The following is a 72,089-nucleotide window of genomic DNA, read 5'->3' as shown; positions in this document are numbered from 1 at the left end:
TTAGTTCTAGGACAAGAAATAAACAAGTTGAACCCAGAACATGATGTCATACCTGATAGCAATGAAACTATCAAAGACTATTATGGTTGTGGCAAAAGGAATCAGAAGCTAACTTGAAGAGGCTCCCTTTGACCATAGATGGGACAATCTGAACATCAGTAAGAATAATAACTGCAATGGATTGAAATACATGAAATATGTTTAAACCCATGAGTTCATAATGATACTAAAAACCAAAAAAGATGATAGGGGACCATCTAATTGTTTTGAAAACAATATTCCCTAAATATAAGGAAAGGATTGAGTTTTCATTCTGCTTTCCTATGCCAACTGTACCAGAGAGTAACCAAATTGAGATTAAGGGAAATTCCTTTTTATAGAAGAATTCTAGAAAATAAATGAAGGAAAACCACAATCTTTCAAAAAGAATTAATAGATTTTGGCATTGAGTTTCCATGTTAGCAAGCTTTGTGAAAAAGTGGAAACAAGACATTATGTACCTATTGAATCTGAATAAGATTCTAGAGTTCACTGTACTGGAAACACAGAAGACTGAGGAACATGTAAAAATATACAGTGAGTATACAGTCAGCAAAATCATGACTGTTAAAAACTCTACAGGTGAAACAGTTCAATTTTTTAGCAATTCCTTCTTTTTATCACAATCATATTACCAATGTATGCATCCCTAAACATCACTGTTTAGTTTTGTCTTTTAAGCTTCTTTTAATCTGTCAGTTCCTCATTTACCACTTTTTACTGTTCTGCTCACATTTTATTTGTTGGACAATAAGATTAAAAATAAACAAAAAACAGTAATTTTTTAAATGTAAATCATATTATGTTGCTCCTGGCATGAGACCCTCTAATGGTTTTACATCACACTTACACATAATCAAAATTCCTTCCTTCCTATCTCATCTCCTTCCACTTTCTGCCTTTTTAAAGACACTCCAGTGTCACGTTGGTCTGTTTCTTGTTTATACTATTTTACACTAGCTCTTTCCTCTGTGTGGGGACTCTACACTTTTTTGACACCCCAGATTTTGCACAGAGGGCTCCTCATCATTCAGGCCTCATCTCAGATTTCAGCTCCTCAGAAAGGCTTTCCCTAAAAATCCTTTCTAAAGGTTGCCCTACCACACACTAAAATGAATTCTCTGCTACATCAGCCGGTTCACTGTATTTTTACACAAATAATGTTTTTTGCCAACCATGCAAACTGCCTCCCCATTTTTGTACATGTGTTATAGCATGCATTATATGTGTTCCCACGTTTATTTAAATGGGCAGGTGTCTTAGGCTGGGTTCTCTAGAGAAGCAAAACCAATAAAGCGTATAAATATATATGGAGAGAGATTTATATCAAGGAAGTGGCTCACACAATTGTAGAGCCTGGAGCGTCCCAAGTCCGTGGATCAAGATAGAGGCTTCTCTCAATTCATGCAGTCTCAGGGGGTGGCAAACCCAAGATCACAGCAGGTTGGAGAGCAGGGCTCCTGCTCTCAGGTCAGGCTGTGAAGATCGACGAATCCCAAGATCTGCAGACAAGCTGAAAGCTCAAGTCCCAAGAGCTGGAAATCAAATGAACAGGAGGCAGCCGCAGAATCCGCAGTGAGCAAAAAAGCCAGAAGGTCTGCTTATATTCAGATGAAGGCCACACCCCCAAGGAAATTCCCTTTCAACTGACTGGCTACTCACAGTAGATTCAATTGTGGGAGTGATCACATATAAACACTGAGAATCATGGCCTAGCCAAGTTGACACACAATCTTAACCATCACAGCAGGTTACTTGTGAAAAAAAAATATGGTATATTCTTCCTAGAACTTATTATCTGAAATTAACTTGATTAATTATTTTATTATTAATTATTTTTTCTCTGTGTTCTATTTACTACTGTAATCTCTGCTCCTAGAATAGTGCTTGGCACATAGCAGATACTCAAAAAATTACCCACTCAAAGAGGGTAAGTAGCATAAAAAGAGAAGAGAACCAAGGAGTACCTACATTTAAGGCACAGGTAGAGGAAGTGAAGCCAGAAAAGAAACAGTCTAAAATGGGGTCAGAGATGTCCCATGCACCAGAGAGAAAAGAGTCCTGGTCAGCTTGATTTTTGAATCCTTACATCATTTACTGCTTATAGCTTTGAATTTGCCCCTTGGACCTGACGCTTGATATTGTTCTGCTGTACTAACTTCTGGACTCCCTCTGCCCCAATCACCACTTGAACTGTAAGGATTCCAACTACTCCAAGATAAGCTGATCCATCCCATCTTCTTGAGATCCTACCCTTCTGGTAGCCCCTTATGGCTGGAATTCCTGCAAGATTCTCCCAGGAATGGGGCCTAGACAGAACTAGATTGACTGCATAATAAATGACATAAAATAATTTTCTCAAATGTCTCCATAATCATTACCACTGAAACAAAACTCCAAGGGTAAAGATCACAGATAAGAGTTGGAAACAGAATTGCACACACAGAAAGAAGAGCTCAAAGAAGAAATCAGAAGTGACAATTTAACAAAGAATTAGAAATGTTAAGCATCAAACATAAATTGAAATGGAAAATATGTGAGATCTGAAACATCATATACTCAAACTGTCATAGTTGTCAAATTTAACCCTAACAAAAGTACGTAATTCATCAAAGAAGAATTAGGATCCTAAGGAAAAAAATCATGAAAAATTATGGCAAAAGTAATCTATATAAAAGCAAAGGGAGAAATGATGGGAAAATATACTATTGTGCAAAGACATATGGCAGGATAATCCATTGAGATATTAATTTGTTCTCTCAGCTGAAGGTATTTTTCCCTCCTCTATTGAGTTTTATTCCAGGTGGGTTGCCACAGCTTTGTGTTCCCTTGCCATAAAATTTTTGAATTTGCTTTCAGGGAACAGCCCCAACTCAGACTTTTGTAAAAAGCTAAGTCTTCTCTGAGAGGCAGGCATGGAGGCTAATGCTTTAGTAAGTGAAGAAGAATTAGGCAAACCAGAGAGATGGAGAAGATTCTCTAAGACAAAGAGAAGGGACAAGGTTAAGAGGTGTGATTAAAATGCCAGAGAGCCAGGCTCCACATATATGGACTGCATATGAGATGATTTCAATGAGATGTCCACAGAAGATAATTACCAAGAACCACAAAGTTGAGAGCAACAATAAAGTTTTTTTCTTTTAAGAAAATCTATGGTCACTTTGAGAGCCACCTGACTTAAACTAGAGAACCAGCCTCAGAAGAGTTAACAAATAGCAGCAGAATCCCTAGTATTGTTGGATTAATAACCTAATTCCTCTGCTAGTTTTCTGATAAGACAGACGTTTTTGCTTGAATTAACAGAACGGGCAGGTGATCCCAGAGATGAATGCCAAGTTACAAGTGAAGACTTAAAACAGATTCAAATTTTAAAGAAATGAAGGAATTTGTTTCTCCCACATATAACAGAAATCCAGAGGTTGGAAGTCCTAGATTGGTATGGTAGATCCACAATCATCAAAGATACAGACTCATCTTTCTGCCACACTGTGTTGGTCACTGCATGGCTGTAGATGTTTTCTGGAGCTCTAGACATCATGTCCATATTTCAGGCATTAGGAAATAAGAAGGGCAGGAAAGGTTGAAGGATGAAAGGTGTGTATCCCTCCCCCTTTTAAGAGACTTTCCCAAAAATCCTTCCCAAAAGCCTCCACTTAAATCTCACTGGCTAGAACTTAATCACATACCACACTCAGATACAAGGTAAGATAGGAAATGTCTTTTAGGTGGGCACTGTGCCACCCCAAATAAATTCAAAGTTCTTTTACTAAGGAAGAAGGACAAAATGGATATAGGGAGACAAATAACTGTCTCTGCCACACCCTACCACAGGGATTCCCCACCCTAAAAATGTTTCCTTTTTTCCCCAATTTTTAAGCATATTAAAAAATTTAAACATATAGAAAAATCAAAAGAATATTTCAGTGAGTACTCATATCTATTACCTATACTCAATCATTGTTAATAATTTCTTATTTGCTTTGCTTTACCATATGTGTACATGTACATATACATACAGAGAGCATGTAAATGTGGTAAAAAAAAAAAAAAAAGATGTATCTCAGTGTGTACTCACACATACATACCTATATATCTCACATATATATTTCTGTATCATTTATCATATTAGAAATAAAACAAAGAAATGAAATATACAAGAAAAAATATATATATGGAAAAACCATTTAAAAATAAGGTACAGATATCACAAACCATTACTCCTAAATATTTCAGCAAGTATATTTTAGGAATTAGAAGATTTCCCTATATAAACACAATAACATTAACACACATGAGAAAATTAAAATATCCAAACACTACATAATATCCAGTCTAAATTCAAAGTTCTCAATTATCCACAACTGTCTTTTAACCTATTTTATTTATTTTTTTTTTAACCAGGATCTAATCAAGGTTCTTTCACAGCATTTGGTTATTGTGTCTTTTAAGTCTATTTTAATTCACAGGGGTTTTCTAATGGCCAGAAAAATACAAATTATAGCTGACGTCTGGTGCTTCTCTCCAGGGCATCCAGTATGTACATAAGGTCTATCCATAATGTGTATCATAGTTAATGAAATTTAGATTTCATTAAAACAGCTTTCTAAGTAAGTAATTTCCAATGTGTCTTTCTTAAAAGGTCATTTTTCATTTTCTGTTCTTGTATATAAATAAGTCCCAGAAAGACACTGAGTTTCCTTCTATTTCAAAACCCTTATTGTACAATCACTTAACAACTAACAAAGTTGACAAGCTCTAATTAGCCATACAATATAAGGTGGGAATTTGTTCTTTATGACAGGCCATTAAATAACATATCTAAGCTAAACGCTCCTTGAGCAGGCCTTGCAACAGTGCAAAAATTCAGGTTCCTCCACAACACCTGAAATAAGCCATCCAGACATCACTAGAAAATAAGTCCCACTGTGAAAGAGTAAAGTAAAAATACACATTAGGAAACCATAACACTCTAGGCCATTTTCAGCTCCTCATTTTTTAAAAAGAAAATCTTAAACTATTTGTGGTATTTGATACTTAATACCTTATAATTTTTTCCAATTATGAAGGACTTACAAAAAAAGTCAATCATCATATTGTTTGTATGATCAAAACAACTGGTAAAACTTCTCAGTGCATTGGAAAGTCACTATGAAAAACATACAAACCTATAGCCATGACTTTGTCATCTTCAAATATCTTTGAGAAATCTTTAACAGTTATTTGCCATCTATCTGTATGTCATTCAAAGATAGTTGTGCATTGTAAAGCTAAAAGGTAAAAGGGTAAATATAATATCTGCTTGTAATATCTTACGTTGAGGATTTACCATCCTAGGATTTTGTGCCCCAGAATTTATCATAAATTAATAGCTAACAGCAACTGTTTTTCGGCAACGCCTTCAGTGCAGCTTAGACTTCTTCCGTCAATACTATCAGGTTTTGATCATATGTTACCTCCTGAAATGGATGAACGTCAATCAGTTCTTTTTGGTACAGTAACTGTGTATTCCTTCCATCTTCTATTGATGCTTCCTCCATCATTCAGTAGTTTGTCCACAGAATCCTTAAATACTGCAACTCGAGGCTTGAAATGTTTCTTCAGCTCCTTCAGTTTGAGAAATGCCAAACTTGTTCTTCCCTTTTCCTTTTCTAATTCCAGGTCTTTGCACATTTCATTATAATACTTTACTTTGTCTTCCTGAGCCACCCTTTTTAATCTCCTGTTCAGTTCTTTTGCTTCATCATTTCTTCCTTTCGATTTAGTTACTCTATGTTCAAGAGCAAGTTTCAGAGTCTCTCCTGACATTCATTTTTGTCTTTTTTTTTTTTCTGTCTTTTTAATGACGTTTTGCTTTGTTTGTGTATGATGTCCATGATGTCATCCCGCAGTTTGTCTGGTTTTCAGTCACTAGTGTTCAATGCATAGTCTGTTTTTGAGATGGTCTCTAAATTTCGGCTGGATATACTCAAGGTGGTACTTTGAGTCTCATGGGCTTGTTTTAATTTTCTTCAGCTTCAGTTTGAACATGTTGTTGTTAGGTGCCATTGAGTCAGTTCCAACTCGTAGCAACCCTATGTACAACAGAACAAAACATTGCCCAGTCCTGCACCTTCCTCACAATCGTTATGCTTAAGCCCATTGTTGTACCCACTGTGTCAATCCATCTCATTGAGGGTCTTCCTCTTTTTTGCAGACCCTCTTACTTTACCAAGCATAATGTCCTTCTCCAGGGACTCTTCGCTCCTGACAACATGTCCAAAGTATGTGAGATGTAATCTCGCCATCCTTGCTTCTAAGGAGCATTCTGGCCGTACTTCTTCCAAGACATATTTGTTAGCTCTTTTGGCAGTCCATGGTATATTCAATATTCTTCACTAACACCATAATTCAAAGGAGTCAATTCTTCTTCGGTCTTCCTTATTCACTGTCCAGCTTTCACATGCATAAGAGACAACTGAAAATACCATGGCTTGCGACAGGCACACCTTAGTCTTCAAGGTGACATCTTTGCTTTTTAACACTTTAAAGATGTCTTTCGCAGCAGATTTGCCGAATGCAATGTGTCCTTTGATTTCTTATCTGGTGCTTCCATGAGTGTTGATTGTGGATCCAGACAAAATGAAATCCTTGACAACTTCAATCTTTTCTCCATTTATCATGATGTTGCTTATTGGTCCAGTTGAGCTTGCATATGAGCAGTTGATGTTCTGTTCTATGGTCAGCCCCTGGCCTTGTTCTGACTGATATCAAGCTTTCCCACTGTCTCTTTCCACAAAATGTAGTCAATTTGATTCCTGTGTATTCCATCCAGTGAGGGCCATGTGTATAGAGCCCATTTATATTGTTGAAAAATGGTATTTCCAATGAATGATGGAATATCAATTGCAATGTGTCAACAAATGGATGCAGAAGTGGAGGTGCTCACTTATCTATGTCAAGAAATTTGGTAGACAGCTACCCAGCCAACTGACTGGAAGAGATCCATATTTGTGCCCATTTCAAAGAAAGGTGATCCAACAGAATGTGAAATTATTGAACAATATCATTAATATCACATGCAAGAAAAATTATGCTGAAGGTGATTTAAAAATGATTGCAGCAGTAGATTGACAGGGAACTGCCAGAAATTCAAGCCAAATTCAGAGGAGAACATGGAAAGAGGAATATCACCCTGATGTCAGATGGATCTTGGCTGAAAGCAGAGAATGCCAGAAAGATGTTTACTTGTGTTTTATTGACTACTCAAAGGCATTCAACTGTGTGGATCATAACAAATTATGGATAACATTGCAAAGAATGGGAATTTAAGAACACTTAATTGTGCTCATGAGGAAACTGTACATAGACGAAGAGGCAGTCCTCCAAACAGAATAAGGGGGGCTGTGTGGTTTAAAATCAGGAAAGGTATGCATCAGGGTTGTATTCTTTCACCATACTTATTTGATCCGTATGTTCAGCAAATAATCCAACAAGCTGGACTTTATGAAGAAGTACATGGCATCAGGATTGGAGAAAGACTCATTAACAACCTGCATTATGCAGATGACACAGCCTTGTTTGCTAAAAGTGAAGAGGACTTGAAGCACTTAGTGATGAAGATCAAAGACCACAACCTTCACTACGGGCTACATCTCAACATAAAGAAAACAAAAATCCTCACTACTGGACCAATAGGCAACATCATTAATGATAAATGGAGAAAATATTGAAGTTGTCGAGGACTTCATTTTACTCGGCTCCACAATCAATGCCAATGGTGGCAGGCATCAGGAAATCAAATGAGGTATTGCATTGGGCAAATCCGCAGCAAAAGGCCTCTTTAAAGTGTTAAAAAAGCAAAGATGTAACTTCAAGGACTAAGGTGCACCTGACCCAAGCCATGATATTTTCAATCACCTTATATGCACACAAAAGCTGGACAATGAAGACGGAAGAAGAATTGGTAGATTTGAATTATGGCATTGGTGAAGAATATTAAATATACCATGGACTGCCAGATGAATGAACAAATCTGTCCTGGAAGAAGAAGCACAGCCAGAATGCTCCTTAGAGGATGGCAAGACTTATCTCACATTCTTTAAATGTGTTATCAGGAGAGATCAGTCTCTAGAGAAAGACATCATGCTTGGTAAAGTAGAGCGTCAGTTAAAAAGGAAGACCCTCAATGAGACTGACTGACACAGTGGCTCCAACAATGGGCTCAAGCACAGCAATGACTGTGAGGATGGAGCAGGACCAGGCAGTGTTTTGTTATATTGAATATAAGGTTGCTATTAGTTGGAACCAATTCAATGGCACTTAACATCAACAACACAATAACTATTGTATAAAATTTATCAACAAGTTATGGAACTCAGTTACTGTAAGTATTCCTAGCCTGTTTCAAAGCAATCATTTACTTGCAACCATTCTAAACAATGCCTAATAAAGAATAATGGGAACATCTTAATACTGCCTGTAGTTTACTTGTGAAAAGCTGCGGCAGAATGGACAGAATTAAGGTGCTGCCCAGGGACACAATGAAAGACAGCTTTTGACAATGCTGGGTAACCTGAAAAAAAAAAACCTGAAGGATGGAGTAAAAAATAATAATACCAACCATAAGGTCAAACTGGTATGCAGAAATCAAAATATTAACTAAATTTGGCAAAACTGTCAAGACATGGATATGCTTTATTATACATATGAGTGCATATATGTTTTTAATTGCCCATATCCTAGCTTATTAAAACTGGATTTTAAAGGTATATATTAAAGTCCCAACAGGAAGTATATGGAAAATTTGAGAAAAGTTTAATAAACAGGCTATTTACAAGGTAGGTAAGGTGTAAGAAAACCAAAAGTAGAGTACAATATGCTGGGTCTAGTTAAGCTTTACCACCCCTGGGCCTGAAGGGGCAAGGAAAGGGAGAGAGTGTGAAGAGAGCCACCTTGACAAAAGTTATCCCTTCAGTGGAAGCCCATAGCAACTCCCTCCTCCCACTGATTTCTTCCTGAGATTCCCTATTGGCCAAAACCAACAGGAATCCAGAGGACAAAGAAACTCTTTGATGCAGCACATTTAGGTCAGCCTCCAAGAGCACAAAGTAGGGTGGAGAAGGGTAAGGCATGGATCTACAACGGGAAATGTAAAACTATTAGCGTAGTAGTTTTTAAAAATGAGGTAAAGTGGAATTTATGTATTCCTTCGGAGTTCATGGATGAACTTAAAGCGGTCTAAGAATTAGTAGGAGCAGGCTCTGGGAGATTGTTATAGTAATGGCCCTGATAAATCATACCTCTGAGTATCCATACCCTTGTGTATCTCCTTCTCATATTGACTCTGGGCTTGGCCATATGACTTGATATGGACAATGGAACATAAACATAAATAAGAAAAGCAAAGGCTTGATAGGTCTCTGTATATCAAGGCCTGATTTCTTAAAATATTGCCCTGACACTTACATGTCTTGAAAAAGCCTAGAATAAAATATCACATGGAAAAAGAAATAACCAACAACACAGAAACTCCAGAAGATAAGCTAGGTAACTGGGATCTTCTAAAAATTAAACACTTACACTCATCAAAAGACTTCACCAAAAGAGTAAAAAGAGAACGTACAGATTTGGAAAAAAAATTTGGCTATTACAAATCAGACAAAGGTCTGATCTCTAAAATCTACAAGAAAATCCAATACCTCTACAACAAAAAGACAAGTAATCCAATTAAAAAATGGGCAAAGGAAATGAATAGACACTTCACCAAAGAAGACAGACATTCAAGCAGCCAACAGATACATGAGGAAATGCTCTCGATCACTAGCCATTAGAGAAATGCAAATTAAAACAACAATGAGATACCATCTTACCCTAGCATTACTGGCACAAATCAAAAACACAGGAAATAAAAAATGCTGAAGAGGCTGGAGAGAGATTGGAATTCTTATGCACTGCTGGTGGGAATGCAAAATGATACAACCATTTTGGAAAACGATATTGCACTTCCTTAGAAAGATAAAAATAGAAATACCATATGATCCAGCAATCCCACTCCTAGCAATATACCCTAGAGAAATAAGAGCTGTCACATGAATAGACACATGCACACCCATGTTTATTGCAGCATTGTTCATAACAGCAAAAATATGAAAATAACCTAGATGCCCATCAACAGATGAAGGGATAAACAAACCATGGTATACACACACAGTGGAGTGTTACGCAACAATAAAAAACAATGATGAATATGTGAAACATCTCATAACATGGATGAACCCGGAGGGCATTGTTGTTGTTGTTGTTAGGTGGCGTCGAGTCGGTTCCGACTCATAGCAACCCTATGCACAACAGAACGAAGAAACACTGGCAGGTCCTGCGCCATACTTATAATCATTGTTATGCTTGAGCTCATTGTTGCAGACACTGTGGCAATCCACCTCATTGAGGGTCTTCCTCTTTTCCACTGACCCTGTACTCTGCCAAGCATGATGTCCTTCTCCAGGGACTGATCCCTCCTGACAACATGTCCAAAGTATGTAAGATGCAGTCTTGCCATCCTTGCTTCTAAGGAGCATTCTGGTTGTACTTCCTCCAAGACAGATTTGTTCATTCTTTTGGTTGTCTACGGTATATTCAATATGCTTCACCAAAACCACAATTTAAAGGCATCAATTCTTCTTTGGTCTTCCTTATTCATTGTCCAGCCTTCACATCCATATGATATGATTGAAAATACATGGCTTGGGTCAGGTGCACCTTAGTCTTCAAGGTGACATCTTTGCTCTTTAACATCTTAAAGATGTCCTTTGCAGCAGATTTACCCAATGCAATGCAGCGTTTGATTTCTTGGCTGCTGCTTCCATGGCTGTTGATTGTGGATCCAAGTAAAATGAAATCCTTGACAACTTCAGTCTTATCTCCGTTTATCATGATGTTGCTCATTGGTCCAGTTGTGAGGTACAATCCATACTGAAGGCTGTGGTCTTTGATCTTCACTAGTAAGTGCTTCAAGTCCTCTTCACTTTCAGCAAGCAAGGTTGTCTCATCTGCATAACACAGGTTGTTAATGAGTCTTCCTCCAATCCTGATGCCCCGTTCTTCTTCATATAGTCCAGCATCTCAGATTTGCTCGGCATACAGATTGAGTAAGTATGGTGAAAGGATACAACCCTGACGCACACCTTTCCTGACTTTAAACCAATCAATATCCCCTTGTTCTGTCCGAACAACCTGCCTTTTAATCTACGTAAAGTTTCCTCATGAGCACCATTAAGTGTTCTGGAATTCCCATTCTTCACAATGTTATCCATAATTTGTTATGATCCACATAGTCGAATGCCTTTGCATAGTCAATAAAACATAGGTAAATATCCTTCTGGTATTCTCTGCTTTCAGCCAGGATCCATCTGACATCAGCAATGATATCCCTGGTTCCACGTCCTCTTCTGAAACCACCCTGAATTTCTGGCAGTTCCCTGTTGATACACTACTGCAGCCATTTTTGAATGATCTTCAGCAAAATTTTGCTTGCATGTGATATTAATGACATTGTTCTATAATTTCCGCATTCAGTTGGATCACCTTTCTTGGGAATAGGCATAAATATGGATCTCTTCCAGTCAGTTGGCCAGGAAGCTGTCTTCCATATTTCTTGGCATAGACGAGTGAGACGAGCTGCATCCATTTGTTGAAACATCCCAATTAGTATTCCATCAATTCCTGAAGCCTTGTTTTTCGCCAATGCCCTCAGTGCAGCTTGGACTTCTTCTTTCAGTACCATGGCTTCCTGATCATATGCTACCTCCTGAAATGGTTGAATATCGACTAATTCTTTTTGGTATAATGACTCTGTGTATTCCTTCCATCTTCCTTGGATGCTTCCTGTGTCGTTTAATATTTTCCCTGTAGAATCTTTCACTATTGCAACTTGAGGCTTGAATTTCTTCTTCAGTTCTTTCAGCTTGAGAGACGACAAGCACGTTCTTCCCTTTTGGTTTTCTATCTCTAGCTTTTTGCACGTGTCATTACAATACTTTTCTTTGTCTTCTCTAGCCGCCCTTTGAAGTCTTCAGTTCTTTTACTTCATCATTTCATCCTTTTGCTTTAGCTGCTTAACATTCAAGAGCAAGTTTCAGAGTCTCCTCTGACATCCATCTTGGTCTTTTCTTTCTTTCCTGTCTTTTCAATGACCCCTTGCTTTCTTCATGTATGATATCCTTGATGTCATTCCACAACTCATCTGATCTTCAGTCATTAGTGTTCAACGGGTCAAATCTATTCTTGAGATGGTCTCTAAATTCAGGTAGGATATACTCAAGGTCGTATTTTGGCTCTTGTGGACTTGCTCTGATTTTCTTCAGTTTCAGCTTGAACTTGCGTATGAGCAATTGATGGTCTGTTCCACAGTCAGTCCCTGGCCTTGTTCTGACTGATGATATTGAGATTTTCCATTGTCTCTCTCCACAGATGTAGTTGATTTGATTCGTGTGTATTCCATCTGGCAAGGTCCATGTGCACAGTCGCCATTTATGTTGGTGAAAAAAGGCATTAGCAATGAAGAAGTCGTTGTCTTGCAAAATCCTATCATTCTATCTCCAGCATTTCTATCACCAAGGCCATATTTTCTAACTATTGATCCTTCTTCTTCGTTGCCAACTTTCACATTCCAATCACCAGTAATTATCAATGCATCCTGATTTCATGTTTGATCAATTTCAGACTGCAGAAGCTAACAAAAATCTTCAATTTCTTCATCTTTGGCCTTAGAGGTTGGTTTGTAAATTCAATAATAGTCGTATTAACTAGGCTTCTTTGTAGGCATATAGATATTATCCTATCACTGACAGTGTTGTACTTCAGGATAGGTCTTGAAATATTCTTTTTGATGATGAATACAACACCATTCCTCTTCGTCATTCCCAGCATAGGAGACCATATGAATGTCTGATTCAAATGACCGATACTAGTCCATTTCAGCTCACTAATGCCTAGTATATTGATGTTTATGCGTTCCATTTCATATTTGACAATTTCCAATTTTCCTAGATTCATACTTCGTACATTCCAAGTTCCAATTATTAATGGATGTCTGCAGCTTTTTCTTCTCATTTTGAGTCATGGCACTTCAGCAAATGAAGGTCCCAAAAGCTCTACTCCATCCACATCATTAAGGTCAACTCTGCTTTGAGGAGGCAGCTCTTCCCCAGTCGTCTTTTGAGTACCTAACCAACCTGGGGGGTTCATCTTCCAGCGCTATATCAGACAATGTTCCACTGCTACTCATAAGGTTTTCACTGGTTAATTCTTTTCAGAAGCAGACTGCCAGGTCCTTCTTCCTAGTCTGTCTTAGTCTGGAAGTTCAGCTGAAACCTTTTCTCCGTGGGTGACCCTGCTGGTATCTGAATACCGGTGGCATAGGTTCCAGCATCACGGCAACATGTGAGCCCCCACAGTACAACAAACTGACAGACATTGACATAACATACTTTATAAAGAAAATGTTCTACATTCTACTTTGGTGAGTAGCGTCAGGGGTCTTAAAAGTCTGTAAGCAGCCATCTAAGATACAACACTGGTCTCATCCTTTCAGGAGCAAGGGAGAATGAAGAAAACTAAAGATATAAGGGAAAGATTAGTCCGAAGGACTAATAGACCACATCTACCACAGCCTCCACCAGACTGAGTCCAATACAACCAGATGGCACCCGGCTACCACCACCCACTGCTCTGACAAGGATCACAGTAGAGGGTACCAGACAGAACTGGAGGAAAATGTAGAACAAAATTCTAACTCATAAAAAAAAGGCCAGCCTTACAGGTCTTACACAGACTGGAGAAACCCTGAGAGTATGGCCACCAGGCACCCTTTTAGCTCAGTAATGAAGTCACTCCTGAGGTTCACTCTTCATCCAAAGACTGGACAGGCCCATAAAACAAAACAAGACTAAAGGGGCACACCAGCCCAGAGGCAAGGACCGGAAGACAGGAGGAAACAGGAAAGCTGGTAAAAGGGAACCCAAGGTCGAGAAGGGAGAGTGTTGACATGTTTTGGGGTTGTTAACCAATGCCATAAAACAATATGTGCACTGTTTAATGGGAAATTAGTTTGTTCTGTAAACCTGCATCTAAAGTACAACAAAAAAAAGAGGCCCAGCTGTCTCAGTTGTCCCAACTGAGTCCAGCCCCCAGCAGATCTGCTAACTGAACGTAGCCACATGAGAAAGGCCACTCAGAAAAACCATTCAACCAATATGAGAAATAATAAATATTTTGAGAATCATGAGAAATAATAAATAGCTATTGTTTTAAGTCACTAAGTTTGGAGTAGTTTATCATACAGCAATGGATATGTGAAATTCAACTTGATTTCTACTAAGGAATGCCCAAACTCCAGTGCCACAGGAATCATTCAGGTTCAAATATATCCCTATAACCTAGTTCTCTCTGCCTCCCAGCTCTTCTTTCATCTCCTCTGTGTGTTGACTTAATTCTCAGATAGGGTCCCCTCTTGTGGTCACCAGATGCTTCCATCACCCCAGATTTCACATCCTCTTTAGGGTTGCTATGAGTCAGAATTGACCAGATGACAATGGGCTTTTTTGGTGTTTTTATGCTTAATATCCAGTAGGAAAGAGAAAGCTTCTTTTCCCTAACTGCTGGACGGAAGTGTAAAGTGTAGCATTCATTGGCTGAAACCGGGTTGTTTCTACCCAAAGACCAATCATTTTAACCACATAGTTAGCATTTTTGAGTGGTTAAGCCAATCAGCATCTACCACAAAAAAAAACACAAGCTGAGAGTAAATGAAGGATAGATTCATACAAGAAAATTAGAGAACCCGAAGGAAGGGGTGATCATTGTAGATGGTAGGTGGTTGAAAATGATAAATTTCTAATGTAACTACCAAATTCATATCTCCACCCTTCACCTTTCTTCAAACTCCAGGCTTGTATATTCAACTGCATAACTGACATCTCTTACTGGATGTTTCTAGATATCTCAAAATGTAAATGTTTCCCAAACTCAGGCCTACAAGTGAAGGGGTGCTCCCCTTATTCTTTATTATAGCTTCCAAATTTATCCACCCCCACCCCCACAAAAGCCCCATAACCTTTAAAGTGGCACAGCAGGTTTTAGCACTTCTTATTGCTGTCATCTGCCAAACCCCGACACTATAGCACCTCACTCACTGATGACTCTAGTAGCTGTTTCATAGTCTTTATGTCCAGAACTACTCTCAGGAATTGTGTTGTTGTCAACAACCACACTGATGATCCATCTAACATCTTATACTCTCAGTTCCTCAATGTCTTTCCCTCCAATGATCTCTCCACCTCAACCACCCATTCACATAGTAATACCATTGACTTTGTCTTTACCAACAACTATCCTACCTCCAAAAACTCAAATTCAAGAACCCTATTCTCGAATCCCCTCACTTCCTATCATTTCTAGTCTTCCCACACTGGCACTTCTTTAGCCTTAAGGAAGCCTTCAGTCCATGGTTACCATTACTTTCTCACTATAAATCACCTCCTTCTCCAGTTTGTCATCACACAAAACACAAGTCACTTTGAGTTGGAATCAACTCAATGGCAATGGGTTTGGGTTTTTTTGGTTTTCTCCAGTTTGTATTTCTTTGTTCACTGTTAGAATCATTTTATTAGTTTCCTAGGGCTTCCATAACAAAATGCCATAAATTAATGAACAAATCTGTCTTGGAAGAAGTACAGCCAAAATGCTCATTAGAAGTGAGGATGGTGAGACTTTGTCTCAGATCCTTTGGACATGTTATCAGGAGGGACCAGTCCCTGGAGAAGGACATCACGTTTGGTAGAGGGTCAGCAGAAAAGAGGAGGACCCTCAACGAGATGGACTGACACAGTGGCTGCAACAATGGGCTCAGGCATAACGACAATTGTGAGTATGGCACAGGACAGGGCAGTGTTTCGTTCTGCTAAACATAGGGTCACTATGAGTTGGAACCAACTCAGAAATTTATTGTCTCACAGTTCTAGAGCTAGAACTCCAAATCAGGGTATCGGCTGTGTTAATTCTTTCTGAGGGCTCTAAGAGAGAAACTGTTTCATACCTCTCTCCTAGCTTCTGGTAGTTCCAGATGCTTTTTGACTTGCAGTGCAGAGTCACATGTGTCCTTCCTCTACCTCCGTGTCTCTGTGAATCTTCTCCTCTTTTAAAAGAACACCAGTCAACAATGGGTTGGAGAGAGATGCTGATGAGGAGTGAGCTACTTGTATCAGGTGGGCACTTGAGACTATGTTGGCATCTCCTGTCTAGAGAGGAGATGGGAGGGTAGAGGGGGTTAGAAACTGGCAAGACAGTTACAAAAGGAGAGACTGGAAGGAGGAAGCAGGCTGGCTCATTACAGGGAAAGTAAGTGGGAGTATGTAATAAGGTGTATATAAGTTTACATGTGAGAGACTGACTTGATTTGTAAACTTTCACTTAAAGCGCAGTAAAAATTATTTTTTTTAGAAAAAGAACACCAGTCATATAGGATTAGAATCCACCCTACTCCAGTATGACCTCATGCTAATATAATTGATAACAACTTCAAATATCCTATCTCCAGACAAGGTCTATTCACAGGTACAGAGGTTAGGACTCCAACGTATCTTATTGGGTAACACAATTCAATTCATAATATCATTTTCTTGCAAATAAGCCAACTCCCTCAGCCTTTGCTTCCTTCATTATCTTACCTGACAAAGCTTCAACCCTGATTAATCCCAATTAATTCTACTTACTCCAGACCAACACTACAACTAACTGCCTAAATTTTCTAGAAAAAGAAACCTTACAAGCTTATTCACACTAAATTTATGACCATAAATTTCATAGGCACTCAACATTGCCCAACAATCCTACTTCACTTCCCAGGTCTGCTTGCTTTTCTACTCTGCATGATGACAAATTCACATATCCTGTCCTTCAAACCTCCTATAACCCCCAACTTCCAATTCCAATGACCCTGCCTCATACATTTTTAGGAAAACAGAAACAGTGAGACAGGACCTCCATTATCTGTACCCTTACTTCCTGCCTTCTCTTTTGTTTGGACAGATAAAACACATGACGTGTTCCTGTTCCTAATAAAGACTTCTGTTATAGATTGAATTGTGCTACCCAAAAATATGTGTTGTAAATCGTAACTGCTATATCTGTGGCTGTAATCCCATTTTGGAATGGGTTTTCTTTGCTATGTTAATGAGACAGTATTAGTGTACAGTGTGTCCTGAATCAATCGATTTTTATATATAAAAGGAACAGATTAAGCAAGAAAGGACAGTTGGGGGAAGAAAGATGCCACACCACATGAAGATCACCAAGGAGCCAAGAAACAGAAGCTGAAGAGACCTTTCCCCACAGCTGACACAGAGAGAAAATGTCCGAGCCAGTACCCTGATTTTGGACTTGTAGCTTCCTAAGCTGTGAGAAAATAAATTTCTGTTCATTAAAGCTATGTACTTGTAGTATTTCTGTTATAGCAGCACTGGATAACTAAGACAACCACCATTTGTATTTTGGAACAAATCTCTTGTCTTCTCAAGAATTTTGCTTCTGTAATTTTTTCTCTCTTTCCTGCATCATAAAACTCCCCTTCCACTAAATCATCCTGTGAATGTACAAACTTGCTGTAATATCTCCTATTTATAAAAGCAGCCCCTTGACTTTACATCTCTCTCCAGCTACTGACCCACTGTCATGGACTGAATTACGTCCCCCCAAATAATGTGTGTGTCAATTTGGCTGGGCCACTATTCCTGGTATTGTGTGATTTTCCTATATGTTGTAAATCCTGCCTCTATGATGTTAATGAGGGAGGATGGGTGGCAGTTGTGTTAGTGAGGCAGGACTCAACCTACAGGATTAGACTGTGTCTTGAGGCAATCTCTTGAGATCTAAAAGACAGAAGCAAGCAGAGAGACAGGGGACCTCAGACCTCGAAGAAAGCAGTGCCAAGAGCAGAGCAAATCCTTTGGACCTGGGGCTCCTGCACAAAGAAGCTCCTAACTAGGGGGAAGACTGATGAGAAGGCCGACAGAGAGAAAGCCTTCCCCTGGAGCTGACACCCCTAATTTGGACTTTTAGCCTATTTACTGTGAAGAAATAAATTTGTCTTTGTTATATCCAGCCACTTGTGGTATTTCTGTTATAGCAGCACTAGATGACTAAGACACCCATTTTTGCCTTCTCACCTCACTTTCTCCTCAATCCTCTTTAGCTGGACTTTCATCATTGCTATTCCACTGAGGCTGTTTTCAAGGTCACCGGTGATCTTCATGTTGCCAAATTCAATGATCATTTCTGTTATCTTACTTGACTTCTCAGAAGTATTCAACTCAATTTACCCATCTCTCCCTGAAACTGTTCCTTCATTTCTGATATACTAAAGTCTCCAGTTTTCTCATACTAAGGGGCCCCCTTTGTGAGCTCTTCCTTCTCTATTCAGTTGCCATTTAGTCTATTCTAACTCATGGTGACCTCATGTGTATCACAGTAGAACTGTGCTCCACAGGGTTTTTTCAATGACTGATTTTTAAAAAGTAGATTACCAGGCCTTTCTTCTGAGGTGGCTCTGGGTGAACATGAACCTCCAACATTTTGGTTTGCAGCTGTCTTAGTTATCTAGTGTTGCTATAACAGAAATACCACAAATGGGTGGCTTTAACAAGCAGAAATTTATTCTCTCACAGTCTAGTAGGCTAGAAGTCCAAATTCAGGTTACTAACTCCAGGGGAAGGCTTTCTCTCTCTGTCGGCTCTGAGAGAAGGTCCTTGTCATCAATCTTTCCCTGCTCTAGGAGCTTCTCAGGCACAGGGACCCCAGGTCCAAAGGATGTGCTCTGCTCCCAGTGCTGCTTTCTTGGTGGTATGAGGTTCCCTCCTCCCACCCCGCCCCATGCCCCAGCTCTCTTTTATATCACAAAAGAGAATGACTTAAGACATAACCTAATCTTGTAGATTGAGTCCTGCCTCTTTAATATAACTACCTCTAATCCTGCCTCATTAACATCGTAGAGGTAGGATTTACCACACATAGGAAAACCACATCAGATTACAAAATGGTGGCCAATCATACAATACTAGGAATCACGGCCTAGCCAAGTTGACACACATTTTGGGGGGACACAATTCAATCCACGACAGCAGCTGAGCATGTTAACCCAGGGACTCCCTTGCTTCTCTACTAGAACTCTAAAGTTTGAATGCTACAGAGTTTTCTCTTCTCTATTTATACTCTTTCCCCAACGATCTCACTCAGTGTCATGTCTTAAATACCTTAGTCATGCCAATGACACTCAAGCCCTGACCTCTCCCTGATCTTCAGACTCATGTATCAAGCTGCCTCTCTGACATTTTCACATATACGAGATTTCTTCCTCCCCCTAATTCAACTTTACTATTTCTTGGAGTTAACACTTTGCTATTTCAGGAAATACTCACGAGATATCCAGTTGTCTGTCCTACCATCAAACCTAGATTTACTGACAAATTCAATTTAGATACTCAAAAAAGAACGTTATATTAAGAGATAGGATTCTTTAATGCTTTTTTTTAAGCTCACATTTTTTCTGTTTTAGAATAAGTTGATTATGCTTACAATAATTAACCTGGCAAACATATTTCTCCCATGATTTAACCAAAAGCTTTGAGAATGAACTTATTTCTCATCCATTCATTACATAACCATACCCTTGTAATATATGTATAGACAATGTTTTCAAAGATCATTTATGACAGGATATTTGCACATACTACAATAGCAATTCCAGGCTACTCCCATTGGCCCTCTTTTCTTTTCTCTTCACACTCATCTGTGCACACAGCTTCAGTCACCCCTCTACATCACTGCTTGCCAAATGGTTCTTCTCTAGCCCTCACTTTTCTCTTGAACTTCAGTTCCACACATCTGATGGTCCACTGGACATATGCAAGCAAATGTTCCACCCTAAACTTAACATGTCCAAAACTGAATCATCTTCTTTTCCTGATTCCCAAACCACTAACCCCTGAGTCCCCTCTTCCTGTGAACAGAGCTACCATTCTCTTGGCTCCATTCCTTGTCCTCTCTTCCCCCACAGATGATCATCACATTCTGCCATTTGTTCCTTTAACGCAGTAATATTATCCTTTGAGATGTGATTATGAGTTTCAGGTCAGAAAGACTCAGGAAGGTTCATTTACTTAAATCTTACTTAAAGTAAGCCTCCTGTCTTACTTTTCTAGGGCTGCCATGACAAAATACCACAACGTGGATAGCTTTAAAGAATAGAAATTACTTCTGCTTTTCTAACAGTTCTGGAGGCTAAGTGTCCAAATCAGAGTCTCAACCATGCTGATTCCTTCTGTGGGTTTTTCTCCTAGTTTTTGGTTACTGCCAGCAGTTCTCAGCATTTCCTTGCTGCTTATAAATACACCTGCTTCCATCATCACATGGCATCTTCCCCTGTGTCTGTTTCTCTGTGTCTGTACTCTCCTTTATAAAACATTACTCAGAGGGATTGGATTTAAGATCCAACCTACTCCCATATGGTCTCAGTAACATAATAAAAGAACACGCTTACTTCCAAATAAGATCATATTTATGGGTACAGGGATGAGGACTTCCACATATCTTTTTGAGGGACACAACCCAATCCATAATAACCCACTTCCCTCATCTTCAACATAAGGTTAAAAATACATACCAGCTTCCTCAACACTAAAGGCCATATATGAAAAACCCATAGCTAACATTACACTTAATGATGAAAGACTAAAAGCATCTTCCTTAAGACCAGGAACAAAACAAGGATGCCACTTTCATCAGTCCTATTCAATATAGTACTGGAAGTTCTAGCCAAGCTAGAAAGGAAGAAGTAAAATTAGCCCTATTTGCAGATAATATGATCTTAAATGTAAAGAACCCTAAAGGACACACACACACACACACACACATAAACTGTCAGAGCTAATAAGCAAATTCAGTAAAGTTGCAGAATAAAAAAATCAACACACAAAAATCAGTTGTATTTCTACACACAAGCAATAAACAATCCAAAAGAAATTATTTTTTAAATTGCACTCACGATAGCATCAAAAAGAATAAGACATCTATGAGGTGAAAGAATTGTACACTGAAAACTGCAAAATACTGCTGAATTAATTAAGAAGACCTAAATAAATAGTACATTCCATATTCGTGAATAGGACAAATTAATATTGTTAAAATGACAGTACTACCCAAAGCAATCTATTGATTCAATGCAATCTCTGACAAAATCCCAGTGGCATTTTTTGCAGAATCTGTTTTAGTTTCCTAGTGCTGCTATAACACAAATATCGTTAACTGGATGGCTTTAAAGAACAGAAATTTATTTTCTCACAGGCCTGGAGGCTAAAAGTCTAAATCAGGGTCTCAGCCATGTTGATTCCTTCCTTGTCAGTACCCCTGGCATTCCTTGATTTTTGGTAGTTCTCACATTCTTCCCTACTATGTGTATGCATTTGTGTTTAATCGGCTCTTTTTATAACTCTGAAGTTATTTGGTTTAGGACATACCCTACACTGACATGGCCTCATTAACATAGCAAAGAAAACCCTATTTCTAAATACGATTATATCCACAGGTATAGGGGTTAGGATTCCAACACCTATTTTGGGGGGAGACATAATTCAATACATAACACCATCCTAAAAATCATAAAGAATTTCAACGAACCCCAAATAGCCAAAAAAATCATGAAAAACAATAAAGTTGAAGGACTCACACTTCTCTATTTCAAAACTTACTCCAAAACTAGAGTAATCAAAACAATGTGGTACTGGCATAAGGACAGACATAAAGACCAATGGAACAGAACAGAGAGCCCAAAAATAAATCCTCATATATATACATGGTTAATTGGTTTTCAACAAAGGTGACAAGATCATTCAATAGGGGAAAGGGCAGTCTCTTCAAAAAAAGTACTGAAAAAACTAGATATCCACATGAAAAAGAATGAAATTGGACCCATACCTCACACCATATACAAAAAAAATTAACTGAAAATGGATCAAAGTCCTACAACTACAACTATAAAAACTCTTAAAAGAAAACATAGAGATAAATCTTCATGACCTCTGATTTGGCAATGCTTTCTTAAATATGACATCAAAAATGCAGGCAACAAAGTAAAAATAAATAAATTGGACATCAGAATTAGAAATTTTTATGCATCAAAGAACATTATCAATAAATTGAAAAGATGACCCACAGAATGGAAGAAAATATTTGCAAATCATATATGTGATTAGGAAGTAATATCCAGAATATGTTTAAATACCCTACACTAAACAAACAAAAATGCCAGTTTAAAAACGGAGAGAGAACTTGAATCAACATTTCTCCAAAGAAGGTACAGAAATGGCCAATATGCACATGAAAAAATGATCAAATTCATTAGTCATTCTCTGCCATTGAGTCGATTCTGACTCATAGTGGCCCTTATATATATGACAGACTAGAACTGCCCTATAGGGTTTCCCAGACTGTAATCATTATGGAAGTAGATAACCAGATCTTTTCTCCAAGGAGCGACTAGTGGGTTCAAACTGCCAACCTTTTGATTAGCAGTCAGGGTTTTAACCACCGACCTTTCAGTCTCAGTTGAGCACTTAACTACTGAGCTACCAGGGCTCCTAAATTAATCATTAGAGAAATGCAAGGAAAACCCCCAAAAAGGTAGCACTTCACACCTACTACAATGGCCATTCTGCAAAACAAACAATCAAAATAACAAGTGTTGGTGAGGATGTAGAGAAACTGGAACTCACGGCCACTGCTGGTGGGGATGTAAAATGGTTTAGCAGCAATGGAAAATAGTATGGCAGTTCCTCAAAAAGTTAAACGTAAAATTATCGTTGTTGTTCTTGTGCGCTGCCTAGTCAATTCCAACTCATAGCAACCCTATACAGCAGAATAGAACTCACCGACAGGGTTTCCAAAGATCAGCTGGTGGATCTGAACTGCTGACCTTTTGGTTAGTAGCTATATCTCTTAACCACTGCACCACCAAGGCTCCAATATGACCATATGAACTACCATAAGACCCAGCAATTCCACTCCTAGGTATATACTCAAAAAGAAGTGAAAGCAGGAACATAAACAGATACTTGTACATCAGTGTTCATTGCAGTATTGTTCACAGCAGCCAAAAGGTGGAAACAACCCATCAACAGATGAATGGATAAACAAAATATGGTATATACATACAACTGACTATTACTCAACCGTAAGGAAATAAAGTTCTAACACATGCTACAACATGAATCAAAATTGAAAATATTATGCTAAGTGAAATAAGCCAAACACAAAAGGACAAATATTGTATGATCTCACTTATATGGAATATCTAGAACAGGCAAATTCATAGAGACAAAAAGTAGAACAGAGGTTACCAGGAGTTGGGGGAGGAATGGGAAGTTACTGCTTGATGGGTACAAGAGTTTCTGTTTCAGATGATGAAAAAGTTTTGGAAATGGATAGTGCTGATGTGATGGTTGTATAACTTACTTCCCGTAAGTACTGTATACTTACTTCCACTGAATTGAACATTCAAAAATTATTAAAAAGGTAAATTTTATATTATGTATATTTTACCACAAAAATAAAGAAATAAATGAAATACACTCCAGGACTGTTTTCAAGATTACATAATGTAATGCATACAAAAATATAACAAGTTCTGACCATATGTTGTTCTCTTCCTTGCCTTCCATTTCCACAGCCAATATTGTAGTGGTATCCCTCATAATATTTCATCTAAATAGCTGCACTCACTTCTAAACTGTGCTTTTAATCTTTCCCCTAAACCCTTCCTAAAATAGTTTAGTTCACTATTTTGTTCTTACTCAAAAGTCTTTAATGGCTGTTTATTTTCTAAGGCTGTGGTCTCCAGCGTTCAGGGGACACCCCCAACCCACAAGCATACAAGAAGATTCATTGGGTTGAGAGAAAAAAATATTAAAATTTCTACTTTAGTTTTATTCCTTCAAACTGTTAAATTTTGAGTATGTCTTAGAATGTAGACAATATTCTTATATATTACAACATAAATATTTAGTGGTAGAAAATAATCTAAAATTTTACTCATCACGTATGCAATCAAAAGAATTTGTTGTTCAGTGCTGTCCAGTCATTTCTAATAAAAAAAAAAAAAATACTGACCATAAACTCAGTAGAACGAAACACTGCCCCAGGCCTGCTCCATCCTCACAATCGTAATCCATCTCATTGAGGGTCTTCCTCTTTTTGGCTGACCTACTTTACCACGCATGATGTCCTTCTTGGTAGAGACTGGTGCCTCCTGATAACATGTCCAAAGTACCTAAGATGAGGTCTTGCCATCCTTGCTTCTAAGAAGCAGTCTTGCTGTACTTCTTCCAAGACAGATTTGTTTCTTCTTCTGGCAGGCAATAGTATATTCAATATTTTTCACCAGCACCTTAATTCTTCTTCAGTCTTCTTAGTTCATCGTCCAGCTTTCACAAGCATATGAAAAAAAAAGGAAAATATCACAGCTTGAGTCAGGTGAACCTTAGTCTTTAAAGTGACATCTTTGCTTTTCAACACATTGAAGAGGTCTTTCACAGCAGATTTGCCCAATGCAACACGACATTTGATTTCCTGACCCCTGCCACCATGGGCATTGATTATGGATCCAAGTAAAATAAAATTCTTGACAACTTCAATATATTTTCCATTTATTATGATGTTGCTGATTGGTCCAATTGTGATGATTTTTTAAAAATAATTTTCATTGTGCTTTAAGTGAAAGTTTACAAATCAAGTCAGTCTCTCACACAAAAACCCATATACACCTTGCTATACACTCCCAACTAATCTCCCCCTAATGAGACAGCCTGCTCTCTCCCTCCACTCTCTCTTTTTGTGTCCATTTCACCAGCTTCTAACCCCCTGCACACTCTGATCTCCCCTCCAGGCAGGAGATGCCAACATAGTCTCAAATGTCCACCTGATCCAACCAAGAAGCTCACTCCTCACCAGCATCCCTCTCCAACCCATTGTCCAGTCCAATCCCGGTCTAAAGAGTTGGATTCGGGAACGGTTCCTGTCCTGGGCCAACAGAAGGTCTGGGGGCCATGACCACGGGGGTACTTCCAGACTCAGTCAGACCATTAAGTCTGGTCTTTGGAGAATCTGGAGTCTGCATCCCACTGCTCTCCTGCTCCCTCAGGGGTTCTCTGTTGTGTTCCCTGTCAGGGCAGTCATCAGTCGCAGCCGGCACCATCTAGTTCTTCTGGTCTCAGGATGATGTAGTCGCTGGTTCATGTGGCCCTTGCTGTCTCTTGGACTTGTAATTGCCTTGTGTCCTTGGTGTTCTTCATTCTCCTTTGATCCAGGTGGGTCGAGACCAATTAACGCATCTTAGATGGCTGCTTGCTAGCGTTTAGGACCCTGGATGCCACTTTTCAAAGTAGGATGCAGAATGTTTTCTTAATAGATTTTATTACGCCTATTTTTTTTTTTTTTTTTATTGACTTAGACGGCCCCTGAAACCATGGTCCCCAGACCCCTGCCCCTAATACGCTGACCTTCAAAGCATTCAGTTTATTCAGGAAACTTCTTTGCTTTTGGTTTAGTCCAATTGTTCTGACCTCCCCTGTATTGTGTGTTGTCTTTCCCTTCACCTACAGTAGTTCTTATCTACTATCTAATTAGTGAATCCCCCCTCCCACCCTTCCTCCCTCCCCCCGCCCCGTAACACAAAAGAATGTTTTCTTCTCAGTTTAAACTATTTCTCCAGTTCTTATAATAGTGGTCTTATACAATATTTGCCCTTTTGCAACTGCCTAATTTCACTCAGCATAAAGCCTTCCAGGTTCCTCCTTGTTATGAAATGTTTCACAGATTCCTCACTGTTCTTTATCAATGAGTAATGTTCCACTGTGTGAATATACCATAATTTATTTATCCATTCATCCATTGATGGGCACCTTGGTTGTGTCCACCTTTTTGCTACTGTAAATAGTGCTCCAATAAACATGGGTGTGCATATATCTGCTCGAGCAAACGCTCTTATTTCTCTAGGATATATTCCAAGGAGTGGGATTTTGGATCGTATGGTAGTTCTATTTCTAGCTTTTTAAGGAAGCGCCAAATCGATTTCCAAAGTGGTTGTACCATTTTGCATTCCCACCAGCAGTGTAGAAGTGTTCCAATCTCTCCACAGCCTCTCAAATATTTATTCTTTTGTGTTTTCTGGATTAATGCCAGCCTTGTTGGAGTGAGATGAAATCTCATGGTAGTTTTGATCTGCATTTCTCTATTGGCTAATGATCCTGAACATTTCCTCATATATCTGTTAGCTATCTGAATGTCTTCGTTAGTGAAGTGTGTATTCATATCTTTTGCCCATTTTTTAACTGGGTTATTTGTCTTTTTGCAGTTCAGTTTTTGCAGTATCATGTAGATTTTAGAGATCAGGCGCTGATCAGAAATGTCATAGCTAAAAACTTTTTCCCAGGCTGTAGGTAGTCTTTTTACTCTTTTGGTGAAGTCTTTGGATGAGCATAGGTGTTTGATTTTTAGGAGCTCCCAGTTATCTAGTTTTTCTCCTACATTCTTTATAATGTTTTGTATACTGTTTATGCCATTTATTAGGGCTCCTAATGTTGTTCCTATTTTTTCTTCCATGATCTTTATTGTTTTAGATTTTATATTTAGGTCTTTGATGCATTTTGAGTTAGTTTTTGTGCATGGAGTGAGGTATGGGTCCTGTTTCATTTTTTTGCAGATGGATATCCAGTTATGCCCCCACCATTTGTTAAAAAGACTGTCTTTTCCCCATTTAACTGTTTTGGGGCCTTTGTCAAATACCAACTGCTCATATGTGGATGGGTTTATGCCTGGATTCTCAGTTCTGTTCCACTGGTCCATGTATCTGTTGTTGTACCAGGACCTGGCTGTTTTGACTACTGTGGCGGTATAATAGGTTCTAAAATCAGGTAGAGTAAGGCCTCTCACTTTGTTCTTCTTTTTCAGTAATGCCTTACTTATCCGAGGCCTCTTCTTCTTCCATATGAAGTTGGTGATTTGTTTCTCCATCTCATTAAAGAATGTCCTTGGGATTTCGATCAGAACTGCATTCGGTGAATAGATCGCTTTTAGTAGAATAGCCATTTTTATCATGTTAAGTCTTCCTATCTAAGAGCAAGGTATGTTCTTCCACTTATGAAGTCTCTTTTGGTTTCTTGCAGAACTGTACTGTAGTTTTCTTTGTATAAGTCTTTTACATCGCTGGTAAGATTTATTTCTAAGTATTTTATCTTCTTGGGGGCTACTGTAAATGGCATATAGTAGTTTCATAGAATGAGTTTGGTAGTATTCCGTCCTTTTCTATGCTGTGAAATACCTTTAATAGTAGTGGTGTTAACTCTTCTCTGAAAGTTTGGTAGAAACCTGCAGTGAAGCTGTCGGGACCAGGGCTTTTTTTTGTTGGGAGTTTTTGATTACCTCTTCACTCTCTTCTTTTGTTATGGGTCTATTTAGTTGTTCTACCTCTGTGTTAGTTTAGGTAGGTAGTGTGTTCCTAGAAATTCATCCATTACTTCCAGGTTTTCAAATTTGTTTGAGTATAGTTTTCATAGTAATCTAACTCTTTTAATTTCAGTTGGGTCTGTTGTAGTATCACCCCTCTCATTTCTTAGTTGGGTTATTTGCTTCCTCTCCTGTTTTTCTTTTGTCACTTTGGCCAGTGGTGTATCAATTTTGTTGATTTTTCAAAAAAACAGCTTTCGGTCTTGTTAATTCTTTCAATTGTTTTTCTGTTTTCTATTTCATTTAGTTCAGCTCTAATTTTTATTATTTGTTTTCTTCCACTGCCTGTGGGTTTCTTTTGTTGCTCTCTTTCTATTTGTTCAAGTTCTAAGCATAATTCTTTGATTTTGGCCCTTCTTTTTGGATGTGTGCATTTATTGATATAAATTGGCCTCTGAGCACTGCTTTCGCTGTGTCCCAAAGGTTCTGATAGGAACCTGTATTCTCTGAATTTCTTTATTCCATCCTTAATGTCTTCTATCATCTAGTCTTTTTTGAGCAGTGTATTGTTCAGTCTCCAAGTGTTTGATTTCTTTTCCCTGCTTTTCCTGTTATTGATTTCCACTTTTATGGCCTATGGTCAGAGAGGCTGCTTTGTAATATTTCAGTGTCGTGGATTCTGCTAAGGCTTGTTTTATGACCTAATATGTGGTCTATTCTAGAGAATGTTCCATGTGCACTGGAAAAGAAAGTTTACTTGGTTGCTGTTGGGTGAAGTGTTCTGTATATGTCTATGAGGTCAAGTTGGTTGATGCGGCATTTAGATCTTCCGTGTCTTTACTGAGCTTCTTTCTGGATGTCCCGTCCTTCACCGAAAGTGGTGTGTTGAAGTCTCCTACTATTATTGTGGAGCTGTCTATCTCACTTTTCAATGCTGATAGAGTTTGTTTTATGTACCTTGCAGCCCTGTCATTGGGGGCATAAATATTTCATATGGTTATATCTTCTTGGTGTATTGTCCCTTTAATCATTATATAGTGTCCTTCCTTATCCTTTCTGATAGATTTAACTTTAAAGTCTATTTTGTCAGAAATTAATATTGCCACTCCTGCTCTTTTTTGATTGTTGTTTGCTTCATGTATTTTTTTCCATCCTTTGAGTTTTAGTTTGTGTCTCTAAGTCTAAGGTGTGTCTCTTGTAGGCAGCATATAGACGGATCTTGTTTTTTAATCCGTTCTGCCACTCTCTGTCTCTTTATTGATGCATTTAGTCCATTTATTAGCACTATCATTTTGATGTCTTTTTTTGTGTATTGACAGTTTCTTTTTCCCGCTTGATTTTATGTGCTTAGATTTTCTTTATATATTGTCCTTTCCTCATATTTGTTGTTGTTGATTTTGTTTCTGCTGAGTCTGTATTTTTCTTTGTATTTTATTTTAATGACTAGGATAGTTTGTCTCCTTTGTGGTTACCTTATTATTTACCCTTATTTTTCTAAATTTAAAACTAACTTTTATTTCTCTTTGTATCGCCATATCTTCCTCTCCATATGGAAGGTGCATGATTACATTTCTTAGTCCCTCTTTATTATTTTAATGTTGTCTTCTTTTATATAATAACATTACCATTACCTGGTGTTGGGCTTTTTTTTTTTTTTTAAATCTTGCTTTGTTTTTTTGGATTTCCCTTTCTGGGTTGACGTCTGGTTGCTCTGTCCAGTGTTCTAGTCTTGGGTTGATAGCTGATATTATTGATTTTCTAAACAAAGAACTCCCTTTAGTATTTCTTGTAGTTTTGGTTTGGTTTTTACAAATGCCCTCAACTTGTGTTTATCTGGAAATGTTTTAATTTTACCTTCATATTTAAGAGACAGTTTTGATGGATATATGACTCTCAACAGGCAAATTTTTTTCCTTCAATTTTTTAAATATGTCATCCCATTGCCCTCTTGCCTGCATGGTTTCTGCCGAGTAGTCCAGGCTTATTCTTATTGGCTCTCCTTTGTAGGTGACTTTTCTTTTATTCCTCGCTGCTCTTATAATTCTCTATCTTTGGTTTTGGCAAGCTTGATTATAATGTGTCTTGGTGACTTTCTTTTAAGATCTACCTTATGTGGAGTTTGATGAGCATCTTGTATAGATATCTTCTCATCTTTCACAGTATCAGGGAAGTTTTCTGCCAATAAATCTTCAACAATTTTCTCTGTATTTTCTGTTATCCCTCCCTGTTCTGGTACTCCAATCACTTGTAGGTTATTTCTCTTCATAGAGTCCCACATGATTCTTAAGGTTTCTTCATTTTTTTTTAATTCTTTTATCTGATTTTTCTTCAAATATATTAGTGCCAAGTGGTTTATCCTCGAGTTCAGAAATTCTAGCTTCTACTTGCTCAGTACTGCTCCTCTGACTTTCTATTGAGTTATCTAATTCTGTAATTTTATTGTTAATCTTCTGAATTTCTGATTGCTGTCTACGGATTTTTCCAGCTTATTAAACTTTTCATTATGTTCCTGAATAATCTTTCTAATTTCTTCAGTTGCTTTATCCGTGTGTTCCTTGGCTTGTTCTGCCTATTGCCTCATTTCCTTCCTGATGTCTTAAAGAGTTCTGTATATTAAACTTTTGTATCCTGCATCTGGTAATTCCAGGAATGCACTTTAATCTAGAAGATCCCTGGATTCTTTGTTTTGAGAGCCTGTTGAGGTGATCATGGTCTGTTTCTTTATGTGACTTGATATTGACTGTTTTCTCTGAGCCATCTATAAGTTATTGTATTAGTTTATGCTTGCTTACTGTGTCGTAGCTGCTTCCTTTGTTTTATTTTGGTATACCCCTATGGGTTGCTCGAGTGAGCTAGCTTGATTATTTTTGCCTTTGGAGCTCTGGTGTCCTGTCCCCAGCTGGCTAGATCTGTTATCAGGTATATCAGTCTAGGAGTCCATTCAGTTTTCTTGTATGAATTCAGCTCAGATTTCCAGGTAGCTGATATCAAGTGTGTGGTACAGGCTCTGTCCTAGAGTCTTAGAGGGGCAGGGGTGATTGGCGTATATACCCGTATCTGATTGCAGCAGGGGGGCACGCTCTGAACAAGGCAAGGGGCTGAGAACTAACCAAGTGTCTCTGAGGAAAACACGTCTCTGTTCCCTAGAGCGTGCTGGTGGGTGGGCTCTGCAGAGGGACCATGGGCACCCAAAGGTTTTGGTTGTAAGGACTGGGAGGTACCAGTTATCTTTGGACCCCTGTTGCAGATGGCTGGGTGACCTGAGTGGAGCTACCAGTCCTTAGGTCCCTGGTGTGGGTAGGTGAGGACCTTGTTTAATAGGCAAAGCAACATCAAACACCCACCCCTCCACTGCACAGCTGAAATGGTTGAAGTTTGCCAACAAGGGTCTATTCTCCCAAAATAGGCCCATACAGGTCCACACAGACAGGAAAGGTGCTCAAGGTCCACAGACGGTTTATGCCTGGACAGGAGCCGCTTCTGTCCTGAGCTCCCCCAGTTAATGGAGCTAGCAAATTCTCTTTTCCCCCCAGTCGCAAATTTTTTCCTTCCCCAAGGTCGGAAGGATGGCTCTAGGTGCTCACCAGGGTCTATCTCAGGCCCAGGGATTCAGCCACTGAAGCGGCTTGGGGGTGGGAGGGGTGCAGTAAAAGATACGCAAGTACTTAGCTTTGCCGAGAGCACCATTCTCCTCAGGTTCCAGATGTGTGAGTGGGCTGTGTGGCTGCCTGCTTCTCCCTGAGGAAACTGTGACTGAACGCTAGTACCAGCCCACCGCCACCGCTGCCACTCCAGGAATGGTGCCTGAGGGCTCCCCGTGACTCAGGTCTGGTAACTCCTCTCCACTTCTGAATGGCCTCTTCCTCCCCCTGTCCCTCAGTTTGTTGTCTAAGCTTCCCTTTGATGCTCAGGGCTCCCAGCTTGTCACAAATATACTCATTTCACTTGTTTTTTTCAGATCTTTGTTGTAAAGAGAGCTCGATGGAAGCATCTGTCTATTCCGCCATCTTGGCTCCGCTTCTCCCAACTGTGAAGATTTTTGTTTTCTTTATTTTGAGGTGAAATACACATTGAAGGCTGCAGTCTTTGATTTTCATCAGTAGGTGCTTCAAGTCCTCTTTACTTTCAGCAAGCAGGTTTGTGTTATCTACATATTGCAGGCTGTTAATGAGTCTTCCTCCAATCCTGATGCCACATTCTTCTTCATATGGTCCAGGTTCTCGGATTATTTGCTCAGGGTTCAGATTGAATAAATATGGTGAAAGGATACAACCCTGATGCACTCCTTTTCTGACTTTAAACCACGCAGTATCCCCTTGTTCTGTTAGAACAACTGCTTCTTTGTCTATATAAAGATTCTGCATGAGCACAATTAAGTGTTCTGGAATTTCTATTCTTTGCAATGTTATTCATAATTTGTTATGATCCATGCAGTCAAATGCCTTTGCATAGTCAATAAAACACAAGTAAACATCTTTCTGGTATCCTCTGCTTTCAGCCAAGATCTACCTGACATCAGCAATGGCATCCCTCATTCCACATTCTTTTCTGAATCTGGCTTCAATTTCTGGCAGTTCCTTGTCAATATACCGCTGCAACTGCTTTTAAATGATCTACAACAAAATTTTACTCCTGTGTAATACTAATGATATTGTTCGATAATTTCCACATTCTTTTGGTTCACCTTACCCCAAGATCTCTCAGTTTGTCATACTCTGGTGGCTTGTGTGTTGCTTTGATGCTGGAAGCAACTGCTGTTGTTAGGTGCCAACGAGTCAGTTCCAACTCATAGCGACCATATGTACAACAGAATGAAACACTGCCCATTCCTGAGCCATCCTTACAATCGTTGTTATGCTTCAGCTCATTGTTGCAGCCACTGTGTCAGTCTACCTCATTGAGGGTCTTCCTCTTTTCTGCTAACCCTCTACTTTGCCAAGCATGATGTCCTTCTCCAGGGACTGATCCCTCCTGGCAACATGTCCAAAGTATGTAAGATGCAGTCTCGCCATCCTTGCCTCTAAGAAGCATTCTAGCTGTACTTCTTCTGAGACAGATTTGTTCATTCTTTTGGCAGTCCATGGTATATTCAATATTCTTCACCAACACCACAATTCAAAGGCATCAATTCTTCTTCGGTCTTCCTTACTAATTGTCCAGCTTTCACGTGCATATGATAACACTGAAAATACCATGGCTTGGGTCAGGCGCATCTTAGTCTTCAAAATGACATCTTTGCTCTTCAACACTTTAAAGAGGTCCTTTGCAGCAGAGTTACCCAATGCAATGAGTCTTTTGATTTCTTGACTGCTGCTTCTGTGGCTGTTGATTGTGGATCCAAGTAAAACAAAATCCTTGACAACTTCAATCTTTTCTCCATTTATCATGATGTTGCTCATTGGTCCAGTCGTGAGGATTTTTGTTTTATGTTGAGGTGCAATCCATACCGAAGGCTGTGGTCTTTGATCTATCTTCATTATTAAGTGCTCCAAGTCCTCTTCACTTTCAGCAAGCAAGGTTGTGTCATCTGCGTAACGCAGGTTGTTAATGAGTCTTCCTCCAATCCTGATGAGCAGGATTGCTGGATCATATGGTAGTTCTATTTCTAGCTTTTTAAGGATGCACCAAATCAATTTCCAAAGTGGGTGTAGCATTTTACATTCCCACCAGCAGTGAATAAGTGTTCCAGTCTCTCCACAACCTCTCCAACATTTATTATTGTGTGTTTTTGATTAATGCCAGCCTTGTTGGAATGAGATGGAATCTCATTGTAGTTTTCATTTGCATTTCTCTAATGGCTAATGATCATGACCATTTCCTCATGTATCTGTTAGCTACCTGAATGTCTTTTTTAGTGAAGCACCTGTTCATATCCTTTGCCCATTTTTTAATTGCTTTGTTATTTTGTTGTTGAATTTTTGCAGTATCATGTAGGTTTTCGAGATCAGATGCTGATCAAAAATGTCATACCTAAAAACTTTTTCCCAGTCTTTTTACTCTTTTGGTGAAGTCTTTGAATTAGTATAGGTGTTTGAATTTTAAGAGCTCCCAGTTATCTAGTTTCTATTCTGGTGTTTGTGCATTGTTAGTAATGTTTTGTGTACTGTTTATGCCATGTATTAGGAAGCCTAGCATTGTCACTATTTTTACTTCCATATTTATTGTTTTAGCTTTTATATTTAGGTCTTTGATCCATTCTGAGTTAGTTTTTCTGCATGGTGTGAGGTATAGGTCTTGTTTCATTTTTTTGCAGATGGATATCCAGTTATGCCAGCACCATCTGTTAAACAGACTGTCTTTTCCACCATTTAACTAACTTTGGGCCTTTGTCAAATATCAGCTGCTCATATGTGGATGAATTTAAGTCTGGATTCTCAATTCTGTTCCATTGGTCTATGTACCTGCTGTAGTACCCGGCTGTTTGGACTACTACAGCAGTATAATATGTTCTAAAATCAGGTACCGCGAGACCTTCCACTTTGTTCTTCTTTTTCAGTAATGTTTTACTTAGCTGGGGCGTCTTTCCCTTCCATATGAAGTTGGTGATTTGTTTCTCCATCTCATTAAAAAATATAACTGGAATTTCAATCTGGATTGCATTGTATCTGTGTATCATTTTTGGAAGAATAGACATTTTACAATGTTGAGTCTTCCTATCCATGAGCAAGGTATGTTTTTCCACTTATGTAGGTCTTTTTGGTTTCTTGCAGTAAGGTCTTGTATTTTTCTTTGTATAGGTCTTTTATGTCTCTGGTAAGATTTATTTCTAAGTATTTTATCATCTTGAGGGCTACTGTAAATGGTATTGCTTTGGTGATTTCCTCTTCGATGTTCTCTTTGTTGGTGTACAGGAATCCAACTGATTTTTGTTTATCTCATATCCTGATACTTAGCTGAGCTCTTCTAGTCATTTCAGTACTTTTCCTGAAGATTCTTTAAGAGTTTTCTGTGTTTAAGATCACAACATCTGCAAATAGAGATATTTTTACTTCTTCCTTACCAATCTTAATGCCCTTTATTTCTTTATCTAGCCTAATTGCTCCAGCACAATGCTGAACAAGAGTGGTGATAAAGGGGATCCTTGCCTGGTTCCTGATTTCAAGGGGAATGCTTTCAGACTCTCTGCATTTAGGATGACGTTGGCTGTTGGCTCTGTATAAATGTCCTTTACTACATTGAGGAATTTCCGTTCTATTCCTATCTTCCTGAGACTTTTTATCATGAATGGGTGTTGGACTTTGTCTAATGTCTTTTCTGCATCAATTGATAAGATCACATGGTTCTTGTCTTTTGTTTTGTTTATATGATGGATTACACTAATGGTTTTCCTAATGTTGAACCATCCCTGCATACCTGATACGAATCTCATTTAGTCATGGTGAATTGTTTTTTGTTATGTTGTTGAATTCTACTGGCTGGAATTTTGTGGAGGATTTTTGCATCTAAATTCATGAGGGATATAGGTCTGTAATTTTCTTTTTTTGTGGTGTCTTTACCTTATTTTGGTATCAGGGATATGCTGGCTTCAGAGAATGAGTTTGGGAGTATTCCATCCTTCTCTATGCTCTGAAATACCTTTAGTAGTAGTGGTGTTAACTCTTCTCTGAAAGTTTGGTAGAACTCTCCAGTGAAGCTGTCTGGGCCGGGGCTTTTTTTTTGTTGGGAGCTTTTAATTGCCTTTTCAATTCCTTCTATGGTTTTATTTAGTTGTTCTACCACTGTTTGTGTTAGTTTAGGTAGGTAGTGTGTTTGTAGAAATTCATCCATTTCTTCCACGTTTTCAAATTTGTTAAGAGTACAATTCTTTGTAGTATTCTGATATGATTCTTTTAATTTCAGTTGGGTCTGTTGTGATATCACCCATCTCCTTTCTTATTTGGGTTACTTGCTTGCTCTCTTGTTTTTCTTTTGACAATTTGGTCAATGGTTTATAAATTTTGTTATTTTTTTCAAAGATCCTGCTTTTGTTCTTGTTAACTCTTTTAATTGCTTTTTCTTTTCTCTATTTCATTTAATTCTGTTCTAATTTTTTTTATTATTTGCTTTCATCTACGGCCTGAGGGTTTCTTTTGTTGCTCTCTATTTATTCAAGTTGTAGGGGTAACTCTTTGATTTTGGCTCTTTCTTCTTTTCGTATGTGTGCGTTTATTGATATAAATTGACCTCTGAGCACTGTTTTAACTGTGTCCCAAAGGTTCTCATAGTGTTCTCATTCTCATTGGATTCTATGAATTTCTTTATTCTATCCTTAAAGTCTTTTATAACCCAGTCATTTTTGAGCAGGATATTGTTCAGTTTGCAAGTGTTTAATTTCTTTTCCCTGCTTTTTCTGTTACTGATTTCTACTTTTATGGCCTTATGGCCAGGGAAGATGCTTTATAATATTTTGACATTTTGAATTCTGCTAAGGCTTGCTTTATGACCTAATGTATGGTCTATTCTAGAGAAGGTTCCATGTGCACTAGAAAAGGAAGTATAATTGGCTGCTGTTGGGTGAAGTGTTCTGTATATGTCTATGAGGTCAAGTTGGTTGACTGTGGCTCTTAGATCTTCCAAGTGTTTATTGAGCTACTTTCTGGATGTTCTGTCCTTTACCGAAAGTGGTGTGTTGAAGTCTCGTACCATTATTTTGGAGCTGTATATTTCACTTTTCAATGCTGTTAGAGTTTGTTTTATATATCTTGAAGCCCTGTCACTGGGTGCATAAATATTTAATATGATTATATCCTCCTGGTATACTGTCCCTTTAATCATTATATAGTGCCCTTCCTTACCCTTTGTAGTGCATTTAACTTTAAAGTGTATTTTGTCAGAAATTAATATTGCCACTCTTGCTCTTTTTTGATTGTTGTTTCCTTGATATATTTTTTTCCATCCTTTGAGTTTTAGTTTGTGTCTCTAAGTCTAAGGTGTGTCTCTTGTAGGCAGCACACAGACGGATCGTGTTTTTTAATCCATTCTGCCACTCTCTCTTTATTGGTGCATTTAGTCCATTTACATTCAGCGTAATTATGGATAGGTATGACTTTAGTGCTGTCATTTTTTCTGTTTTTGAGAGTTTCTTTTTTCCCACTTAATTTTTTGTGCTGAGTAGTTTATATATTGTCTTTTCCTCTTATTTGTTGTTTTTGTTTTGTTTTGTTTTTGCCGAGTCTTTTTTTCCTATATTTTATTTTGATGAGTAGAATTGTTAGTCTCCTTTGTGCTTACCTTAATATTTAACCATATTTTTCTAAGTTTAAACCTAACTTTTACTTCTTTATATCCCCTTGATTCTTCTCCATATGAAAGATCTATGACTACATTTCTTACTCCCTCTTTATTGTTTTAATATTGCCTTCTTTTACATAATGACATCACTCTTCCTCTGTTTTGAGCTTTTTTTATCCTGATTTATTTTTGTGATTTCCCTGTCTGGCTTCTCATCTGGTTGCTCTGTCCTGTGTTCTAGTCTTGGGTTGATATCTGATATTAATTCATTTTCTAACCAGAGAACTCCCTTTAGTATTTCTAGTAGTTTTGGTTTGGTTTTTACGAACTCCCTAAACTTCTGTGATCTGTAAATGTCCTAATTTTGCCTTCACATCTGAGAGACAGTTTTTCTGGATATAAGATCCTTGGCTGGTAATTTTTTTTCCTCCAATACTTTATATAAGTCATCCCATTGCCTTCTTGCCTGCATGGTTTCTGCCGAGTAGACTGAACTTATTGACTCTCCTTTGTAGGTGATTTTCATATGAGTTACAATCAACTCGATGGCAGTGGGTTTAGTTTTTGGTTTTTGGCTCTTAAAATTCTCTTTTTATCTTTGGTTTTGTCAAGTTTAATTATAATACGTCCTGGTGACTTTCTTTTGAGACCTACCTTATGTGAAGCTCGATGGGCATCTTGGATAGATATCTTCTCATCTTTCACGATATCAGGGAAGTTTTCTGCCAATAAATCTTCAACAATTCTCTCTGTATTTTCTGTTATCCCTTCCTGTTCTGGTACTCCAATCACCCGTAGGTTATTTCTCTTGATAGAGTCACACACGATTCTTAGCGTTTCTTCATTTTTTTTTAATTCTCTTATCTGATCTTTCTTTGAATATATTCATGCCAAGTGTTTTATCTTCAGTCTCACTAATTCTGCCTTCCACTTCTTCAATTCTACTCCTCTAATTTTCTATTGAGTTGTCTAATGCTGTAATTTTATTGTTAATCTCCTGAATTCCTGATTGCTGTCTCTCTATGGATTCTTGCAGCTTATTAAATTTTTCATTATGTTCTTGAATACTCTTTTTAATTTCTCCAGCTGCTTTATATGTGTGTTCCTTGCCTTGTTTTGCGTTTTGCCTGACCTCGTTCCTGATGTCTTGAAGAGTTTTGTATATTAATCTTTTGTATTCTGCATCTGGTAATTCCCAGAAGGCACCTTCATCCAGAAGATTCCTTTAATTTTTGTTTTGAGCTCTAGTTGAAACGATCATGGTCTGCTTCTTTGTGTGTTGTCTCCAAACCATCTATAAGTTATTGTATTAGTTCATTTTATGTTTGCTTACTGTATCCTAGCTTCTTGCTTTGTTTTGTTTTGATATGCCCAAATAGGGTGCTTGACTGAGCTAGCTTATTTTCACCTTTGAAATTCTAACATGCTATCACCAGATGGCTAGAGCTGATACCAGGTATATGAGCCTAGGAGTCCATTCACTTTTTTTGTATGGATTCAGCTTAGGTGTCTAGGTGGTTGGTCATCAAGTGTGTGGTGCAGGCTCTGTCCTACAGTCTTAGAGTGGCGGGGGTGATTGGTGTAGTTATAAGTATCTCGTTGCAGCAGGGGGTCACACTCTCAACAAGGCAGAGGGCTGACAACTGTCCCCCGACCGTCTGTGAGGAAAGCACATCCCTGTTCCCTACAGCACACAGGTGAGTGGGTTCTGCAGCCGGACCATGGGCACCCAATGCTCTTGGTTGTAAAGACTAGGAGATACCACTTATCCTTGGACCCCTGTTGCAGGTGGCTAAGTGATGTGAGTGGAGTCACCCATATTAGGGCCCTGATATGGGGAGGTGAGGATCTTGCTTAATAGGCAAAGTGGTGTCAAACATCAAAAACCCACCTCTCCACCGTACAGATGAAACAGTTGCAGTCTACCAACAAAGGCCTATTCTCCTGAAATGGGCCTACACAGGTCCACACAGGGATGAAAGGTATTCAAAGTCCATGGACCGTTTGTGCCTGAACAGCAGCCACTTCTGTCCTGAGCTCCCCAGCTAAGTGGAGCTGGCAGATTATCTTTTCCCCCAATTGTAAATTTATTACTTCTTCAAGGCCAAGAGAATGGCTCAAGGCACGCAGCAGGACCGATCTCCAGCCCAGGGAAATTGACAGCCACTAAAGCCAGCTTGGGGGTTGGGGCATGGTAAAATCAATGCGAGTACTCAGTTTTTGCAGAGAGCGCCATCCTTCTCTGGTTCCAGAGGTGTGAGTAGACTGTGTGGCTCATTGCCTTTCCTGAGGAAATCATGTCCAGGACACTACCGCCAGCCCTGTTGCAGTTGTTCCAGGGAATGGCACCTGAGGGTTCCCAGCAATTCAGATCCAGCAACTCCTCACTATTTCTGAACCATCTCTCCCGCCCCCTGACGCTCAGCCCATTTTCTAACTTTGCCTTTGATGTTCAGGGCTCCTAGCTTGTCAGATATATAATCACTTCATTTGTCTTTCTGGGTCTTTGTTGTAAGAGGGATCACCAGAAGCATCTGACTACTCCGCCATCTTGGCCCTGCCACCCTTCCATCTTCTTTTGAGGCTTCCTGCATCATCTAATATTTTCCCCATAGAATCCTTCACTATCGCCACTCAATGCTTGAATTTTTTCTTCAGTTTTTTCAGCTTGAAAAACACCGAGAAAGTTCTTCCCTCTTGGTTTTCTATCTCCAGCTCTTTGCACATGTCGTTATAATACTTTACTTTGTCTTCTCGGGCCACCCTTTGAAATCTTCTGTTCAGTTCTTTTATTTTATCATTTCTTCCTTTTGCTTTAGCTGCTCGATGTTCAAGAGCAAGTTTCAGAGTCTCCTGTGACATCCATCTTGGTCTTTTCTTTCTTTTCAATGACCTCTTGTCATTGATGTCATTCCACAACTCATCTTGTCTTCGGTCACTAGTGTTCAACACATCAAATCTATTCTTGAGATGGTCTCTAAATTCACATGGGATATACTCAAGGTTGTATTTTGGCTCTCATGGGTTTGCTCTGATTTTCTTCAGTTTCAGCTTGAACTTGCATATGAGCAATTGATGGTCTGTTCCACAGTCAGCCCCTGGCCTTGTTCTGACTGATGATTTTGAGCTATTCCATCGTCTCTTTCCACAGATGTAGTCAATTTGATTCCTGTGTGTTCCATCTGGCAAGGTCCATGTGTAGAGTCACCATTTATGGTGGTGAAAAAAGGTATTTGCAATGAAGAAATCATGGGTCTTGCAAAATTCTATCATTCGATTTCCAGCATTGTTTCTATCACCAAGGCCATATTTTCCAACAACTGATCCTTCTTTGTTTCTAACTTTCGCATTCCAGGTTCTGATTATTAATGGATGTTTGTAGCTGTTTCTCAAGAAAATGTTCTGCATCCCATTTTGGGGAGTGGCATCTGGGGTCTTAAAAGCTAGCGAGCAGCCATCTAAGATATATCAATTGGTCCCAAACCACCTGGGGCAAAGGAAAATGAAGACCACCAAAGATACTAGGAAAATATTAGCCCAATAGACAGACAGGCCACATAAACCACAGACTCCATCAGCCTGATACGAGAAGAACTAGATGGTGCCTACCTACCACCAATAACCACCCTAACAGGAAACATGACAGAGAATCCCTGATGGAGCAGGAGAAAAGTGGGGTGCAGAACTCAAATTCTACTAAAAATACCATACTTAATAGTCTAACTGAGACTGGAAGGACCCCAGAAGACATGGCCCCTGGACTCTCTGTTAGCCCAAAACTAAAACCATTCCCGAAAGCAACTCTTCAGACAAAGATTGGACTGGACTATAAGGTATAAAATGATACTCATGAAGAGTGTGCTTCCTAGCTCAGGTAGATACATGAGACTTAACGGGCAGCTCCTGTCTGGAGGTGATATGAGAAGGCAGAAGGGGAAAAGGACAGGAGCTGGTTGAATGGACACGAGAAATCTGGGGTGGAAAGTAGGAGTGTGCTGTCATATTATGGGTAGAGCAACTAGGGTCACATAACATGTGTATAAATTTTTGTATGAGAAACTAACTTGACCTGTAACCTTTCACATAAAGCACAATAAAAAAAATTTTTTAAAAAAACTGCTTGGCCAACCAGGGGCCTTTTATTAGTAAATTAATTTCCTCTGATTCTTTTCACTTTTTTTTTAAATATTGCTATTAGCAACTCTGGAAACCCTGGTGGCATAGTGATTAAGAGCTACATCAGCTAACCAAAAAAGGTCCACGGTTTGAATCCCCCAGGTGCTCCTTGGAAACTCTATGGGGCAGTTCTACTCTGTCCTATAGGGTCTCTATGAGTCAAAATTGACTCAAGGGCAACAGGTTTGGGTTTGTTTTTTTCTTTTAGCAAATTTAAAATTATATACGCAGTTTGCATATACAGCTTGTGTTATATTCCTATTTGAAGAAGAAACAGACTTTGCAAGGCCAAACATGAGTGCTCTCAAGCAGTGCACAAGCTTACTACAGTTTGCATTTTTATATAAGCCCCTGGCATGCAGACACTATTATCTGTCACCACCATAAAACCTCTGCTCTCCCCTGGGGAAGCCAGCACAACTTGTCCAAGGGAAGGACATGGAAGCTCCATAGACACATCTGAATCCCTGAGAGACTAAATTACTGGGCTGAGGGCTGTGATGACCATGATCTCATGGAACATCTAGCTCAACTGGCTAACATAGTTTATAAAGAAAATGTTCTACAGTTTACTTTGGTGAGTAGCATCTGGAGTCTTAAAAGCTTGTAAGCGGCCATCTAAGATACTCCACTGGTCTCACCTGTTGGGAGGGAGGGAGAATGAAGAAAACCAAAGGCACAAGGGAAAGATTAGTCCGAAGGACTAATGGACTGCAACTACCACAGCCCCCATCAGACTGAGTCCAGTCCAACTAGATGGTGCCAGACTACCACTGACTGCTCCTACAGGGACCACAAGAGAGGGTCCCAGACAGAGCTGGAGAAAAATGTAGAACAAAATTCTAAGTCACAAAAAAAGACCAGACTTACTGGCCTGACAGAGGCTGAAGAAACCCCGAGAGTATAGCCCCCACTCTTTTTGCTCAGTAATGAAGTCATGCCTGAGGTTCACCCTTCAGCCAAAGATTAGACAGGCCCATAAAACAAAACAAGACTAAAGGGATATACCAGCCCAGGAGCAAGCACTAGGAGGCAGGAGTGGACAGGAACGCTGGCAACAGGGAACCCAAGGTCAAGAAGGGAGAGTGCTGACATGTCATAGGGTTGTTTACCAATGTCACAAAACAATATGTGTACTAATTGTTTAATGAGAAGCTAGTTTATTCTGTAAACCTTCATCTAAACTACAATTCAAAAAAAAAAAACAGCCAAGCTAACAAGAATTAGGAAAAAAAAAAAAAAAAAAACCCTGCCCTCCTACCACGGGGTGCAGAGATTTACTTTGGTCCTTCGGCTGACAGGGACCACTGCCTCATAGGTTAGTCTCCTTAATATACTCCTTTGCCCTCACACAATAGTTGCTCACCTCTTTCTTCCATCTCTTGCCACCCTTCTTTTTTGGAGGCAAATTTCAAGTTACTTGTCCATGCCTGGACACTATTGGACAACATTACCCCAGGTACTTGTTTAAAATGTTGATTCCTGGTTCCCATTTTTGGAGATTTTGTTTTAGTAGTTCCAGATTGAGGCCCAGAAATTTAATTTGTTTTAGTTCTCTGGGTAATTCAATTGTTAAGTCACGTTGGGAATCATTGCTTTATATACCTTTTGACCAGGTGATTTTGATGGTCTTCAGCACAGCAAGCATTGATTCAAAGATAACACAGTAATAGTTCTCAATTTCAATAGTATAATAATCGTTATTTCATAATAGTAATACCTATGTTTCTCTACGGGGAAAATACTGAACGACACAGGGAGCATCAAAAGAAGGTGGAAGGAATACACAGACTCACTGTACCAAAAAGAACTGGTTGGCATTCAACTATTTCAGGAGGTAACATATGATCAAAAACCAATGGTACTGAAGGAAGAAATCCAAGCTGCCCTGAAGGCATTGCCAAAAAACAAGGTTCCAGGAATTGACAAAATACCAATTGAGATGTTTCAACAAATGGATGCAGCACTAGAGGTGCTCACTCATCCATGCCAAGAAATTTCAAGGACAGCTACCTAGCCAAGTGACTGGAAGAGATCCATATTTGTGCCCATTCCAAAGAAAGGTGATCCAACAGAATGCAGAAATTATCAAATAATACCATTAATATCACACACAAGTAAAATTTTGCTGAAGATAACTTAAAAACGGTTGCAGTAGTACATCAACAGTGAACCGCCAAAAATTCAAGCCAAATTCAGAAGAGAACATGGAATGAGGAATATCACTGCTGATGCCAGATGGATCCTGGCTGAAAGCAGAGAATTTCAGAAAGATGTTTACCTGTGTTTTATTGACTATGCAAAGGCATTCATTCAACTGTGTGGATCATAACAAATTACGGATAACACTGCGAAGAAGAGGAATTCCAGAACACTTAATTGTGCTCATACAGAACCTGTACATAGACCAAGTGGCAGCTGTTGAAACAGAACAAGGGGATATTGCGTGGTTTAATTAAGGAAAGGTGTGCATTGGGGTTTTATCCTTTCACCACACTTATTCAATCTGAATCCTGAGCAAATAATCCGAGAAGCTGGACTATATGAAGAAGAATGTGGCATCAGGATTGGAGGAAGACTCATTAGCAACCTGTGTTATACAGATGGCACAACCTTGCTTACTGAAAGTGAAAAAGACTTGAAGCTCTTACTGATGAGCTTCAAATCAAAGACTACAGCCTCCAGTATGTATTGCACCTCAACATAAAGAAAACAAAAAAATCTCACAACTGGACCCATAAGCAACATTATGATAAATGGAGAAAAGCTTGAAGTTGTCAAGAACTTCATTTTACTTGGATCCACAATCAACACTCATGGAAGCAGCAGTTAAGAAATCAAACTATGTATTGTATTGGACAAATCAGCTGCAAAAGACCTCTTCAAACTGTTAAAAAGCAAAGATGTCACTTTGAGGACTACGGTACACCTGACCCAAGGCATGGTATTTTCAATTGCCTCATATGCATGTGAAAACTGGACAATGCATATAGAAGACTGAAGAAGAACTGATGTCTTTAAATTACGATGTTAGTGAAGAATATTGAATATACCATGGACTGCCAGAAGAACGAACAAGTCTGTCTTGGAAAAATCCTTCTTAGAAGCAAGGATGGTGAGACTTCGTCTCAGGTACTTTGGACATGTTATCAGGAAGGACCAGTCCCTGGAGAAGGACATAATGCTTGGTAAAGTAGAGGGTCAGTCAAAAAGAGGAAGACCCTCAACGAGATGGACTGACATAGTGGCTGCAAGGATGGGCTCAAGCATAACAACGATTGTGACGATGGCACAGGGCTGGGCAACGTTTCATTCTGTTGTACAGAGGGTTGGCATGAGTCGGAACTGACTCGACAGCACCTAATAACAACATGTTTTTCAGTTAGCAAAATGTACTTCAAAATATCACAACACAGTTTTTTGTGGGAGCTGAGGGAAGGAGGGAAACAATTAAGCAACTCTCTACACAAATTTAAGTGCACATAACCTTTGACCCACTTCTAAGAATGTATCTTGCAGATATATTCTCACCATCACACTATATCTACAACTCACTTCAGCACTGTTCTGTTTGAAATAGTGAAAATTTGGAAATAACTGATTAAATAAATTATGATACATCCAAACAAATACTATGCAAACCGTAAAAAAGAATGTTGTTGTGTGCCATGGAGTTGACTTTAACCCATAGCAAACCCATGTGACAGAGTAGAACTGCTCCATAGGATTTTCTTGGCTTTGATCTTTACTGAAGCAGATCACCAGGTCTTTCCCCCTCGGAGTTACTGAATGCGTTTGAACTGCCAACTCTTCAGTTAACCACTGTACCACCAAGGCTCCTTTTGTAAAAAAAAGAATAAGGTCATCTACATGCACTAATAAGGAGCCCTGGTAACTCTGTTGTTAAGCGCTCAGCTGCTAACTGAAAAGTTGGCAGTTCAAACTCACTAGCCACTCCTCAATATACCTGCATTTATTTGTACATACATAAAAATATCAAAAACTGATAATAATCGTTACAGCTGGAGAATAGAACTGGGAAGAAGATTCCTAGGGGTGTGGAAAGAACTTATACTTTACTTTTTATGTCCTTTTGTACTGTTTTACTTTTCTCACTATGAGCAACATACAAATTTACATTGTACATTACAAAACAATATAAAGTATCTACATAATCTCCTGCCAAGTGAATACTTCATGGTGTTGGTTCCTGTTACAGAAATTTGCTTTTCACTATTCCTTTTAATCTGAAGTTTGGACTTCACTCTAATTCTCTAAAAGGCCACCACATATATTCATTCATTCAATACAAGCTGTTTCACGCCAGGCACTGTTCTTGGAAGAAGTACAGCCAGAATGCTCCTTAGAAGCAAAGATGTCCAGACTTTGTCTCGCTTACTTTGGACATGTTATCAAAATGGACCAGTCCCTGGAGAAGGACATCATGCTTGGTAAAAGACAGCACAACACTGGGCAACTTTTAGTTCTGTTATACACAGAATCTCTTATCAGTCAGAACCCACTAGAGGGCACCTACTGTTCTAAACCAAGGAGAAACACTGGTGCAGAAAATCAAATGTGTTTCCCCCACACATTCTAGCAAGGAAGACAAAAAACAGAAACACATTAGTAATTCTAACTAGTAATTAATATTAACTGAATAATTTTAATTACAAACAAATGCTATGAAGAAAGAAGTCGAGACCCGAATTTTCAAATGCTGAATGTTGAAAGGAAGTGGTGTGTGGTGTGCATATACGCATATTCACTCCCATATACTAATTAATAGTAGCTTTTTTTTTTCCTTTGAATTTAAGTTTGTTGTTTGAATAAAGTATTCGTTTTGGGTTTCAAATTAACTCAAATAATTTCAAATATATTACAAAAAAATTAAAAATAGCTGAACGTTACAGTTATGTGACTTTAGGCCAATTAACTGCTTTAGGCCTCCGTTTTCTTCTCTACCAGAGGAAATATTTACCTGTCAGGTTTCCTGCCTCCTGAGAATTACATGGGATAATTATGGAGTGCTTAGAACTGTGCCTGGCACAGCGGAGCGTCAAAAATCAGGAGTGGGGTGAGCCCCCATTGGACAGTGCTCCCCGTCCGCGAGTCGGTCTGGGGCGCATGCCCCGCGGCGGAGCGGCCTTCGGAAGAGGTGAGGTATTTTCGCTGTTGACTAGAGGATAAATACGGCACCTTCACACGTCTTTCACCAGAGCGCTTGAGCTGGCCAGTTTCTCTTTCCAGCGCTCTTCCGCTCCTTCGGCGGCGGGCCAGCGCGAGCCAGCCAGCTCGGCTTCTCGAGTAGGTCATAAACGCAGCCGCCGCGCACTGACCCGGGCCGCCCAATCAGTCCTGGAAGGACTTGGCTAGGCGCAGGCGGCAGCACTGCCTTCAACTACGGCTGTTTGAATTCTGGCGCCACTCCCGCGCCACGTAGGGACGAGACACTCGCCAGATTCGGAAGCGACGGGCCTCAGCGTGCCGGGGAATGGGCGGGCAGAGAGCGCGCACCGCAAGATCCGGAACGCCGGCGCGCGGCCGGGCCCCCAGGGAAAAGAGCCGCCGCGCGCGCTCCCGCACGCTTGCGGGAAAGGGTCCCGCCCCCGTCTTCTTCGCGACCAATAGAAGCGAGAGGGAGGGCGCGGCCTCGTTCTGACTGAGAGAAGGCTATATAGGGGACGGCTGGCGGCACAGCCCGGTCTTTTACGTCCGGATTCGGAAGCTTGTCACTGTGTTACCAGGTGAGTTGTCGTCGCGGTCGATTAGCCGAGTGAGGGAGGAGGTTGGTGTTTGCGGAAAGAGGCTGGGGCTGCAATACTGTGAGGCGTTTTGGAGATTTGAACATGGAGTACTGTATGTTGTTCGTGGAAAAGCGCAGCCGGACCGCCGCCACGTGTCCCAAGATTGAGTCGTAGTGGTTGTAGTCTCAGGCGTGAGGAGGCCTCTAATCTGCCAAACGCGGCCTGGGAACTGGATTCGGACTGCCGGCTGGACTGACTGAGCGGTGCAGAACTACGTCCAAATTTCCAGACCGTTCTTTGTCGATTTCGGCGCATGGCGACCCCATGTGTGTAGAGTAGAGCTCTTCCACAGGGTTTTCTAGACTGATTTTCGGCAGCGGATCGACGGGTCCCTTCCGAGGCTTCTCTGTCTAGGTTCAAACCGTCAATCTCTTGTCTAGTATTGCAGCGACTGGCCGGTTTTATTGTGTGGCGATTGCCATTTCTCCCTTGGCAAATGTTTGTTTCGAAATAGGTAATCCTGACCCTGCATGAGACTACTTGTATTGTGCTCCAGGTAGCCTTGTTTGTAATTAGAATTAATGGAGGGGAACATTTTAATACTGGAAATCTGGAGGTGTGACGTTCTATGAATATGCTTAATCTTAGATACCGATCTCCCCGCCACCCACCTAGGAACAATGACAGCGTCTAATGGTATGTCGAATCTGCTGTGTGGATATGCAAAGGTAAGGTTTCCAGGGCTCTTGGTAGCTTTGTAAACAAAGGAAGGAAACCTGTTGATTTACAGAAATAGGAAATGATTCATGTTCTGGCATTTGCTTCCATTTATAGATGCAAAGGAAAATTCCAAGACATCGGAAAGAGTATTTACTGGAAAATGCTTTGTTTAAAATCTGACAGTTTTAGCAGGTATGTGTACAACTAGTAATTTATCATTGGGTATATGTTTAATCCATGTGTAGATTAAATGAAGTTTTTGTTGTTTGAGCACTAACCTGGGGGTTGATAATGCCAGCTTCATTTTTAAGCAGCTTGTGTGCCTTCCAAATTTTCAGTCTTTTTGAGTTATGGCAAATGTCACTGAAGTATAGCTTAAGGTAATAAGTATGATTGGTCTAATCAATGATGACACCTATCCCGAAGCTGATTACCTGAAGAAAAATATATACGGATTCGGCTTCTGAGATGAGGCCAATTTGCAGAAATTTTGGGGGTTGCCTTTCATAGCTGAAAGGGTTCTGTTAATTTGTAAACCATCTTGTACAAAAAAAAAAAAAGCTCGCGAGAATTTTTTTTTTCTTCTCTCTGCCGAAAAGTGAGTCATTGCTGTCTGCCCACCTAAGGAAGGCCAGTTTGGCCTGACGTTCCTTCCTAAGGAACTTCCTGTGAGTACAAGTTTTTTGATTACTAGGAGTTGGTGTTGTATCCTTGGTCTTATCTATGATGATCCTATCCCGAAACTGAATTTCTGTTGAAAAAACTTATACGGATCTGGCTTCTGAGATGGACCATTGCTAGAACAGTACTTAAAAGTTTATTTTAAGTAAGCTGTTTTTAATGTTGATTACCGTAGTAAATCTCAAATGTTTTTTGTTTTCCAGGACTACCAAGAGGTTTACTTGTCTGGTGTCAAGTGCTGGTGGTGAAAAGCCCAGGAAACATTGCATTTTGCAGACGTAGAAAGGAAAAATGCAATTTGGTTTTATCGAGAGAGTGTTTTAGGGTAACTTCAAATATTGTGGATTTGGATGATGAACCAACACTGAATCTAGATTAAGTATTCACAAGATGCGAGCCACTTCTGTATAACACTACCCTAAAGAGTCACAAAGTATTAACAAGTAGATTATTTATCAGAACTATTTCTTAAGTTATAGATACTTTAATGTGAGAAGTAGAATGTGCAGTGTTCAAAAATTCTTTGTTATCGGTTAACCATCCTTATAATTCTGAATGACCTTATCTGTGCTCACCTGTTTGAAATGCTTAGTTGTATTTAAAGCTTACGTTAACGCTTGTAGAGATTTGTCAATTGATTATAAAAATAAAATGTATGGAACAAAGTATTTCTGGATTTCTCTAAATGTAATTTTGAAGGCTGAGGTGCTTAAGATCAGAAATGGATATATTGATTGGGTATCTTCATACTACCAAAATAGAATTGGGGGGCAGTTAAGGACCCTTCGGCAAGTACATAACTAAGATATTGATGCACGTGTATGGCATTGCAACTTGCATCCTTAAACCCTGGTATCCCCATGAGGGCATCTTGCTCCTTTTTCAAGTAATTTTAACTTTTTTAGCATGTTCTATAAATTAGTGTTTTTTGTCAACCTGCTAGAATATAAAAGGCTAAGATCTATTTCATTCATGAATATATCTCACTTAACGTTAGGTGAACAATAGGGGTAATTGTTGGGGCTCCATTCAAATTGTAGAGGAAAAACTGCCTTTACCCTTTCTTAAAAGCTGGGAAATAACCTCTTTCAAACAGCAAAGTCGTGAAATAGACAAAATATGTTTTGAAGCCCCCTAACCTCTCTCTTTTCCCGAAGTTAATTTTACACTCACCTCCTTGTGGGTCTTGTAATGTCACATTTTCTTAGTTGATAACAGAACAAATTAATATTGTGCACTTAAGCATTGGACTGTGCTAGGCTACTAAGTAAATCTGTAAAATGAGGGGCTAGGTTCCTGAGCTTACGATGCCTCTTAACCATTCCTGTTTCACCACCCATGTGAAAGCTATTGGTTGTTAGACTGGTTAACACTACTTGGTGCAGTGGGTGAGTGGCAGACTGCTAACAAACCAGCAGTTGGAACACACCAGGCACTCAACGGGAGAATGGAGCATTCTGTTTTCCATAAAATTTACAACCTTTGAAACCTTGGACAACTTACTGTCCTTAAGGGCAACACTTCATTTCACATACTTTCGACTTGTGATTGGGAGGGACTAGCCCCCGGAGAAAGACATCCCGCTTGGAAGAGGATTAGCAGGAAAGGAAGACCTTCAACAAGATTGTACAACAGTGGCTGCAACAATGGGCTCAAAGCAATGACAGGATGGCACAGTGCCTGGCAGTGTTCTCTTGTACATTGGGTTGCTGTAAGTCAGCATCAACTTAATGTCAATAGGTGTACTGGTTTCCTAGTTAGGATTCAAGCCTTTATTGGAATCCCAGCATACTTGTGTGCCATACTTGCGTTAGCAGGCAAAGCTTTGCACCCCATAGGGTTGCCAGGGAGCCGCTGGTGGATTCAAGCTGCTAATTTGGTTAACAGCTGAGCCCTTAACCCACTGTGCTACCAGACCTCCATAACCTGGTAAAGCCAAAAACCAAACCCAGTGCTGTTGAGTCGATTCTGACCTGGTAGGATAGTGTATTTAATAATCTTGCCAGTTACTTCTCACTGAGACTGGGACCCTCTGTACCATCTTTCCTCCCAATAGCTTGGTTCCTAGCCCAAATAGTATTCCCAACATAGAGCTTAAAACTGCCTGACTGAATACTGCTACTGCCTGGAAGCTCCTGTCACATTGCCCAGCTGATCGATTTATTTTGATATGCACAGAGATAACAAATCCAAATTTACCATGAAATTTTGGAAGTATTTTTGCCATCTTAGCGTAGGGGAAGAGGGTACCTTTCCAATATGAAGACCAGGATCTTTGGTCTCTCCCAGGAATCCCACCTCTTCCCCTCACCCCTAGTCTAATTCTGAGATCCAGCATGTCATGTGGCTGAGTTTATCAGAATAACAGGAAAAGGATTTAATCTCACAGAAACCCAAACTGAGTAATGTACACTACAACCTATTAAACCAAACCCACTGCCGCTGAGATGATTCCAAAGCATAATGACCCTATATCCTTAATTGATCCTAGTTCTATTCAAAAGAATATTAACAATGGAAAAGGCATTTCAGAATACACATTAAAAATCAGTGAAATATACATGTAAAAATGTGAATTATGTATTTTTTGCTGCGTACATTTTCAACAACAAAAATTATTTAAAAGAATACACAAAATTTATTATTTGAAAACAAAACTTTGGTCAGGAAATGTTTGATATGTCCTTGCCTCCTAATTATGGAGTATAATTGATACACACTTAAAATGTACAATTTGATAGATTTTGTTATGGATTAGATTATGCCCCCCAATATGTGTGTTGAAATCCTAAACCCTATCATTGTGGGTGAAATCCTGTCGAAAATAAGTTTTCTTTGTTATGTTCAGAGACCTGGTTGCATAGTGGCTAAGCATTTGGCTGCTAACCAAAGGCTGGCTGTTGGAATTCACCAGCTGCTCCTTGAAAACCCTGTGGGGCAGTACCATGAATCAGAATCGACAACAGCAACTGGTTCGGTTTGGGATTTTTCTGTTGTTGCTGTTATGTTAATGAGATCATACCCAAGTAGGGTGGGTTTTAAATCTAATCACATCTAGTTATAAGAAGACCAGAAAAGACAGAAGAGGAAAACATGACAGAGACAGATGCATCTACTAGGAATGCTAACAACTACTAGTACCTGAGACAAGGAAGGACCTTCCCCTGGAGGCACGACTTGAATTTGGATTTCTAGCCTCCTGAACTGTGAAAGGAAACCCTGGTGGCATAGCAATCAAGTGCTATGCCTGCTAACCAAAAGGTCAGTGTTTCAAACCCACCAGGTGCTCCTTGGAAACTATGGGGCAATTGTCTGTCCTGTAGGGTTGCTATGAGTCAAAACTGACTTGACGGCAACAGGTTTGGTTTTTGGTTGGAACTGTGAGAAAATAAATTTCTGTTCTTTAAAGCAATCCACTTGAGGTATTTGTTATGGAAGCACTAGGTAACTAAGACAGAATTTGATACTGAGAAGTAGGATGCTCCTCAACTAATACCTAAAATGTGGGAGTGGTTTTGCAATTGGGTAATGGGTAGAGACTGGAAGAATTTTGATCCCCTTGATAGTAAAAGCCTAGATTACCTTGAAGAGACTCTTGGTAGAATTATAGACATTAAGGGTGATTCTGATAGGGCTCAGATCTCTCTCTCTCTCTCTCTCTCTCTCTCACACACACACACACACACACACACACACACACACACAGGAAAGCAGATGAGAAGTGAGGATCATCCGGAAGCAAAGGAGTGCCAGGTATCGGCAAATATCAGAAGCTAGGGGAGAGGCTCACAGAAGGAATCAACAGGCTAAAACACTGATTTGGACTTTCAGCCTCCAGAACTATGAAAAAGTACATTTCTGTTTTTTAATGGCAGCACTAGGTAACCAAGACAAGCTTGTACGTACCCATGAGACCATCACCATAATCAAGGTAAACAACATATCTATCACTCCCACAAGTATTGTTTAATCTTTACGGAAGCATATCGCCAGGTCTTCATTCCTGTGGAGCGGCTGGTGGGTTCGAACCTCCAACCTCTTGGATACCAGCCAAGATCTTAATCATTGCACCGCCAGGGCTTCTTACAGGTTTGCCTAGTAGTGCTAAAGTGACAGCTGAAGCTGAAAAGCACCAATTTTAACAAAGTTAATTAGCATAATTCCTCACTGTTCTGTAGTACTTACCTGCCTAGGAATAGAAAGCAGATCACTTGATTAATCCAAAACTGGGGACAAACTGTATATGGGCCAGTTTGTCCCCTCCCCCCCCAATTTTTTTTTTGGGGGGGACAAACTGGCCCAGAGAAGCAGAACAATGACGAGCCAGGAGAATTGATAATGTAGGTAAAAGTGTTGCCGAAATTATTGACCTTAACGTAAAGGTAGTTTAGAGAAAAAAACCTAGAGGATGGGGAAAACTGACCCAGCTAATGACAAACACCAAGATGTGCCATGGAAAAAGGCTCGTTTTAGTCATCTAGTGCTGCTATAACAGAAATAGCACAAGCAGATGGCTTTAACAAAGAAAAATTTATTCTCTCACAGTCTAGTAGGCTACAAGTCCAAATTCAGGGCATCAGCTCCAGGGGATGGCTTTCTCGCTGTCAGCTCTGGAGGAAGGTCCTTATCATCAATTTTCCCTGGTTAGGAGCTTCTTAGCGCAGGGACCCTGGGTCCAAAGGACACTCTATCCTCCGAGCGCTTCTTTCTTGGTGGTATGAGGTCACCACTCTGCTTGCTTCCCTTTCCTTTCATCTCTTGCAAGCTAAAAGTGGTGCAGGCCACGCCCCAGAGAAACTCTGTTTACATTGGATCAGAGATGTGACTTGAGGAAGGGTGTTATATCCCACCCTAATCCTCTTTAACACAATCTAATCTTGCCTCATTAACCATAGGCAGAGATTTAGGATTTACAAAACATAAGAAAATTATATCAATCACAAAATGGAGGACAACCACACAATACTAGAAATCCCGGCCCAGCCAAATTGATACACATATTTTTGGGGGACACAATTCAAATCATGACAAGGCTAATGCAAACAAGGTAAAAAAAAAAAAAAAAAAAAAAGCCCTCTGAAGGTCCCTGAAGCCCTGGTTAAGAGTTCAGCTGCTAAGCAAAATATCAGCTGTTCAAATCCACCAGGTGCTCCTTGGAAACACTACAGGGCAGTTCTACTCTGTCCTGTATGGTCATAAGGGTAGGAATCGACTCGTCAAAATGAACGTTGCATTGGGCAAATCTGCTGCAAAAGACCTCTTTAAAGTCTTGAAAAATAAAGACATCATCTTGAAGACTGAGGTTAGCCTGACACAAACCATGGTGTTTTCAGTCACCTCATATGCATGGGAAAGCTGGGTGATGAATAAGGAAAACCGAAAAAGAATTGATGCCTTTGACTTGTGGTGTTTGCAAAGAATGTCGAATATACTGCGGAGTACCAAAAGAATGAATAAATCTGTCTTGGATGAAGTACAACCAGAATGCTCCTTGGAAACAAGGCTGGCAAGATCATGTCTCAGATACTTTGGACATTTTATCAGTACGGATCAGTCCCCGGAGAAGGACATCATGCTTGGTAAAGTAGGGGGCCAGCAAAAAAGAGAAAGACCCTTAACAGGATGAACTGACACAGTGGATGCAACAATGAGCGCGAAGCATAACAGTGATGTGAGGATGGTGCAAACTCAGGCAGTGTTTCTTTCTGTTGTATATGGGGTCTTTATGAGTTGGAACCAGCTCGATGGCATCTTATAACAACAACAAAATTCCTGGAAAGCCTGGTGGTGCAGTGGTTAAGAGCTGGGTTGCTAACCAAAAGGTCTGCAGTTCAAATCCACCAGCCACTCTTTGGAAACCTTATAGGGCAGTTCTCTGTCCTATAGCTTCTGTGTGTCAGAATCGACTCAACAGCAACAGGTTTTGGTTTGTAAGGTCCCTGGGTAGTACAAACGACTTACACTCAGCTACTAACCAAAAGTTTGGCCATTTGAATTACCCAGCGGCAACACAGAAGAAAGGCCTGACAATTTACTTTCCTAGAAATACAGCCTTTGAAAACCCTGTGGAGCAATTTTACTCTGTGAAATTTACCACGAATTGGAATCAACTGGATAGGAACTGATTTAATTATACTCAGGAAAGACAGCATGGATGTATCCTGATTATTGGTTTATCTCTCTTTGGCTATAGAGTATGAATTCTTTAGATATTTGAAAGAATATCATGTGAGGGTAATATTAATAATAATAATCCCATATGATAGGTACTAGCATTATGCTCGTTTTACATATGAGGAAACTGAACATAGAAAAGTAACCTGATAAAGGTGACAAAGAAGTGGTGAAATTGGAATTTAAAACACTAGCAGTCTAACTGAAGAGATGATACCCTTACTTACCCCACTAAATATCTTCCCCAGAGGAGTAGTTCACTAATATGTTTTTCTAGAAGGCAAAAGGAGATCAATAAAATACATAAAAGGAAGCGAACTGCAACTCAGCCTAAAAACGAACTTTGCAATAATAAGGTCTCCCAACTATGTGTGTTGGATGGAGGAAGTTGGCCCTAATCAACTTCAAAGACCCCTCCAAATCTAAATTCAGATTCTTGGCTTGCCTAAGGTAACCCAGGTAGAGAATGACCAAAATGGCACCCAACATCTACTTCAGTTCAGTACTCAATCTCCTAATAGTATGGTACCCCAAATTTTTCCAGTGAAAATTTAAATTTTCTCAGAATTTATCTGTCTGTGGCAATCAATAAGATTACATAACAAATTGCACTGGCTACAGACTATTTGTTGACACAGGATCTCAAGGTCCTACAAAATTCCTTCTGAGAGGTCCCCATGAGGATATCTCACGTGGGTTCACAAATAGATCTCCCAAAGTCTTTCCTGATGTCCTACCTATTGCAGTGGGTACCTCCACACACCAAATACCTCCTGCTAGGCATCACAATCTCCTTTGGTGCTGATGCCATCATGGTCCAGAGGGCTGAGGTGTGCCCCTCATATTCTCCTCCTGGTGTTAATGTTTCAAAAATAGAAATCTGTGCAGCACTGTTTGTGCCTCTTGTCTTACAAAGCTCCTCAGAAAACAGGTCCTTCAGCTTTTTTCCATAGACATTTCTCTGTAGCACTCAGACCTGGTCCCTGGGATCAGGCTTAGGATGAGTGCTTTCCTATCCTCCTCCTCTGCCCCATCTTTGGTCTCTTCCTGCTAAGCTCCCATACTGCAATTCACCCTAAGGACCTGGACATCTCAGCTTCATGAGCCTAGACAAATCTGAATCTCAGATAAAGTTTCACGTTGTGTCTTATTTTTTAGTGCTGCTATAACAAATACACCACCAGTGGGTCTCTTTAATGAACAGAAATTTATTATCTCACAGTTTAGGAAATTAGAAGTCCGAATTCACGATGCTGGCTCTAGGGGAAGGCTCTCTTTCTGTCCAGCTGGGGGAAAATTCTTGTCTCAGCTTCTCTTCCTTGGTGACCTCCACATGGCATAAATCTTCCTCAATTGTGCTTCCTTGCTTTTGTGCTTAATCTGCTCTTTTTACCATATTTTTATGCAAATAACATGTGCCTTCTATGTTTGTCTGCCAACTGCATCCTCCCCCAGCAAGGTATTTTTATAAACGCCACTATGCCAATTTTTTTTACATGTTGCTGTAAAAAAATTAGTATAACACAGTTAGGAAAATACCTCCTGGGGGGAATGGTTGGCAAACAAATGTAGAAGGCATGTTATTTGCATAAAAATACTGTATATCTCAAAAGTAATTGGTTTAAGACACAGGGCCTCATTGAAATAACAAAAAAAAATCCTATTCCCAAATGGGATTATATCCACAAGTATAGGGGTTAGGATTTACAACACATATTTTTGGGGATACAATTCAGCCCATAACATCCCGCAATGCAGTAACCAAAAAACAAAACCCATTGCCATCGAGTCGATTATAACTCATAGCGACCCTATAGTAGCCACAAATTTATATGTATCACAGCAATTTTTTACTGAAGATATGGCCTCCAGTTATTAAGAATATGGATTTTAGCAAAAATAAAAATATAGGCCAAATAACTTCAATTATTTTTATATGAAAGTACATTTTAGCCCTGTCGTTAATAGTTGATCAATTTAATTACATCAGTGAGAACATGGGCATTAAATACGTTAAGCTGCTCTGCTGTGGGGCAATTGTAAATTATATCCTTTAGGGTACACGTCAGTTCTGACCCTTGATTTTAATCACTGATTTTAATTACAGCTTATAGTACATTCTTTTTTTGAAAATGAATGTACAAACATTGCTTAGAGTTTGACAACATACCCAGAAATTCATTGACTTGTCTCCACACATCTGGATATAGCTCAGACTCTTGATGAACATTGTTCACTTCAATTTTAATCTATTCTTTAAAGACTGAGCTGCACTGATAGGTTAGGTGTGTGATGATTCAGAAATATCCTAAGGTTTTATAATCTAGTATTGTCAGACCTTGTCTTACTTCAGGAGTTGGAGACTCAAGATCAGCCCAAAGCTAATTCCTATGAGGTAGAGGTCAGACATACCTCTATTCTCCAACATTTTTTTTTTTACCAATTCTAACACAAGCCATCCTGCTTAGGGCACTCTCTACTTCTTTGCTGGGTTCAATAATTCATTGCAATGGCTACACAGAACTCACAGACAATACTCACAATCATGGTGTTTATTAAGGAAGTAACAGATTACAACTCAGGATACAGTTCTTCAATCAGGACAGCTGCCCACCAAGACAGCTCTAAGCTCCTTCTCTCTTACTCAGGCCTCACTTGCAGGCCTCTGTCTCAGGCTCTGCTGCTGGCTCACTTTGGCAAGCGTTACAACTCTTTTGATTCTGCCATCAAGTGCCTGGAGACACCCCACTCCACCAGCAAGCCTAACGCAAAAGTGCTCAGCTCTCTTGCACTGTGGGTCAACAAGTACCTTGTAGCCACCTCACTCTGTAGGCTGGGAAGCCTACCACAGCTGACTCACGCAAGTCTCCTGGTTCTCACTGTCTCAAGCTGTTTCCAGTATTAAGTTCTCTCTGTCTCCTGAACCTATGAAGTTCCCAGTGCAGGAACCCCCAGTCCAAAGGATGCACTCCACTCTCTATGTTCTTCTTGGTAGTAATGAGGATCCCCCTGACCTCTGTGGGATTGGTCCTTTTAAGCCTAGCAGAATTGTAAAACTGACCAGTCCTCTAGATAGACCACAGTCGCCTAGTTTGCGTAATAATTCACCGATTCCTGCAAGGGTTTTACACACCTTATTTGCATAGTAAACTATCCAATCCCTTTGCACGATTGTGGCATAGCAAATCATTTTGGCAGAGCTACAAACCCAGGGCCAGGAAGACCATATATAAAGAGGAAACCCATTGCCCTGCAGGTTTGCATTCATTTGTTCATTGATCAAATATTTACTGAATGACTACCATGTGCCTGGCACTGTCCTAAGCAGTAAGGATACAGCAGTGTACTGCACAAACAAAAATCCCTGCCCTCGTGCAGCTTACATTTTAGGAGGAGGGACTACACATAATAAATGAGTAAATTATGAAGTATGTTAGAAAATGAAAAGTGATATGAAAAATTTAGAATACAGGTTACTGGAAGTGGTTGGGCAGGTTATTACATTGCAGTCTTAAATGAGATTGATAGGATAGGCTTCCTTGAGAAGGTGAGATTAAGCAAAGTTTTGCAGAGGACAAGAAACTGAGCCACACAAGTGTCTGGAAGAAGGGCATTCCCGTGGCCATGGTCCAGAAAAAGAAGTATGCATGGTAAGGAAAGATAGAAAGCAGGGGATGCAGATCATATAGAGCCTTATCAGTCACTGATAGGATTTTACTCTGAGTGAAATGGGAACCACTTTCAATGTGTATGATTCAGGCACATCAAAATCTATGAACTCTGGGGCCCAAACTGTGGTCACTAAATACCATTTACTGCTAAAAGGAACCAGGGCTTATTGGAGAAATGACTGATTACAGATCAGAGGCAAGGAATGAACGAGATGAGCCTAACACATCTTGCTATTGCAGAGAGCCGGGAAGCTATCAAAGATTACTGGTGTTCTGTTAAAGGAACTCAGAAATAAATCAAAGACAAAAGGACAAGTAATGTATGATGCCACTTACATGAAATGTCTAGGATAGGCATATGCATAGAGACAGGATGTAGATTAGTGGTTACCAGGGCCTAAGGGGAGGAAGAAATGGGGAGTTAATGTTTAATGGGTACAGAGTTTCTGTTTCAGTTGATGAAAAAGTTTTGGAAATAAATAGTGGTGATGGTCCAAAGCTGGATAATTTGAACCATCATTGAGGATAATAGAGCAATAGATTGAAATACATAAAATATGCTCATCTATGAATTAATAATAATACTTTAAAAGAAAACTGAATTTGATACTGTTAGAGAACGCTAGTGAATCCACTGATCATTTTCAGAACTAGCAAGTAAAAGGAATTTCCAAAACCAACTGTACTAATGGATAATCAAATAGAAAACAAGCAAGTTTCTTTATTAATGTATTTCAGCTAATAACTGAAAATGGATTGATATAATTAGGATATTGCCATCTTGAAACATCTAGTTAATTAATGTATCTAGGCAATGATCATCAATGGTTGCTAACATAAAAAAAAAAGAGGAATGCTCATGGATTAGAAGACTTAGTATTGTTATGATGTTAATGCTACCCAAAGCAATCTATAAATTCAATGCAACCCCAATCAAACTTCTACCAGCTTTCTGTACAGAAATGGAAAAACAAATCTTCAACTTTATATGGAATGGCCAGGGGCACCCAAAAGCTAAAGCAATTTTGAAAGTGAAGAACAAAGGAGGAGGACTCACACTTCCTGATTTTAAAATACATTATACAGTTACAGTAATGAAAGCAGCCTGATACTGGTATACCAATAGACAAATAGACCAATGGAAAACAGTTGAGAGTCCAGAAATAAACTCACAAGCCTATGGTCAACTGACTTTTGAGAAAGGTGCTAAATCCATTCCATGGGAAAAGAAGAGTCTCTTCAATAAATGCTGTGGGGAAAACTGGATTTCCACATGCAGAAAAAAGAAATAGGATCCATGCCTCAAATCATACACAAAAACAATTTCAAAATGGATTAAGGACCTAATGAGCAAACTAAAACCATAAAATTCTTAGAAGCAAATGTAGAGGCAACACTGTCAGGCCTAGCTTTTAACAATGGATTATCTAATAAAATAACCAAAGCACAAACAGTAAAAGACGAGATAAATAAGTGGGACTTCATAAGAATTTAAAACTTTTGTTCATCAGAAGACTTTACCAAAAGAGTGAAAAGACAAGCTACTGACTGGAAGAATATCTTCAAAAACCACATATCCAATAAGAATCTACTAACCAAAACATATATAAAATTTTGGCAATTTAACAACAAAAAGACAAATAACCTGTGATTGTTAAGGTTGGGTGTCAAATTGGGCCATGCACAGTGGTTTGGCAGCTATGATGTAGTTTGGCAATCATATGATAATGTCATCACTTCCGTGACGAGATTTGATACAATGTGATCATCTCCATGATAGGATCTGCTGTGATTAGCCAATCAGTTGAAAGGAAATTTCCTTGGGGGTGTGGCCTGCATATAATATAGGTGGACTTTCTGGCAAGGCTCATGGGCTTTGCTTGTTCTGGATCCTGCAGCTGGCCCCTGTTCCTCTGACCTCAAGTTCTTGGGACTTGAGCTAGCAGCTTACCTGCCATCTTGTCTACCAATCTTGGGATTTGAGAGGCAACATACTCCTCATTTGGGTGTGCTACTCCAGCCTATTTATCAAGTGACTCAAAACGTTCCTAATTTTGAGTGGGGCCCAGAATAAGAGAAGGTTCTGCCATGTGGGCCATATGATCTAGATGATCCAATGGTACTTGACGTGTCAGTGGCAGATAGAAATGCTGTTTGGAGTCTTTCACAGGCCTCTATTAGTGAATCACATGGCAGGCCCTTAGGATTTTGGAGCAAAGCCTTTCCATCCTCTGCAGATAACTACTCTCCTCTTGAGAAACAGCTTTTGGATTATTACCGGGCCTTAGTAAAGACTGAACACTTAACCATGGGACACCAAGTCACCATGTGGCCTGAGCTGCCCATCATGAACTGAGTGTTGTCTGACCCACCGAATCATAACTGGATATGCACAGCAACACTCCATCCTTAAATGGAAGTGATATACATGCTATCGGGCCCGAGCAGGACTTGAAGGCACAGGTAAGTTGCATGAGAAAGTGACCCAAATGCTCATGGTCTCCACTCCTGTCACAATACCTTCCATCTCCCAGTATGCACGTATGCCCTCATGGGTAGTTCCTTATGATCAGTTGACTGAGGAAGAGAAAACTCGTGCCTGATTTACAGACAGTTGTGTGCAATATGCAGGCACCACTCGAAAGTGGATAGCAGCAGCACTACAGCCCCTTACTGGGACCTCCCTGAAGGACAGTCATGAAGGGAAATCTTTTCAATGGCAGAACTTCAAGCAGTGTACCTGGTGGTTCACTTGGCTTGGAAGGAGAAATGGTCAGATGTGCAGTTGTATACTGCACAATGGTTTGGCTGGATGGTTAGGGACTTGGAAGGAACATGATTTGAAAATTGGAGGCGAGGAGTACGTGGATAGACCTCTCAGAATGGGTCAGAGAAGTAAAGATATTTCTTGTCATGTGAATGCTCACCAAAGGGGACCTCATGCCACCAAGAATGATGAACCAGGAGTAGAGTGTGTCCTTTGGACCTGAGGTCTCTGCACTCAGAAGCTCCTAGACCAGGGGAAGATTGATGATAATGGCCTTCTCCCAGAGCAGACGGAGAGAGCTGGGACCCTGAATTTGGACTTCTAGCCTCCTAGACTGTGAGAGAATAAATTTCTCTTTGTTAAAGCCACCCACTTGCGGTATTTCTGTGCAAAGACCTGAAGTTAGAAAACCAAAAGGGAAGAACATGCTCAGCATTTCTCAAGCTGAAAGAACTGAAGAAAAAATTCAAGCTTCAAGTTGCAATATTAAAGGATTCTATGTGGAAAACATTGAACAATGCAGGAAGCATCAAAGGATGATAGAAGGAATACACAGAGTCACTATCCCAAAAATAATTAGTTGACATTCAACCATTTGGTAGCAGATGATCAGGAACCAATGGTACTGAAGGAGGAAGTCCAAGCTGCACTGAAGACATTGGTGTAAAACAAGGCTCCAGGAATTGACGGAATACCAACTGAGATGTTGCTATAAAGGGATGCAATACTGGAAGTGCTCACTAGTCTATGCCAAGAAATTTGGAAGACAGCTACCAGGCCAACCGATTGGAAGAGATCCATATTTGTGCTCATTCCAAAGAAAGGGGGCCCAACTAAATGAGGAAATTATCAAACAATATCTTTAATATCACACTTAAGTAAAATTTTGCTGAAGATCATTCAAAAGCAGCTTCACCAGTACATTGACAGGGACCTGCCAAAAATTCAAGCCAAATTCAGAAAAGGATACAGAACCAGGAATACCATAGCTGATGTCAGATGAATCCTGGCTGAAAGCAGAGAATACCAGAAAGATGTTTACCTGTATTTTATTTTATTGACTATGCAAAGGCATTTAACTGTGTGGATCATAACAAATTACAGATAACATTTTGAAGAGTGGGAATTGCAGAATAATTGTGCTCATGGGGAACCTGTACATTGAACAAGAGGCAGTCGTTTGAACAGAACAAAGGGATACTGTGTGGTTTAAAGTCAGGAAAGGCATGCATCAGGGTTGTATCCTTTCACCATACTTATTCAACCTGTATGCTGACCAGATAAGCCGACAAGCTGGACTTTATGAAGAAGAACATGGCATCAGGATTGGAGAAAGACTCATTAACAACCTGCATTATACAGAAGACACAGCCTTGCTTGCTGAAAGTGAAGAGGACTTGATGCATTTACTGATGAAGATCAAAGACCACAGCCTTCAGTATGGATTACACCTCAACATAAAGAAAACACAAATCCTCACAAATGGACCAATAAGCAACATCATGATAAACAGAGAAAAGATTGATATTGTTAAGAATTTCATTTTACTTAGATCCACAATCAATAACCATGGAAGCAGCAGCCAAGAAATCAAAGGATGCACTGCATTGGGCAAATCTACTGCAAAAGACCTCTTTGAAGTTAAAAAGCAAAGATACCACCTTGAAACTAAGATGCACGTGACCCAAGCTGTGATACTTTCAATAGTCTCATATGCATGTGAAAGCTGGGCGATGAATAAGGAAAGCCGAAGAAGAGCTGACACCTTTGAATTATGGTATTGGCGAAGAATATTGAATATATCAGGGACTGCCAGAAGAATTAAAAAATCTGTCTTGGAAGAAGTACAATCAGAATGCTCCTTGGAAGCAAGGATGGCAAAACTATGTCTCACATACTTTGGGTATGCTATCAGGAGGGATCAGTCCCTGGAGAAGGACATCATGCTTGGTAGATGGTCAGCGAAAAAGGGTAAGGCCCTCAACGAGTTGGATTGACACAGTGGCTACACCAATGGGCTCAAGCATAACAACAATTGTGAGAATGGTGCAGGATTGGGCAGTGTTTCATTCTGTTGTACATAGGGTCACTATGAACTGACTCGATGGCACATAACAACAAGATGGCTAAAAAAAAAAAAAAGAAAGAAAATAACATTGGTGAGGGTGTGGAGAAATTAGATCCCTTATCCATTGCTGGTGGGAATGCAAAATGGTACAGCTGTTGTGGAAAACAGTGTAGTGGTTTCTCAAAAAACTAAAAATAGAACTAGCATATGACCCAGCAATTCCACTCCTACGTATATACCCAAAAGATTTGAAAGCTGAGACCCAAACAGATACTTGTACACCACTGTTCATTACAGCACTTTTCACAATAGTCAAAAGGTAGACAATCTAAATACCCTTCAACAGATAAACAGATGAAAAAAAGTGGTACACACATACAATGGAACATAGTAACCCATTGCAGTCGAGGCAATTCCCCCTTATAGCAACCCTATAGGACAGAGTAGAACCGCCCTATAGGGTTTCCAAGGAACAGTGGTGGATTCCAACTGTCGACCTTTTGGTTAGCAGCCAGTTTTTTGACCACTGAGCCACCAGAGCTCCACTCAGACAGTCGGAGAAATGAAATCTCAGTACACACTACAATACGGATGGAACTTGAAGTCATTAGGGTGAGTGAGGTAAGTTAATCACAAAAGGACAAATATTGTACGACCTCATTTATATAAAAAGACAAGAACAGGCAAATGCATAGAGACCAAAGTTTATTAGCAGATACCAGGGGAGGGAGGGAGAGGAAAAGGGGAGGAGGGTTATTGCTTAGGGAGTACTGAGTTTCGATTTATAGTGATGAAAAATTACATTAAGAGTAGGGCTGCATAATTAATGTAATGTGAAGACAATTAATGTAATTGCTGTCATTAAATTGCACACCTGTAAAAAATTGAATTGGCAAAAGATGTGTGATAAATACACTTACAACAACGACAAAATCAAAAACCAGTGGCTGCTGAGGCTGGTTATATACAATCAAACACCCCACAAGATTTGGTTTCTTGGTTTGGAGTCTTAGGGTCATCGTTTCAAGAGACACCCCGGTTATTTGGCCTAATACCATGCTTCCGTTATACCTCCTAGTTTGTTGTGTAGTGCCTGGGGTCTTAAAAGCGGGCAAGTGGCCATCAAAGGTACAATTGTTCTCTGTTTGCTTGAAGCAACAGAGGAAGGAGAGCCAGGAATAGGAGGAAATGAAATGTGTGGCTAATTGAAGGAGGGAAAACGCAGAACAAAATTTCAAATGCTTATGGACTCCAGACTTTGCGGAGCCATGGAGGCTGGATGAATCCCTGAAATTGTTGCCCTGAGATTATCTTTAAATTTTAAATAAAAAATAGCCTCTGAAGTCTTCTTAAAACCAAACAATAGTTTGGCTTAACTAGTAAAGAATGTCTACCTTGAACATTGTGCTCTTTTAAGATCTATCTATATGGGATCAAACTGACAAAATCAACTCAAAAGATTAGATAGGAAACTTAGGGGGTAGTGAGTTTATGTTAATGGAGGAGGAACAACTCAGTAAAGAAGGGTGAAAATGGTTTCACAACTCAAAGAATGTAATCAACATCACTGAATTGTACAGGTAGAAATTGTTGAATTGGTGTATGTTCTGCTGTGTATATTCTCAACACCAACAACAAAAATAAAATAAATTATATGAAAAGAGAGAGAGAGAGAGAGGCAAGCAGACATTATGTGCTCCCTGAGGGAAGAATTCAACAGTACCTATGAAGTACTCTTGCCCAAAAACAACAACAAAAATGAATCAGAATCTGATAAATCCCCTAGATCCAACTGCCAAGTTTATACAAGACAGATAAACATGTTCAACTATACCACCAAATTGCGATCAGCAAAATCCAGACTATGGAAAACTATAGCACAAATTTTTTTTTTAAAATAAATAAATTGAAAAGAAAAAGGGGTTGGGGGAGAGAAAGGCAAATGGATAACTTAAAATTGAGAGACTGAAAAGATGTATCAGTAATTGTGATGTTTATATCTCATTTAGATTCTAAATTCAATATTGTAACAAATTATGACAGTTAAAAGATACCAACTGGGTATTTGAGAATATTAAGAAATAATTGCCGCTTTTGTTAGGTGTGATAATGGTATTGTGGTTAAATTTTTATTGTTCCTGCTGCTGTATATTTTAAAGATACATACTGAATTATCTGTGGATGACATTATTTGATGAATGAGATTTGTTTCAAAATAATACAAAAATAATACAGAAAATGGAAGAAGTGGTTGAAAGGATAGATGAAACAAGGTTAACCATCATATTAATATTATAGTATTATATAATATAATAATAATTATTGAAGCTGGTTAACAAGTATATGGGAATTTATCATACTCTTCCTCTATCTTTGTACCTGTTGAAATTTTTCATAATAAAAAAGTTTTTTTCTAAAAAGTCTGTAAATTCCTTTTTTTTTTTAAAGTTGATTTCATTTCTTAGAAAAGACACTGTATTTCCTCATAATTTGATTTTATTGCATTCAGGGTAATTCCATAACAGGACATCAGAGTAATTTACTCCCGCCCATGCATAGTCTACCTGCCCATATTGATTTAGAAGGCCTTAAAATAAAATCCACCATGTTCTCTCCCTGTGATTAAGTTCAAGGCATATACCTCAGAGCATGGACTCTGGAGTCAGGATACATCTATTAAATGAAATAATTCATATAAAGTGCTTAATATAGTACTCATCACACGTTAGTTACAACTGTTAATAAGGTTAAAAAAAAACAGTAAAGGCCTTTTACTGGGTTTTTTTAACCTTATTAACAGTTGTTTCTATGCACATCAGTTAACAACGATATTGTGAGCCACTGCATTTGATAAGTCTATCAGATCCCAAGAATTAAAAAACCTGTGATTGTAGAAGCAGCTCAGTAAAAGTCCTTATCAATTTCCGGTAATTTAAAAACATCTCACTTCATGTGAATGAATTTAATCCCTGTACTCTGCTTCAACTTCTTGTAGATGTTCCATAATCCATTTGAAGGAAATCTGAAACCTTATTTTTTCCATTCCATAAGCAATGAATCTGATGTGCAGAGTTTACTGCACAAACTCTTCTGATGCAATGTATACTGGGCTCATCAATCTCATCTTTTGACATGAATAGCCATTGAAAAATTTTTTTCTATTTTACTGTAGCTGCTCTATCTATGAGAAGTGAACTCAGTTACTTCACGTTTAGATTAACCATCAAACTTGCAGATTATTAGGGTCTACTATTAGATGTGTGCTGGTTAAATAAGAAAAAAATATATATGTTGCTGAAAATTACACCCAGATCCCTCCCTTGGTTCAGGCAGAACAATTTGATTAACAGGATACAAGTGGGACACCCGCACATTACACTATTCATCTAAAATTTTGAGATCCATTCTGTTCTCAGCTCTGCTCTAAGGTATTACTTCATTATCTTCTAACCCAACAAGTTATACATTTCCCCTCCATCTTTTTATTATAAACATTTTCAAACATAATTTAAAACTTGGAAGAACAGTATAATGAATACCTGAAGAGATAAACATTTTTCTTCTCCTTTTTAAAATCATGTCTATTTTCTTCACTCAAGTGGCTAAAACTCTTTATATTATATTCTCTGATGGGCACATGCTATTAAAAAATTCATATTAATGGAATATGCCCACCATTTTTGCATTTTGAAAAAATTAGAGAACATAATAAACTCTTATGGCAGCTTAAAAGCATTCTAATCTGAATTTAGGCATCACCTTCTTAACAATATTTTCCATAAGACAGGTGATGAAACTTAATGAGCCTTCCTGAAATATTCCAACATATCTTCTCTACTAAACTTCTCTTAATATAATAAAATGTCATCTCCGTCACTTAAGATGCTTTCACCTGAAAATAACATGAAACCCAACTCAAAATGGCCAAAGCTATACATCAGTTTATTAGCTCTTATAAAAAGAAGCTTAAAGATAATTGAAGTTAATTGATTCGGTGGCTCAGTTATTATATCAAGAGCTCAGGTTTGTTTCATTTCTGCACTTCACCACCCTCAATCTGTAAGCTTTGCCCTTTCGGTAGCTTTTCTCATGGACACAAAATGTCAATAGTGATTCCAGTTCAACATTATATCGAGCCAGAGCCACAACATCATCCAGAAGATAAGATCCCTCCTTTTATTTATCCCATCTCTTACCTTTATTCCTTATTGGAAATGAGGAAATCTTTCACAGAAACCCCAGAAAGACCATTCTTCATCTCTCATTTACCAGGATTAGATAACATATCTATTCCTAAGCCACTTACTATCAAGGGAAAGGCATTACCATGAATGTTGGAGGGTCAACTAACTACTATGGCTAACACAGCATGTTGCACACTCTTTTACCTGAACATAAGCAGCTAATTGGATATTCTTGGGTTGTATATACAATGTTCTGCTACTTCAGGATCTACTCCCCACAAGAAATACACTTTAAATAATTTTCCCGTAAAGATGATGCATTTATGCTAAGATATTGGTACTCTCCATAGTTTGTGACAATGTGACACATCAGCAAGTTTCATGATCGGGGATAAGGGATCCAATCTTCCTTGGGTAAGTCTTATAAACAAAACTCTAGAAAGCTAATTATTGACATGAATGAAAGAACATGGGTTTATGACTTCAGCTTCAGTGGCATCTTGGAGAGGCGAGCTTGTCGTATATATGTTAAACACTTCTAACAACTATTGATATCAGTCCTGCCAATAGTACTGTTTATCTTACTAAACAACCATATCTCGGGAAGTACAATATGATCAAATACCCTGTTAATATTTATTCTAGATTTATGGTTAATAGATGATTCATGTAATAGTACCTTAAATTTCTTTGAACATTCTTCTAAATATAGAATAAATATATCTTATTAAACTTGGGAGATCTAGTGAAGCCCAAATATAAGAAAATGTCCCCAAATATAATTTTCTATTTAGCACTTTTTTGGTATTTAAATGTACTTATCAATTTTAAACGTGAACACAGGGTAATCTAAAGAACACAAACATACGGGATAAGTAGTGCATGCAATTTCAATTTGAACATGGAGTTCTGGCATTAGGGTGAATTGTCTAATTTGCCAAAGGCTGTGTTTTGTTTTTCTTTTCTATCTGTTAAAAAAGGTTACAAAATATGTATATATAAAATATGTCAGTTATAAAAATGTAAAATTTTCGGAAAACATAAAGAAAAAATTAGTCAAGGTTATCAGTATAAAATTTGTGTTACACTATCTACGGTGTGTTATTCTGATTTTTCCATTTATTTTTATCTCATGACACTTTCAATTCCATTAAAAATTCTGCTACTCTTTGTTCTTACTGGCAAACACTGAGAACATTTAATTTTTATGGATATTCCATAGTTATTTAACCAATTCCCTAATACCGTAACTGTAGGTTGTTTTGAATTTTATTATGATGACAAAATTTTACAGCCATAAATATTCCAAATGGCTAATAATGCACTGGATATCACTGGATAGTGGGATAATCTCTGGATACCAAAACTTGTTGCTGTTTAGTCAATTCCGACTCATAGCGACCCTACAGGACAGAGTAGAACTGCCCCATAGGGTTTCCAAGCAGCAGCTGGTGAATTCGAACTGCCAACCTTTTGGTTAGCAGCTGAGCTCTTAACTGCTGCACAACCAGGGCTCCAGCCTCTGGATAGTGGGCTTGTATTGTTGTTCTTAGTTGTTGTTAGGTATCCTCAAGTCGATTACAACTCATAGCAACACTATACAACAGAAGAAAACGCTGCCTGGTCCTTTGCCATTCTTGCAATCGTTGCTATGTTGCAGTCACTGTGTGAATCCATTTTATTGAGGGTCTTCCTCATTTTCACTGACCCTCTACTTTACCAAGCATGATGTCCTTCTCCAGGGACTGGTCTCTCCTGATCACATGGCCAAAGTACGTCAAACAAACTCTTGCCATACTCTCTTCTGAGGAGCACCCTGACTATACTTCTTCCAAGACAGACTTGTTCATTCTTTTGGTAGCCCATGGTATATTCAATATTCATTGTCAACACTGTAATGCAAAGGCATCAATTCTTCTTCGGTCTTCCTTATTCATTGCAGCTTTCACATGCATATGAGGCGATTGAAAATATCATGGCTTGGGTCAGGCACACCTCCGTCCTCAAAGTGATATCTTCGCTTTTCAACACTTCAAAGAAGTCTTTTGCAGCTGATTTCCCAATCTAATATGTCACTTATTTCTTGTGTGCTGTTTCCATGGGTGTTGGTTGTGGACCCAAGTAAAATGATATCCCTAACTTCAGTCTTTTCTCCATTTATCATGATGTTGCTTATGGGTATGGTTGTGAGGATTTTTGTGTTCTTTATGTCGAGATGTAATCCATACTGAAGGCTAGAGTCTTTGATTTTTATTAGTGCTTTAAGTCCTCTTCACTTTCAGCAAGCAAAGTTGTGTCATCTGCGTATCGCACAGGTTGTTAATGATCCTGGTGCCACGTTCTTCTTCATGTATTCCAGCTTCTTGGAGTATTTGCTCAGCATACAAATTGAATAAGTATGGTGAGAGGATACAACCCTGACATGCAAAACTTTCTTGATTTTAAACCACACAAAATCCCCTTGTTCTTTTGGAACAACTGCCTCTAGGTCTATATACAAGTTCCTCATGAGCACAATAAAGTGTTCTGGAATTCCTGCTCTTCACAACGCCGTCCATAATTTGTTATGATCTACACAGTTGAATGTCTTTGCATAGTCAGTAAAACACAGGTAAACATCCTTCTGATATTCTCTGCTTGCAGCCAGGATCCATCTGACATCAGCAATGATGTATCTTGTTCCAAGTTCCACCTCCTCTTCCAAATCTGGCTTGAGTCTCTGTCCATATACTGCTGTAGCTGCTTTTGAATGATCTTCAGTGAAATTTTACTTGAGTGTGATATTAATGATATTGTTTGATAATTTCCTAATTCAGTTGGATCATCTTTCTTTGGAATAGGCATAAATATGGATCTCTTCCAGTCGGTTGACCAGGTAGCTGTCTTCCAAATTTCTCGGTATAGACGATTGAGTACTTCCAGTGCTGCATCCATTTGTTGAAACATCTCAATTGGTATCCTGTCAGTTCCTGGAGCCTTGTTTTTTGCCAATGCCTTCAGTGCAGCTTGAACCTCTTCCTTCAGTACCATCATAAAGAAAACAAAAGTTTTTAAAACTGGACCAATAAACAACATCATGATAAACAGAGAAAAGGTTGAAGTTGTCAAGAACTTCATTTTACTTGGATCCACAATCAATGCCCATGGAAGCAGCAGCCAAAAAATCAAAAGATGCATTGTATTGGGCAAATCTGCCTCAAAAAATCTCTTTAAAGTGTTAGAAAGCAAAGATGTCACTTTAAGTACTAAGGTACGCCATGGTGTTTTCAATTGCCTCCTATGTAAGTGAAAGCTGAACAACGAATAAGGAAGACTAAAGAAGAGTTGATGCCTTTGAATTATGGTGTTGGCAAAGAATATTGAATATACCATGGACTGCTAGAAGAATGAACAAATCTGTCTTGGAAGAAGTACAGCCAGCATGCTCCTTAGAAGCAAGGATGGTGAGACTTCATCTCACATACTTTAGATGTATTATCAGGAGGGACCAGCTCCTGGAGAAGGACATCATGCTTGGCAAAGTACAGGGTCAGCGGAAAAGAGGAAGACCCTCAACGAGGTGAATTGACATGGTGGCTGCAATAATGAGCTCAAGCATAACAATGATCATTTTTATTTCAGTTGGGTCTGTTGTAATATCTCCCATCTCATTTCTTATTTGAGTTATTTGCTCCCTGTTCTGTTTTACTTTTGCCAGTTTGGCCAATGGTTTGTCAATTTTGTTGATCTTTTCAAAGAACCAACTTTTGGTCTTGTTGATCCTTTCTACTGTTTTTCTGTTCTGTATTTCTTTGATTTCTGCTCTGATCTTTATTATTGCCTTTCTTCTGATAACTGTGGGCTGCTTTTACTGTTCTCTATTTGTTCAAGTTGTAGGGCTAGCGTTTTGATTCTGGCCCTTTCTTCTTTTTTGATGTGTGCATTTATACTGTAAATTGACCTCTGAGCACTGCCTTTGCTGTATCCCAAAAGTTTTGGTATGGTATGTTTTCTGTCTCATTTGATTCTAGGAAATTTTTTATTTCATCTTTGATTTCTTCTATTACTAGTGGTTTTTTAAGCAAGGTGTTATTCAGTTTCCAAGTTATTTTTTATTTACTTATTTATGCTCTTTCTTTTATTAATTTCTACCTTTATGGCATTGCAGTCAGAAAAGATGCTTTATATTGTTTTGATGTTTTGGATTTTACCGAGGGTTGCTTTGTGCCCTAAATGTGGTCTATTCTGGAGAATGTACCATGTATGTTGGAAAAGAATGTATACTTTGCTGCTGTTGGGTGTGGTGCTCTATATATGTCCGAGGTCAAGCTGATTGATTGTGACATTTAGATCTATATCTTTGTTCAGTTTTTTTCTAGATGTTCTGTCTTTTACTGAGAGTGGTGTGTTGAAGTCTCCTACTATTATTGTGGAACTGTTTATCTCTCTTTTCAGTGTTGTTAGAGTTTTTTTTTTTTTTAATGTATTTTGGAGTCCTGTCATTGGGTACATAAGTATTTATTAAGGTTATGCCTTCTTGGTGGATTGTCCCTTTTATCGTTATGTAATATCCTTCCTTTTCTTTTATAGGTGATTGTGCCTTAAATTCTATTTTGCCTCAGATTAATATGGCCACTCCTTCTCTTTTTGGGGTGCTGTTTGTTTGACATTTTTTTCATCCTTCATTTTTTAATATATTTATGTCTTTGTGTCAAAGGTGTGTCTCTTGTAAACAGTATATTGATAAGTCATTTTTTAAATCCAATCTGTTACTCTCTGTCTCTTTACAGGTGCATTTAAGCCATTTACATTCAGCGTGATTATCAAAAGCTATGAGTTTATTGGAGTTTGTTCTTTGTATGTGACAAATTACGTTGATTGATGTAGTGGTTAAGAGCTATGGCTGCTAACCAAAATGTCGGCAGTTCAAATCCACTAGGCGCTCCTTGGAAATTCTATGGGGCAGTTATACTCTGTCCTACAGGTTTGCTATGAGTCTGAATTGACTCTACGGCAACAGGATTGTCTTGGTGAGTTTATTGGTGCCATTTTGTTGTGCTTTTTTTTTGTGGTGCTGATATTTTCTTTGTTCCTCTTACTTTGTTGTGCTGAGTTCCTTTTGTTTGTGGAATTTCTTTTCATTTCTTTCAT

General features: G+C 39.1%; 1 long non-coding RNA gene and 2 other non-coding genes across 3 annotated transcripts; all 3 read left to right on the top strand.

Annotated features, from left to right (window-relative positions):
* The first annotated feature begins 44,074 nt into the window (after positions 1-44,074).
* On the top strand, positions 44,075-48,763 carry LOC104845490 (uncharacterized). Its single transcript, XR_002784838.2, has 2 exons — positions 44,075-48,082; positions 48,299-48,763. It is a non-coding gene; the product is annotated as an uncharacterized LOC104845490 (long non-coding RNA).
* Positions 47,815-47,884, top strand: LOC111750456 (small nucleolar RNA SNORD50). Its single transcript, XR_002785586.1, has one exon. It is a non-coding gene; the product is annotated as a small nucleolar RNA SNORD50 (small nucleolar RNA).
* Positions 48,133-48,202, top strand: LOC111750455 (small nucleolar RNA SNORD50). Its single transcript, XR_002785585.1, has one exon. It is a non-coding gene; the product is annotated as a small nucleolar RNA SNORD50 (small nucleolar RNA).
* Positions 48,764-72,089: the final 23,326 nt, after the last annotated feature.

Source organism: Loxodonta africana, chromosome 1 (assembly GCF_030014295.1).
Source record: "Loxodonta africana isolate mLoxAfr1 chromosome 1, mLoxAfr1.hap2, whole genome shotgun sequence".
Taxonomy (NCBI): Eukaryota; Metazoa; Chordata; class Mammalia; order Proboscidea; family Elephantidae; genus Loxodonta; species Loxodonta africana.
The sequence above is the reverse complement of the archived record's forward strand: the minus strand, read 5'-3'. Positions and strand labels throughout refer to the sequence as shown.